This window comes from Meriones unguiculatus, chromosome 9, assembly GCF_030254825.1.
Source record: "Meriones unguiculatus strain TT.TT164.6M chromosome 9, Bangor_MerUng_6.1, whole genome shotgun sequence".
NCBI classification, from domain to species: domain Eukaryota; kingdom Metazoa; phylum Chordata; class Mammalia; order Rodentia; family Muridae; genus Meriones; species Meriones unguiculatus.
The window spans coordinates 56,119,179-56,185,756 of NC_083357.1; the positions used below are offsets into that span (position 1 = coordinate 56,119,179).

Genomic DNA, 66,578 nt, shown 5'->3' on the forward strand with positions numbered 1-66,578 from the left:
TGAGGGCCATACCCACCCAGCTGAAGGTTTGTGTACAGGCTGCAGGTGTGTGGGGAGCACTGTGTACCCATAGCACAGAGATAAGTGCCTGAGTCTGTGGTTTGGGAGGAGGAAATATACAAAGAGCTGCGAAGCTCCTTAGTGACTGTCGTGGATGTTAGTCTTCCACTCTGCTTTGTTCCAGAAGGATTGGAAAACAGGCTGATGAGAGGTCCCCCAGGACTTTGGTAAAACCACTGCAACTGGGTTGCTGTGGAGGAAAAGTTGCACTTCAGTGTTGCATTCTCTCCTTCCTGCAGAGCCAAGGTCGCAGGTCTCTGCTCCACTTGTTGCCCTTTTACCCCTGATTTAGAAACAGAGACACAGATGGCTGTCATTGCAGTGTCCCCTGAGCCCTGAAGGCACCCCCATGTTCTTCTGAGAAGGTGGGAGCTCTGCAGGACTCCTGAGCTGCTTCCCCCCCCCCATGTGTAATATCCCCTCAGGTGCCCTGAATGTGGACTGCCAGACTCACAGCAAACCTGGGTGCACAGAAGCCCCAGCAGAGAGCACAGCAGCCTCTTCATGGTGCTGGTGGGACTGCTGGAGACAGAAGCAAGCAACCAACCCCTGGGCTGTAGGGGCTGTTGAAGTGTCCCTTCTCCTGCAGTCAACTGCACCCAGGAACCCTGCCAGGCCAGACCCTGCTGAGTTCCCTCCCAGCCTTGAGAGTCTGAAGCTCCTCCCACACCAGACCTGCCTGAGTGTCTGGGTGGAGCACAGTTGGAGGGGGGTGTGAACATTTGAAATGGCTCTGAGATTATAAGCATTGTGAATGATCTTTGAGGAAATTTGTCTCAACTGCAAAACAAGGATACTTTACACAAATCTTTAACAGAGTTTACAAAGGAGTAAGTCATTGGATCTAACCTACATGAAATGGAGAGCATTTTAATGGAGAACATTAAAAAGAGGAACAACTAAATTTTTCACCTGGAAACTGATGCGTGTTCTGAAAGAATCTTTGTGATCTATGAATTAAATAAAGTGAGGTGTATTCCAATCATACAAAGTAAAATGCGTCTAACCGTTTTTACTGATTCCCAATCTTGAAATAGATGAAATGTGTGTTGTGCCAAACACATCTAAAAATATCTCTTACACTCTAAGAGACTGAAACTTTTTTCTGGACCTCACACAAGAGTTATTAACATACCTTAAGACTTATAGCTGTTATTCTAGAGTGTACTTAGCCTGTTTATTTAGCCTGCCTTTAAGAGAACAATGTAACAACCAACATTACTTGCTTTGGATTCCACTGTAATCAAGTTTTACAACCTAAGTTAATGCATAGCTCTGATGTTAATTATGGATACTTCCAAGCTTCCAACACAAAATAATGCATGTGTATGCATGTTATAAAAATAAATGCCAGAAACAGCAAACATAGGTTGAAATCAATCTTATAAAATAATAGCTGCCATATATGTTAAAGACAACATACAGATATTGTTTAATAATGTCTGTTTGCTTGTGATCTGGGGCATTTGGTGTAGGTTGGAATCAATGACTTATCCCTTTATAAAACTCTGCTAAAGATTTGTGTAAAGTATCCTTCATTCCTTCTCCATGTGATGCTTTTTGTGCTGTTCAATAAATATAGAACAGAACCCCTTTGTTGGAGACATACCTACATAGACACAAACTCAGGAACAAGCAAGGCAAGAAAGCATCTAGGGATAAACAGGTAGAGACTCATACAACAGACAGATACAGGCATTATGGAATGATGGAAGTCACAGGGAGGGAGAAGCAGGGAGTTCAAATCCAGGTCTGGCCTTAAATTACACCATGGGGGTGCTTTTTAAATGTTTTTTCCTTAAGGCAGCATTGAAACATTTTGGGTAATCAGAGGCTATTTTATTAAAGTGTTCAAACAGATGCAATGTTTATCTGAAATGACATTTAACCTTTGCTATAATTTGAGTGTCAATTTGTCAAATGACTCCATAAGGAGGAAGAGGAAAACTAATGCAGGAGTGCTGTGTTCCAGAGTGACATCAGACAGTGCTGCTGTGCTATTGGTGCTTGGTGACTGCAGGGAATAATGTACTGTGCATTCACAGCAATAAAGAAGTATTTTTTAAAGTTCTTACTACAAATGTGATGGCTCAAGAAATGAAACAATAAAGTAAAGGAAACCCAGAATTTGCTGTGAAACAACTCACAGCCAATCTTACACCATCTCAGCTCATCATTGCCACAAATGGTACTGGGACAACTCATGTGCTCAAGTTCAAAGAGAACTCTGTAGGATAATTGGGATAGACTTTTGATATGGGTGTAAATGTCCTTCAGGAATAAGATCTTTTCTTTGCAAAATGCGAAAAAAGTAAGTGGCAACTAAGTTCTATCCTGTGGGAAGGAAGCAGTTCCCAAGATCCCACTCTGTCTGTACCGTCGCCCCCAGGGAACATGCCAACTCCCTGGAAGTGCTGATGCTGGTATCCTGGTGTCTTGCTCTGCAGGGGGGCGTTCAGGTGGTTTGTGTCAAGTCCAGGTGGTTGGTGTCCAGTTCTGCAGAGGATCACCTAGCTTTCTCATTCCCACTGTCTGGCGGTCCTCAGGTGGAAAGATTTTCATCCTTCCCGCACTCAGTCTGAAAGCCCTCCACTCCTGAGACAGGCTCACTTCCTGCTGTAAGCTTCAGGAGGCACTGGGGACCCAGGTGAGGTTGTCACACATTCAGGAAAGGATTCTGAGGGGCAAGAAATGAGCAGCTGCCCCTCAGCCCCAGAGCAGCTGCAGCACATGCGCAGATGCAGCCATCAGGTCGGGTAGCCCCTCGGCTCTGCATTCTCCTGCTGCATCAGTGCTGTGTGGACTCAGCCACAGGTGGGTCTCTGTCCTGAATGAAGCCGCACCATGCATGCTCTTTCTGTGAAGATGAACTACAGCAGAGACATACTCACAGAGCACTCCAAGCCCAGGATGCTCAGCAAGGTCAGCAAGGGGAGCAGTAAGCAGCTCCCTCCTCCTGGGAGAGTCCCAGGAAACAAAGCCAAAGAGTGGGAGAGGAAGACAGAGGGATTTAGATACCTTCTCTGCAGCAACATTGGTTGAACTATTATGAAATGTCATTCTTGGCCAGTCTGAGATCCATTCTGTCACTGTTTAATATATGTTTAGTGAAAACAACCATTTGACTTGTACATACATTAGGTTTTGGTGTCTTTGATCTAATCTGCATAAAAGCCCTATCCTCTCCTTAGAGTGCAGTGTTCCCTAGGGGCCAAATTGAGAAATACAATTTCACCATTTCTGTGTGTTTCTTTCTCACTGTCTTTCTAGGACTGAATTTCAAAGCTTCTTGATCATAAGCTGAACAAGAGCAGTTCTTTCTATGGCATAAAATCTGTGATTTTTTTAAAAAAATAGAATATAAAGTTGCAAACTGAAAATGGAACAAACTGTTTTAGTTTGAGACAATTATAACACCTTTACATATTTTAAAGAAACTCTCAGAAAAACCCCAGTATTCAGAAAAATCACATGATGTTATACTGCTAAAGTCGAAATGACATAATCAAGGTGCTCCATGAGTACACAGTTTGACTGAAGCAAATAAAGACAGCATTTTCTCTTTCTCTCCACAGGGAACTTGAAAAAATGTGTTGCCATAAGAAGAGCCAGCTAGGAACTGCGACAAAATCATTCACCTAAATGTCTCAAGAAAATAACATACTCAGATAGCCTGCCACAGATAATCTGCATTTTTGAGAAACTCAAAGTCAAATTCATCATGTATCAGGATGATTAGACTTATGCAAAATCTTGTTGCCTTTTTTTAATGAAATGTAACCCAATCTCAAGAGGGATGGCTGTCATATCTTAGGTCCTTCCAACTGCAGGAGACTGTGACATGAACACACACCAGAGGGCAGGCACTGTGAGTATCTCCCTCCAATCTCACTACCACGTTTAGTGTCCTCATTCTTGGGATGTACTTTGAATGTTCCATTGTGCAAAAAAGTACATATATTCTGAGACTTAACAGGTACCTTTCAAATGAGGCAATTTTGTGCCCAAGGAAGAACACAAAGGACAGAATCCTCTTTAGACAGATCAGCGTGCACAGTGAGATAGCAGCGAACAGTGAGAGCAGAAAGAATATTGGAAGTAGGTAGACAGGAGAGAGGTCCCAACACCAAAACTGGAAATAAACCAACATAACTTTGAATTACGGAACCAAGAAGCAAAAACTTATAATGTAAACCAGAGTTAGCTAAAGGCTGCGAAATCTTGGTGGCAACTCCTAAGTCTACAACAAAGAGGTAGTGAGTTACATGAATAAGTCCAACTCAGCCATTCACCCTGGCCATATCCAAATATGTTTAAGGCTGCTTTATCATCACCTGGCAAATAAAAATGTAATAGAGAGGAATGTGAAGGGGAAAATCCTTCAAAATGTTTCACTTTTTGAGAATGAAAACTTCAGACCATGTGAGCACACTTCTGGGCTCTTCTCAGGCCTTGGACCCTTTTGAGAAAAGGGTCTGATAGCTCACATTGAATGTCCAATCACAAGGAAGTATTCTGGGGAGCTTTTCACCTACATGTCCTAAAAAAGGTACCTTCTTTCATTAAATTAGTGTATTTCATCTATTTCCTTTTACAACATCATTTAATCAAATATTTTCACATCCATATAAACGTGATTGGATCTAATCAACCCCCATCCTCACCTTTCATATTCCTGTCCTATTTACCACTTTTCCCTTCCAATTTGGCGCATACTCTCTCTCTTTTTCTACCAAGTTCATTTAGTGCTGTCAAGTATGTGCATGGCCATGTGGCCACCTAGTGTCTGAAGAAAAGTGACTTTTATCTTCCCAGTAGCCATTAATTGCCAATAGTTTCTCAAGTAGGGGGAGGCTCCATGAGCCCCACCCCGCTCACACAGGGATTTTGTGCATGAAATCCCAGCCACTGTGAGTTCATGTGAGCAGCTGTACTGTTGTGTGTTGGTATAATGTTCTTTTAAAATGTATATACCTTACCCTTGTTAATTCAAATGCTGATTTCCCCACCCCCAACTCTCTGGTTTCAATCTAAATATTGCATTGTGATACTCACTATAAGCATCCTGTCTCAACTCTTGTGTAAACAGGACACAAATAAAGCAACTAGATACAATGTTGTGCAATGGGAGGAGCCAGAGGACAGGAAAGAGGGGAGGAGCTAGAGAACAGGAAGGGGCGAGAAGGAGGAGGAGCAGGAGGAGAAGAGAGCAGGAGGAGAGCAGAGCTGGAGGAGAGAGCTTGGAGGACTTGGAGCATGAACCAGAACTAAGATTTCACAAAAAGCAAGTATCATGTGGGAAATCTAAATGTTAGGAAACTGAGTGCTTGGAGGTTTAGGAGGGAGTAAATATTGCTCAGCATTGTGTTCTAGGTTAACTAAAAACCCAGTCTCTGTGTGGTGATTTGCTTATATAGCTGCTGAGGATTAATAGCAGCATTACTAGAAGATAAACCTATAGTAGATATTAATAATCAACTACAACATTTGTATCATAGAAATAATGTTTCCCTACAGACATCTAATCTTCTGGCTCTGATACTTTTCCTTACTTCTCCTCTGCTATGATACCTGAACTTCTGGGTGAAGTGTATGATACAGTTTCCCATTTACTGCTGAACACTCTACAATCTCGTATTCTGTGCACCCCAAAGGACAGCTTGTTTCTGTATTAATAGCAACTACTGAAAAATAGAAGCTTCTCTGGTAAAGGTTGAGAGATGCACTAATCCATGGGTATCAGGTAAGAAGTTAAGGGACAGTTTATTGCTAAGTCTATCTATAGCAGAATAGTAGTGTCCTAGGATCTCTCCTTGGGCTCTTTTCTGCTACTTTCTCTCCCGATTGTATGCACTGTCTCTCTTCCTCGCAAGTTCATTCAGTGCTGGCAAGTACGTGCATTGCCGGGGGACCACGGCCCCTCAGGGCCTCCATCTCTGAAGACATGACTCACCAAGTCATGGTACCAGGCAGAGATCCCATCTTGTGGATCAAGCTTTAAATACAATCAGAAACCATCTGATTACTCCCATATAACATATGTGACACTGTTTCACCGGTGACTATAGTTGTGGTTTCTGGATAGCTAGAGCTGAAGAATCAGCTGTGGTTAACTTAACCAGAAACAAGAAAAAATGAAGTGAAAAATTCGCTTTACTGTGACAATTGATCCTTGTTATCTTGGGCTGCAAAATCAGTTGTGATTTAAAAGAGACCAGCATCACTGAGAAAAATAAAATCTGGGGAGTATTTCCTCTGTATGATGTCCTGGTCCAGAGAAAGCCAAGACCACACTAAAAACCAAACTTAGTAAAGTGTAAGAGCCTTCCATGTGGTGGTGTTTTTGGCAATATGGAAGGTGGTGGATTGAAGAGAAACAGGCTTAGAAAGATGTGGCATGGTTTAGGTCTCTGAAGAGGAAAGGAGAGGACACTGGTGAAGGTGCAGCCTAAGTTTTAGTGAAGACCCCAGTGTATTGGAGATGCCAGGACTGCAGGATGACTGCGGAGAACCAAGGCAGCTGTGTAGTGGAGCAGGCCTGAGCCTAACTGATAAGCTACCTGTATTGTGCATGGCAGAGCAGAACTTTGAGGCTAGCCAGACCCCTGGCAGCCCACGATCATGAGTGAGTCTTAGATACTGAGCACTGAGCTACAGAATTTGATTGTTACTGCTCGGCTTTAGTTCGCTGGCCCGTGTTTGTATCTTCAGCCTCTGTGAGCCCATGTGACCCCTGCTTAGTTGATTCAGTGGGCCATGTTCTCCTGGTGTTCTCCATTTCCTCAGATTCCAACAGTCTCCTCTCCTCCTATTCTGTGGGATTTCCAGAGCTCCTAGGAAAGAAACCTAATAGAGACCACCAATATAGACTCATTCTCTCATTAAAATGTCTGGCTGTGGGTCTTTGCACCCACTTCCATATGCTGCCAGAGGAAGGCCCTCTGATGATGACTAGACAAGGTACCATGGCTATATCAGAATATCGTTAGGAATTATGTAATTGATTTTTTTTTTTTTGCCAGTCATGTTTGCTTCTACTCTAGGTCTCTTGTCTATCCAGTCTCCAGTTCCTGGCCTTATACTTAGTGTAGGTCATGGACTCCCTTTCATGTCCTGGGCCTCAAGTCAAATGCAACAAGTAAATTTCTTGAATGTTTGCATCTTGAAAAAATATTCCAAGCAAATAAACCTAAGAAGCAAGACAGTGTAGATATTTTAATATCTGACAAAATAAACTTCAAACCAAAACTAATCAGAAGGGATGGAAGAACACTATATAGTCATCAAAGGAAAAATCCACCAAGAGGCTAGTGCAATTCTAAACACTATGTACCAGACACAAGGGCACCCACGTTCCTTAAAGAAACATCACTACAGTTAGAATCACACATTGACCCTCACATAGTTAGAGTTGGTAATTTCAATACCTCCCTCTCACCAATAGACAGAATAGCCAGACAAAAACTAAACCTAGAAACGCTGGAATTACATGACATTCTAGATCAGGTGGACTAGTAGATATTTACAGAAAACTTCACCTAAACACAAAAGAACATACATTCTTAGTACCTCATGGAATATTCTTCATAAATGACCACATACTTGGATGTGCAAGTCTCAACAGATATAAAGACAATTCTAACTGTCCACCGTGGGTTAAAGCTGGATACCAGCAACAAAATGTTTACAAACTCATAGAAACGGAGCAACTCACTACTGAATGAAAAATGGGTCAAGGCAGAAATTAAAATCTTTTAGAATTGAATAAAAATAAAAGCACAAACCTATGGGACACAGTAAAAATGGTTCTATGAGGCAAGTTCATACCATTACAAATCTATATTAAAAATGATAATTGGGGAAATTTCATATTAGCAGTTTGTTGTCATACCTGAAATCCCTGGAACAAAAAGAAAAAATTACACCTGAAAAGAGTACTTGGCAAGAAATAATCAAAGTCAGTACTGAAGTCCATAAAATAGAAACAAAACAATAGAAAGAATTAACGAAGTGAAGAGTTAGTTTTTTGAGATTGATAGTCTTACCAAACAAACAAAAGATAGAGAAAATCGATCCAAATTAATAGTTTTAGAGGCAATTAAGAAGCATCATAACAGATACCAAGGAAATCCAAAGAAATATGATGACATACTTTAAAAATCTGTACTCCAAGAAGACAACTCAGCCACTCCTGATCAGACCTAATTGACTAGGATCAGAAGGAAGGAAAAGAAGTCCTCCCCTACCATTGGACTTGGGGAGGGGCATGCAGAGGGTGGAGGGAGAGAGGGATTGGGACGGAAGGAGGGAAAGACCCACATGGGGGATACAAAGTGAATAAAGTGTAGTTAATAAAGAAAAAAAAGCAGAAAAAATAAAATAAAATTTGGGGAAATTGTAAAAAAATTATGTACTCCACTAAACAAGAAAAATTAAATACATAAATACATTTCTTGATCTATATTAGATCTCAAAATCAAGATCAGATAAACAATTTAAAAAGACCCAGAACCCTGGTTAGATAGAAGCAGTAATTAAAAGTCTCCCAAACAAAAAAAGGCCTATGCCAGATGGATTCAGGTCAGAATTCTACCAGAGTTTAAAAGAATAATTAAATCCAATATTCCCCCAAATATTCTGTATAATAGAAAATTTTCTTTAAAAGCCCATAATTACCCTGATACCTAAACCACCAAAAGGTCCAACAAAAGAAAATTACAAATCAATATCACTTATAAACATAGATGATAAAAAATTTCAATAACATATTTCCAAACCAAATTCAAAAACGCATCAAGAAGATTATCTACTGTGATGAAGTAGGCTTTATCCAACAGGTGCAGGGATAGCACAACATACATAAATCAATAAACATAAGCACATAAACATGGTGGAAGACAAAAACATATGATCATTTCATTAGATGCAGAAATGGCCTATGACAAAATTCAACACCCTTTCATGATAAAAGTCTTAAAGAATCTAGGGGTACAAGGAACATACCTCAACACACAAAAAAAGCAGTTTATAGCAAGCCCATAACCAATATCAAACCAAAGGAGAGAAACTCAAAAGCATTTCCACTAAAACCTGAAGCAAGACAATGATGTTCACTCTCTTTGTATCTATTCAACATCATACTTGAATTCTTAGCTGGAGCAACAAGACAACTGAAGGAGGGCAAGGAGATAGAAATAGTATCAAAGAAGATTTCTACGTATCTTTATTGAGAGATTGAAGGGACTCCAGTCAGCCCAAGTATGGGAAACATGGCTCTGGCAGGCCTTGCCCTTCTCTCCTACTCACTCTGCCTTGCTAAAACCCATTAGATTCCATGGGATGGATCTTAGGATTGGGCCTGGCATTGGTTGGACAGTCCCTCAATCTCTGCTCTATCTGTGCTATCTTTGTGCTAGCTGGTCTTGGAGGTATGGTAAGTTTTGGATTGAGGCTTTTGCCAGTGGGTTGGTGATCTCCTCCATCCATTAGGAGACTTGTCTAGATAAAGGGTGTCTCTTCAGTCTTAGGCACTAGGAGTCTTTGCTAGAATACTCTCATATTCTCCTAGAGGCCTCTTCTGATTTAGGTCTGCAGCTTGTCACAGAGATGCCCCCACCTACCTTTTTTTTTCTCTGCAGGTCCTCTGCCCTCCTGCCCCTATTCTCTCCAGGTCTGATCTCTACCCTTATTTCTCTCTGTGCTACCTTTTCTACCTGTTCCACTCTTTAACCACTACTCCTTTCTATTTTATTTTCCCTTTCTGGGTAAGATTTATGCATCCTCCCTTTGGTCCTCCTTGATACTTGTCTCCTTGGGGCTTGTGCATTGTGAAATGTCTATCCTCTAATATAGGAAAAAAAGCTGCTTATATGTATACATCTCAGTCATAGGCTTCTCCCTCCTCTCCTCCCAGTCCCACTCCCCTATCCCCCTATTCTTTAGAATAGGAGATCCCCCTACCATGTGTATATACAATGTGTGTCTCTCTGGGTCTGCGTTACCTCACTCAGGATGATCTTTTCTAGTTCCATCCATCTGTACTCAAATTTCATGATTTCCTTATTTTTAATGGTTGAGTAATATTCCATTGTATAAATGTACCACAGTTTCTTTAACCATTCTTTGGTTGAGGGACATCTACGTTGTTTCCAGTTTCTGGCTATTACAAATAAAGCTGTCATGAACATGGCTGACCAAATGTCTTTGTTATATCTTTCGGGTATATGCCCAGGAATGGTTAGTTAGGTCTTGAGATATGGCTATTCCCAGTTTTCTGAGAAAGCACCAGATTGATTTCCAAAGTGGTTATACAAGTTTGCACTCCCACAAGCAATGGAGGAGTGTTCTCCCTTTTCCACATCCTTGTCAGCATGTGAAGCCAACGTCTATTACTATTAACGATACTCTGGTATGCCTGCAGACAGGAGCCTACCAGAGTTGTCTTCTTAGAGCCTCCAACCAGCAATGACTCAAAACAGATACTGAGACTCAGAACCAAACATTGGGCAAAGCATGGGAAGTCTACTGGAAAAGAGAGGCGGGGGAGGGTGGGAGGAGAGATGGTCCTACAGGTGACAAAAGCTCCACAAGAATATCATCAGAGCCAATCAACAGGACCCAGAGGAGCCCATGGAGTCTGAAGCACTAACCAAGGACAGTGCATGGGATGGTCCTAGGTCTTCTATATATAAGCAGCTGATGGGCATCTTAGGCTTCATGTGGACCCACTAGTTAGGAGAGTGGGGAGTATCTCTGACATAGACTATGTTGCCTGATTTTTGATCACTTTCCCCTGATGGGAACACCCTACCAGGCCACAGGGGAGGAAGCTAAACTTAGTCCTCAGGTTAAGAGATGAGCTGGGGTGTCTGGGTAGGGGGAATCTCCTATTCTAAGGAATAGGGGAGGGGGAATATGAGAAGGAGGGTGGGGCTAGAAGGAGAGGAGGTAGGAGCCTATGACTGAGATGTAAGTTGAATTAATTAATAAAAATGAAAAAAGAGCCATTAGATTACTTTCCTAAAGTTAACCACGAAGGTCCATTCCCTTATTTGGCCACTTTCTGCTCCTGAGGCTGATTACCAAGATCCAGCTATTAATGTATTGAAGTCCATCAGTCAAAAGCCTCCTTTGACTCACCTAATTAACGTGCCTAATTAAAATGAAACACATCATCCTAACATGGAGTTTTCTCTTTATAAACTGTCATTTGCCTATGGGCCAATTCTATTCTCTCTTTATCTAGAGACAGTCCTTTGTCCCCTCCCCCACAATCCCTCATCTGTCCTTTCTTTATCTCTTAATCCCTGATCTTTGTCCCTCTGGTGTAAATAAATCTTCTTTGTGTTCTGAACTTAGTCTTGGGGGTCCTTACAGAGATAATATAATTTTATACATAAAAGACCCTAAGAACTCCACAAACAACAACAACAAAAACTTCTACAGGTGATAAACACAAATGGTGCTGGCCAAATGAATGGCTGCATGTAGAAGAATGCAAATAGATCCATACCCATCACCCTGCACAAAACTCAACTCCACATGGATCAAGAACCTCAGAACCAACATAAAACTGCATATGCTGAACATGATAGAAGAGAAAGTCGGAATAGTCTTGAACTCCGTAGCACAGGAAAAAGACTTTCTGAAGAGGGCATTGATAGCACAGGCACTGAGACCAACCATGTTAATAATACATAAATAATATAAAAAAATGGGACCTCATGAAACTGAAAAGCTTCTTAGCAGCAAACATCTTAGAAATTCAGACAAAGGAGAGTGCCACAGAATGGGAAAATATCTTTACCAATTACACATATGACAGAGACTTAGTATCTAAAATATATAAAGAACTAAAAAGACTGAACATGGAAGAAAACAAATAATTAAATAAAAAAGCTACAGAACTAAACAGAGTTATCAAGAGATCCTTAAAGAAATGTTCAATAACCTTACCAATCATGGAAATGTAAATTAGAAAAATACTTTGAGGTTTCAACTTAGAACAGTTAGAATGGTCAAGGTCAATAAAACAAATGATAGCAAATGTTGTCAAGCAAACGGGGTATGGGGAACAATCATCCATTGGCGGAGGGAGTGCAAACCTTTATGTCTACTACAGAGTCAGTATATTGCTTCCTCTAAAAGCTGGAAACAGATCTTCCTCAAGATCCAGTTATACCACTCTTGATCATATACCCATAGGAATCTACAACTTACTACAGAAACACCTGCTCACCCATGCTCAAGGCTGCTCTATTAGTAATATTCAGAAACTGGAAACAGACTAGATATCCATCAACAGATGTATGGATAATGAAATGTGTTACATTTACACAATGGAATATTCAGCTGTTAACAAAGAACAATGAAATCATAAAATTTGTAAGTAAATGGATGTAGCTAGAAAAATCATCCTGAGTGAGGTAACCTAAATCCTAAATGATAAATGCATGCCTTCTCTTCTATGAGGATGTTAGTTCTTAAGCCTTTGATAGGCATGCTATAATCCACATGACCTCAGCGGTTAGGTACAGGATAAGGGACTAGCAGATAAGGGAAGGTCTGCCAATGAGGAGGAAATAGAATATATAGTTATGGAATATGGGGGTATTGTGGACTAGAGTGGAAGAACTAAATGGGAGGGAGATGAAAGAGAAGGAGAAGGGAGGGAATACAGGTTGGGACAACTAATACTAAGTGTAATTTGAAGAGTTCTATGAAAACCTACTATTGTAAGAGCTTCTTAAAATACATGCTATACAAAAGAAATTGAAATGGAGTCACCAAAAAGGGAGGAGACAAAGCTCCAACTGATGGTTCTTTTTTTCCCTTTAACTAAAACCTCTAATGCTAGGAATGGGTTACATCTAGCTGAACTGTTAAATAAAGAGGCCCCTTGTAAACTCCCAAATACCTCTGACTATTGCCAAGGCAGTTGGTTGCTCCACACAAACTGATAGTAAGGTCCTATTGCCAAAGACAACTACTATCTAAATATCTCATTGAACATGGAAAAAGGCGAGCTGGTGCCTAACTAGAGCTTTCACCTCCGTGGACTATCATTCAGGATACTGGAAGATACATTGGATACTACCAGAAGAAAAGATAGGCCCTATCAAGCAATAAACCCTCTAATCTTCAGTGCCTGCATAATATACTGCCATAATAGTTGCACAAAAATTGTGGAAGTAACCGACTACACTCTGGAATTAAAGCCCACTCCATGAGATGGAACTCATGCCTGACACTGCTCGGTCAGTGAACCTTATTTTGGATAGACCATGGGCCCAGGGGAAAACCTAATACTATTGTTCTGCTAATGGAACATAACAACAAAATGACTCTTAATGACACTTTGCTGTTCTCCTAGATCGGTATCTCACTCAGCTATCACCACAGAAACTTCCTCGTAGAGTAGATAGAAAATAATACGGAAATCCACAACTGAAAAATATATGAGACTGAAAGGTTTTTGGAAGACTTAATCTTAAATGGACCATCTTCATCGAATCGCTCCAGCCAGTTCACAGGGAACCCTGTACAAGAGGAAATGGATAGAGCATAAGAGCCATAGCAGATGGATGACAACAGGGCTTGTTCACGTATGAACTCGGGAGACTGCGGCAGCATGTGCAGGGTCTGCACAGGTTCAGGGCTGAGAGTGGGACGTGGACAAAGGCTGCCATCCCTAACCAAGAAGATACCTCGAATTGACATGTGCTTGCAAAGGAAAAATTAAATTTCTCCAACAGAGTCTCACTGGGTACACAAACCACACTTGGTAATACGCTACACTCCTAGCCAACCCAAAACTAACTCAGTGGTAGTTTTGCAGATTTTTTTTTGTCTCAGATTGCTTTGTTTGGGCATTTAAAAAATATTTTTTGTTCTTTGCTTGTATATTACAGTTTCCAAATTTGTGTTTTTATGGTTTTTGTTTTTATTTGTGTTTGTGTGTTTCTCCTTTCTTCTAAAATTTTTATTTTCCTGTTTGTCATCTAAAGACAGAGAGAGATAGCAAGTGTAGTATTTCTTGTGTGGGGAGGTGGGAAGGATCTGGAAGAAAATGGGGGAAGGAAAAACCATAATCAGAAGATTGTATATGAAATGGTTTCAATTAAATTTAAGTGAAAAATATTTCAGCCACACCAGTATGTGTATCACACATTCTCAGAATAATAAAGTATTTCCCCTATAAGTCAAACTCTCCTACTGTGGCTCTTAATTCCCATTGTATATGGGGGACAAGGAGAATAATCGGAATTTCTCCACCTTATGTTTGTTCTGCATTCTAGCTCAGACCTTGCTGTGGCCCAGTATGTTTGTGTGCAGGCTGCAGGTGCCTGGGGAGCACTGTGTGCTCACTGCACAGAGGTAGACAGCAGAGTCACTGGGCTGGGAGTCTCTGATGTGCAGGGAAACATGCAGACTGGCTCTATTGAGGTGAGCTGCGAATCTGCCTTCTTCCTTGTCACCATTGGAGAAGATGGACATCACCGCCTGGGGGCCTTTCCCGGAATGTTGTCTGTACCACCAGAAGGTCTGAGAAGCACTATCACTGAAAGTGCAGTTGAGAGAGGCCATGGCTCCCTCTGGGACACTGAGGAATTCTGGGTTCTGCTGCACCTTCTGTTGGCCGCTCACCCCTGTGCAGAAAGACAAAGGTCAGACAAACAGGACTGGAGGCATAGGGATGCTAACACTCCAGAATGCCTTTCCCTAGGCCTCCTGCCTACTTTTGTTACAGTATGAGAACACCAATATTTCTACTCTCCAGCCTCAAATAGGCAACATCTTCATATATTATATTTTTATGTTCCCATAAGCATAGTCAAACTCACCACTCAGTTGAAGCCAGAGGACCACTAGTGAAACCCTTAAAGGGGACATTATTGTTTCTGCAGAAGATTCTTACTTCAAGCATCACAGAAAAAGTGGCATTCAGGCAGTTTAAATTCTTATGCTCAAAGATGCATAAAAAGAAAAACCTCAGATGGTTCATCCAATTAGAAAGAAGGAGGGCTACATCAAAAGTCCTCTTCCTCCCTCTGAGCCCCACCCAAGCCCCACCAACACCCAAAGAACCACATGACAAATCACCTCTGGGTCTTTGAGAGGAGACTGCCATCCTGTGGATTCACCTTAGTGTCAAAGAAATATTGTAAGCACAGACTCTTCTTACCATCTGAAACCGAGTTGATGGTAGAGGGGAAGAGAGGAAATATTTTCTAGTTTAATCTCTCTGAACACATTAGAATACCCTTCAAGGATGGTTATTGAACAAACAGAAAGTTTGTTGCACCAGTCTGTACTTCTAACTACTGTGGTATATTTAGATAAAGATCTAGAAAAAGATCATCCTGAGTGAGGTATCCCAGAGGCAGAAACACACACATGGTATATACTCACTTATAGTGGATATTAGATATATAATATAGGATAAACTACTAAAATCTATACACTTAAAGAAGCTAAGCAAGAAGGAGGACCCTGGGTAAGATGACCAATCCTCCCTCAGAGAGGCAAATGGGATAGACTTCGGGAAAGGGAGAAAACAGGGAACAGGACAGGAGCCTACCACAGAGGGACTCTAAAAGACTCTACCCAAAAAGGTATCAAAGTAGATGCTGAGACTCATAGCCCAACTTTGAGCAGAGTGCAGGGAATTTTATAAAAGAATGAGGAGATAGAAAGACCTGAGAGGACAGGAGCTCCACAAGAAGAGCAACAGAACCAGGAAATCTGGGCCCAGGGGTCTTTTCTGAGACTTAATGTGTTGGTATAATGTTCTTTTAAAATGTATATGCCTTACCCTTATTAATTCAAATGCTTATTTCCCCACCCCCAACTCTCTGGTTTCAATCTGGATATTGCATTGTGATACTCACTATAAGCATCCGGTCTCAACTCTTGTATAAACAGGACACAAATAAAGCAACTAGATACAATGTTGTGCAATGGGAGGAGCCAGAGGACAGGAAAGAGGGGAGGAGCTAGAGAGCAGGAAGGAGTGGGAGGAGGAGGAGTGAGAGAGGATCTTGAGGAGAGCAGGCCAGGAGGAGAGAGCTTCGAGGACTTGAAGCATGAACCAGACTCAAGATTTCACAAAAACCAAGTATAATGTGGGAAATCTAAATGTTAGGAAACTGAGGGCTTGGAGGTTTAGGAGGGAGTAAATATTGCCCAGCATTGTGTTCTAGGTTAACTAAAAACCCAGTCTCTGTGTGGTGATTTGGTTATACAGCTGCAGAGGATTAACAGCAGCATTACAAGAAGATAAAACAATAGAAATATTAATAGTCGCCTACAACACTTGTGCTCCAGCCAAGAACCATTCATGGAGATAACCTAAAACCCCTGCACAAATGTAGCTCAGAGCAGCTCAGTATCCAAGTGGGTACCCTATGAAGGGGAACAGGGACTGTCTCTGACATGAACTCAGTGGCTGGCTCTTTGATCACCTCCCTCTGATGGGGGAGCAGCCTTACCAGGCCACAGAGGAAGACAATGCAGCCAGTCCTGATTAGATCTGATAGGCTAGGGTCAGAAGGAGGGGAGGAGAACCTCCCCTAGCAGTGGACTTGGAGAGAGGCATGGGAGGAGATGAGGAAGGGAGGGTAAGATTGGGAGGGATTCAGGGAGGGGACTACAGCTGGGATCCAGAGTGAATAAACTGTAGTTAATATGAAAATAAAAATTAAAAAGATAAAGATTGAACTTTGATAATACATGCATTTTTGTTCTTTAAGATGGTCCTCATAGTTGTTGTGGAAAGTAGACAAATAACTCTATTGATTTAAGCCAACAATATGTTGAACTTTGACCTTTTTCATACATCTTAAAATTTGCTTAGACCCTTGTAAATTGCTTACGATTTCCAGTTTCCTTTCTAGTCATTTCTGTTCCATCTTATTTTGTAAAATAACAGTAATAAATGAACAGTCAACAGGCCTAGCTGTGATGATCTTTTCAGGGTAGGCACAGCTGATGTCCAAGTCATTTGGCCTGGAAGATAGTACTATTAACATCAGCTTTATAAGAGATGGTTGAATCTAAACATAATACAACCTGTGTAGATCCTGTCATAGTATGTGGTTTGAGAAGTTCCAAGGTTAACCTTATAGAAAACACAGGACAGGACAGACCACAGTATGTGGAACAATCTACTGTATCAGTGCTTTTGGTTTTGAATGTGCAGATAGAAATAGAGCTTTATACCATGAAATCAATAACACTCACAATGCCTATACCCTTCGACTGGTTTGTTGTTGTTGTTCTATTTTCTCCATGTTAGAGAGTTGGAAAACAAGCCTCATTCAGGAAAGAGAGCTTGAGAGAACATTTTGAGATAAATATGCTTGTATCTGAAGTGGGAGGGCCAATTTCCATCTTCAGAGCCTACTTCTCAATGAGCTCAAACAGCACAGGACAATTTAATGTCCATGTATAAGGCATCTGTTTCTCTCCAAACTGAACCCAGCAGTTTCTTGTCAAGTATTGAGTTGAGCACTGGGAATAGGAATTGGCAAGTGCAGAAGGTTCTGGGTAGGTGAAAGTGAACACCTGTGACTTTGGAGGATCAAGCCAACAGAAATCTTGCACGCTCTCTCTCTCTCTAACTGATGTCTAATCTTGGATCTTCCCTACCTAGGCTTGTAATGATCAAGTGGGAAGACTGTAATCAATTTGTGCCGCCAAAAGGGGCAGAAAATGTGAAAATCTTAAAATTCTCTGTTTTTCTTTAGGGTAGGCTAATGAAAAGGCTCAAGAACATAGGTGGGTCCAAACTCTTCTTCCCTCTCCTGCATGAAAAGCATCCCAGAGGATATTATGACCATGCTCTTTGGCAAAAGAAAATCAGCCACAGATGCCAAGAAAGGCATCACAAGCCCCATTTACTGAGTTTACTGCACCCAGAAAAATGCTTATAGTGATTAGTAACTTATCCATGTTCACAGAGATGATGAGAGAGCCAGATGGAGAATGGAAGCTGGTAGGCTTCAGTCTATTATCCACCCCCCTTCGCAAATGATTTTAATTAACTCATTATCAGACACAGTTTTGCTCTCTTTAACAATTCACTGATATTATGTGAATATGTTTTTTGTTTTACCCCCAAGTGTGGGATATGGGGCTGCTTTCAGTTTGTTCATACCTGTTAACTATGATTGCCTCTTATGGGCTCAGAGAGGGTGGTGTTCTTTGCCAGCTACAGAGAATTTAATTGTGAAAACTCTGAGAGGGTATAAATGCTAGAGCACTGAGAGAAAATGGAGTCCAAGGAGGAAAAAGGCTGCTGCTTCGTTTGCTGTTTGCTGGCTTGCTGGTTAGCTGAACTGCTGTATACCCTGGCTACGAAGATTGGAGTTGCCCTAAGGAACTAAGTGTGAAGAGGTCTACATTCCTTTCCCTGCTCATTCTCTCCTACATAGGGTTAGGGATTGGAAGGAAGGTAGAGGCTTAAGGAACGCAAATAAAATAGTTTAAAAAATAGCGCCTACACTGATGGGCAGGGTTGGCCTTCCCTCACAGGTTTGCTTCTGATGCCTACAATGTTCCCAGCTGGTTCCCAGACGAGTGTTTAAGGGATACAAACTGCACAACTGTGACTTGCTTCTGGGTCTACACTCATCCAACTGAAACAGGTCACAGGACACTTAGATGTTCAGACTCACTCAACAAGGTTCCAGATCCTCCCTGGGCCTGCATTCATACCATTGCTATTTTCTCAGTATTTGCACATTTTTCAGCAAGAACTAGACATTAATATCTACTTTCTTAACTACATCTACAAAGCTGTCTCAGAAAGACTGAATCCTCAATAGGGAGAAACCTGAAGTTACCCCTGGTAAGACAGGGGGGTTCAAATTGAGAATAAAAGGTGCTCATTGTCCCAGGATAGAGGGTCCACAGTGGGACCAGTGGACATCTACAACAATATTCTTGGCTACTAGGATAATAATATCCTCCTGAGATCCTTTAGCCATTGTAATCAGAAGAGGCAGGCTAAGGATGTGCTATCTAAGGTGGAAAAAGTAGCACTGTGAAGGGTAGGAAGTGACACTAGAAACTGGACCACCTTCTTACCCTTAGAAAATGAAAACCATGCATGGAGAGGACCTAGACCCCCTGCTCAGATGTAGCCCATGGGCAGCTCAGACTCCATGTGTAATTCCCTAGTAATGGGAAGAGGTGAAGTCTCTGGCATGAACTCTTTGCCTGCTCTTTGATCACCTTTCTCTGGCTAGGTGGCCTTACTAGGCCACAGAGAAAGAGGATCCAAGCAGTCCTGATGAGACCTGATAGGCTAGAGTCAGAGAGTAGGGAAGGAGAACCTCCCCTATCAGTGAACCAGGGAAGGGACACAGGGGGGAGAGAACAGGGAGGTAGGAATGGGAGGAAATGTTTGAGGAGGCTACAGGTGGGATACAAAGTGAATAAACTGTAATAATATTTTTTTAAAAAGATTTATCCATCAAAAAGCCAGGCTACTCAAATCTCAACTAAAGCAATGTCTGCTCATAGATGCAGAGACTTTCTACATTCTTGCTTTCTGTATACTCTGATGGGAATCTCCAAGCAGAGTCCACATTTTACCTTCTACTTTTTATTTAAGCAAAACCCAATGTGCAGAAAAATTTCTTGTAAAACATGCCCACTGGATCTGATTGAATTTAAGGAAGATAGAACCATACCTGTAACTCTCAATGAGGTCAAGAACATGTAACGAGGTAGGTCATAGTACCTGGAGAGAATCTAGTAGTATTACTAACTAAGTGGACTTGGCCTTTTTGAGGCTTAATGACATGTTGCTCTATCATGTCGGTACAAATCAGTACATCTCAGAACCTCATTAGAGAAGGTTCTCACAGTAGATAGCAATTAACATAGAGATCCACAAGTGGTCAATGTGCAGAAAATAAAAGACTTTGGGGTGCTCAGTCCCAAAAAGAACATCTATATCCTACAGTGTTCCATAAAGGCTCAGGGTTCTACACTGAGAAGGGAATGGAAGGATTGCCAGAGATGGTGTTTTCAGGAAACAGTGTTTTCTGAACAAAGTAAGGCTCATTTGAACTTACAGCAGTCGTGGTAGCATGCATAAAACGTGTGCCAGCTCAATACAGACAAAGATGAGAAGGGGCACTGATTACCATCCCTAGCTGAGAGAAACTAGCATGTCATAGCTGCTGGGAGAGGAGTTATTTTTCTTGACAAACACTAAATATTCTAAATTCTATTGTTCCTCTCCTTCTATGAAAAAGCCCCAGTCTCTGAAAGTTATGAATGCATACATCTCCCCTTGAGCTTTTCTTCATGTCTCTAATTGTAACCTAACTGGCAAAGTATCAGAGGCTCATCTAAACCAAAAGCTTAAATGGGTATTCAGAGAACTATGCACAGGAAATTTGTGTTCTTCCTTTGTCCTACAACATACTTCACATCTTTGCACATACTGGTAGCTGAGAGCCAGCATTCTATCAGACCTTTCTACCCAAAAGACATGAAATCAGCATTCACTAAATATTATCTCATCAGACTCTTCCCTTGCCCACTGACAACTGCATAAGGAATAGAATGCATGGGAAAATGCAAACAGATAAATCATGATCTTCAAAGGTACAGTGCACTTGACACAGCATAACAGCTGTTTCTTAGTACATTTGAAAACCAGAGGAGGCATGGCAGGAGCACACGATGGCAGCAACACCTCCTTGGCAAATATTTGGCAGTGAAGAAGAAAGCTTAAAGCAGTATGCTGGCCCAAAGCATGGCTTTGTAGGGCATACTTTCCCAGGTGGGTCTAGAGTCCGCTGAATTGACAACTTTATACTAACCATCAAAGTGCTATTCCATTTCAGCTCAGAAGAACAAAGCAGCTTTTGTAGGGATTATCCTTATGTAATGGGCACCCTTTTATCTCTTGAAATACCCTGTTTTATCCTTTAGAAAAAAGTTTAAAAATATAGAAACATTTATTGACACTTTCTGATTTGTCAGTGTTCATTCCTCTTCTAAAATTTTATTTTATCTGTTTTTTCATATATTCATAATATATTTAGATCATATCCACACCATGCTTCCTCCATCAAATTTTCTCAGATCTCACTTCTTGATGCTCTTCTGCATTTCTATTCTCTCCTTTTTGTTTTTTCCTTTGTAATACTCCGGAATCAATTATAGCTGCCCTTATACACATAAGTATAGGACCATTGACTGGAGGACAGACAACCTGCCAGGACACACATTCATGGAGAAAACTGACTCTGTCTTTCCCTTCATTTCTTGATGATCTATATCTCCCAGCTACTACTGGTGTCATATCAGCAGCTCTTTCACCCATCCTAGAATGCTCATTGGCTTGATCATGTTCGGGCAACTCCACCTGCTATGAGGTCATCAGTGCAACAACCCTCTCATACCCAGAAGACCCTATTTCATGGCAGTCTTCTCGGACTTCTGGCTCTTTCAAATTTCCATCACTTTATTCAGTGTTTGGAGCTGAGATTGCCATAGCCATTTTATTCTTTGACCCTTGACAAATAGTGAGTCTCTATGTTAACTCTTTCCCCTTAATAACAAGAAGTGTCTCTGATTAAGGATGAGAGATGCAATAATATGAAGGTATAAGGGTATTTGGGTGCTATGTCTACTTAGGAAAATAGTGGGGTCTTCCCTGAGGTGTACGACCTTCACAGCCACGGGGTTTTAGCCAGGTTTATAATACAAGATATGACACACCTCTTTTGGAGAGGGACTTAAATCCTGTTAAAAAGCTCTTGGTTACCCCCATTACACTGATGTGGCAACTGAACCAATAAGCACATCTTTCCAGGCTGGTGATTACAGATTTCAATGTTCACAGAAGGTTAATAATATTGATAACCATTGTCCACCAGCAGCTTTCAAAGACCTTTCAGAAATCTTAAAAGATAACCAGCAAGGTAGAAGAATTCAGGTCAGTACCAGCTTGATTTCTCCATGTCCTGTGACCTGAGCATGTGGTAGACAGTCAGGTCTTGCCAACAAGTTTTGGCAGTTGGTCAAGAGAAACAGCAATAGCCTCTATTATTTGCTGGGATCACTGGGATTCACCTGACCAACTAACTGAAGGGAGTTAGACCATACCTGACAATGATAACTTTATAGTTTGATCAACTATACATATAAACTATATATAGAGAGATAAACAACATATATGAAGCTCATAAAATACTAGATTTCATGTGTTTTTAAACATACTCATTCCGTACTGTCTCATGCCCTTCCCTTCCATTTCTTTCCTCACATAAGGTTACCCCTTCTTTACATTCCTTTTTCATACCACCTGTGTAATATTGTACCCATCCTCAAGCTCTTTCTCCATTGCCTAATGGCTACTTTCTTTTTTCTTGGCTTCCATATATGTCACAAGACAAGCTCACAAATCTAAAGGTTTGATACTAGGATAAACATATAAGCTGAGATGCATGCTGCATTTATTTTTCTGGATCTGGTTTACAACATTCATTGTAATTTTTTTCAGTTTGGTCCATTTTTCTTCAAATTTCATGATTTAAATTTTTACTTTAGAACCTATTAAGTGTGTATAGACATTTTGCCTGCATGTGTGTCTGTGGTTCACATATGTTCAGTGCCAATGGAGGCCAGAGGAGAGCCTCAAATTCTCTAGAGGTGGAGTTACAGACAAGTTTTTAGCTGACTTTGCAAACAGAACTCCAAGTCATCTACAAGAGAAGATACTGTTCTTACCTGCTAAGCCACCTCTCTAGCCCCAATTTCGTTACTCTTTAGAGCAGAAGAAAAAAATTCCATGATGTACTGTACCACACCATTATCCATTCATCAGTTGGTAATCACCGAGGCTGTTTCCATTTCCGAGGCATTATGATTGAAACGTCAGTGAACTGGAAGAGCAACTATCTTTAACAGGATGGATATAGAGTCTTTTAGGCAAATATCCCTGAGTTGTGTGTCTGTGTAATGTGTTGGATTAATTTTTTTAGCTTTCTGGGGATCCTAGATTCTAATTCTACTGCTACATGTGCCAGTATGGTGGTTTTGTTTTGTTAAGTTGAAACAAGTTAGAGTTATTTGGAAAGAGGAACCTTAATTTATAAAGTGTGGCCATCAGATTGACATGTCTACTTTCACAACATTGACATGATGAGATGATTTCATTACTGTGACTGTAGTATAGCTTAGTGTTAGATATGGCGATCCCTCTTGTCATTATTCTTTTGCTTCAGAACCGTTTTGGGTATTGAAGTATGGGTTTCATCTTAAGGAGAAGGAGTTAAATCAAGTAGGAAAGTGTCTAATTACTCTCAATATGTTTGTGCTAATACTGAACCAGTGGACATCTCTTGCCAGGCAGTCACTGTTGTAGCTCCCAGGGTTGGGGTTGCAGTTAAGTAATATTGATGATTTCTTTTCCACTCCAGTAGCATTAATAGCCCCTTCCAGCACTGTGAAAGCTAGCCAGTAGGGATGAAGTTTCCAGGTCAGTGCCATATTGATTTCTCCATGTTCCATGACTTAAGTTTGGTATGTTCAGGAGTAGAGTTTTATTGCTAAGTTCTGGAATGTAACCAAGAGCATTGGCAATTGTCTGTACTCTGTGAGAGTCTTTGGGACCTCAGCGGACAACAAGTCCAGGATAACCCATTCTTTTAAAAATTTTATTATTATTATTATCATTTATTACAATTTATTCATTTTGTATTCGGGCTGTGTCCCCCTTTTTTCTCCTCCCAATCCTACCTTCCCTCCCTCTTCTCCCCCTATGCCCTTCCCATAGTCCAGTGGTAGGGGAGGTCTTCCTCCTCTTCTATTTGACCCTAGCCTATCAGGTCTCATCAGGACTGGTTGCATTGTCTTCCTCTGTGGCCTGGCAAGGCTGCACCTCCCCCAGGGGGAGGTGATCAGAGAGCCTGCACTGAGTTCATGCCAGAGAAAACCTCTGCTTTCCTTATTAGGGACCCCAGTTGGAGACTGAGCCTATGGGCTATTTCTGAGCCGGGTTTTAAGTCCTCTCCATGCATTGTCCTTGGTTGTGGTATCAGTGGGAACTAGAAAAGGTCATCTTGAGTGAGGTAACTAACAAAGCCAAAAAAAAAAAAAAGGAAAAAGAAAAACCTGAGCCCTGGGGGCCCTACAGAGACTGACACCCCAACCAAAGATAGCCCATTCTTACCACGGGGCTTTTAATTTATTAGCCTGCACTGCCTAGTAGTGCACTTATATGGTAACTCCATCTTAACTTTTTTTGGTGCGTGGGTATGCAGATTTTTGGGAAGTTTCTACAGTAGTATATTTCTAGGTAACTTCTGGTGAAAAGCATTAAAAATTAAACATTTTAATTACCTATGAATTAAAATTCATTTTAATTTACCTACGAATAAATCCGCTGAATTTTTATTCAGTTTTTAAGCTTTTTACATCTAGCTTCAATTAATTTTAAAAAATAGGTTCTTCCTAAGGAGAGCAACAGAACAAGAAAATTTGAACACAGGGAACTTCCCAGAGACTCATACTCCAACCAAGGACTTTTCATGGAGATAACCTAGAACTCTGACAATGCAGCCATTTCTGATGAGAACTGATAGACTAAGATCAGAAAGGAGAGGAGGACCTCCCCTCTTGGGGAGGGGCATGGACTTGGGGAGGGACATGCATGCAGAAAGGGGGGGAGGGTGGGACCAGGAGGAGAGGAGGGAGGGACTTATACAAAATGAATAAAGTGTAATTAATAAAAGTTAAATAAAAAAATTTCAAAAAATAGGTTCTTAATTAAAATAAAATTATACGACTTCACTCTCCTTTTCATCTCTCAAGCTTCTCAAATTTGAACTTTCTCAAACCTCTCCTGTGTCCTCCAACTCTCAAATTCACAGCATTTTCTTTTATTATTATTGTTACAAACATTTCATGTGTGTGCTTTCTATGTGTCACATGTGTAAACAAGCATATAGAAATAAAACATGCTGAGTCCATTTTGTTGTTTTTATGTGAGGAATGACCATCCTGCACTTGAAAACCAATAAAGGTTTTGTTCTTAATTCTCCTCTCCCAGCAACCTTTAGTTGTTTGTTTTCTATTTGAGGTGGGACCATGAGAAAATCTTCCCCATCTATGTTAACACATCTTTGATTCTGGCATCAGTCAGGTGTTGTTTATGCAGCCATTTCTAGGCAAAACTGTTCCAGAGCAGACTTTCTGGTACTCTGCCTCTTACAATCTTTCAGCCCCTCTTTGTTTATGTTCCCTAAACTATAGGGAACTGTGATGTAGGTGCATCTATTGGGACTGGACATACCACAATCCTTTGATTGTTGCTTTGTGTTCAGTTGTGGGTTTTGTTTGTTTGTTTACAATGGTCTCCATTTTCTTTAGAGAGGGGTTTCTTTGATGAAAAGAAGTAACTACACTTAGCTGTGAGTATAAAGATAAGATTTAGATTGTAGTAAGAACTTATGCTCATCTGGTAAAGCAGTGGTAATAAACTATTTTCTAAGGTCTATGATACCATCAGTCCCAGGAAGCTGGCTACGTTTCCGGTACTAGGCATGATTTTCAAGAGTGGACCTTAACTTCAAAATAGACAGCAACTGGTTGCCAGTCACCTGTGAGTGCCATTTATTTCATCTTTATGGTTTTCTTGTCGTACTGGTAATTGTCATGGTTCACAGATGTTGCCCTGGGTAAGCAGGTTTGTCTCTTGGAAGCTTGCATAGTATTTTCTAAACTCAAAAGAGCTAGACCACAGGAAAGGGCTCTTCAGGTCAGATCCAGGAAGAATCTTTCAAGTTCCGAGTACAAAGTATAGGGTGGCTTTAGCAATAGCTCATCCTCAAACTTGAGAGGCAACCAAGGTCTACATCAATAATCTATATTGTTTTGGAAGTCACATGAACAAACTACCCTGGTAAGCAATTCAAACAGAGGTTTCTCATGCCTGATACTGTTGTTTTTCTTAGACTATGGCTCTTATGGGAGAACTGTCAGCCCAAGTGGCTTAATGTCCTTTAAAATAAGGGTATCTTTAGATATAAAGGACTACATATCTTATTCCTTTACTGATAAGTATCATTGTATTAATATACATATTATATATTATCTTATTAAGATATCTTTATTATTAAAATAATAATATATTATTATCTATATTATTAAGATAATAATATAGATTGCTTAATAAGATAACGTATTAATTTAAGATATCTGTAACTAAAATATGTATATATTATAAATATATAATGCATATGCATATATTATATATTATTATTTTAGGTAAATTATAATTCCTTGAGCCATTATCAAACTATTTTGGTGTTGATGTTTCTCTTTTTTTAACATTATATTATTATTATTATTAATTACACTTTATTCATTTTATATCCCCCCATAAGCCCCTCCCTACCCCACCCTTCCCCCACTTTCTGCATGCATGCTCCTCCCCAAGTCCACTGATAGGGGAGGTCCTCCTCTCCTTCCTTCTGATCTTAGTCTATCAGATCACATCAGGAATGACTGCATTGTCTTTTTCTGTGGCCTGGTAAGGCTGCTCGCCCCTCAGGGGGAGGTAATCAAAGAGCAGGCCAATCAGTTTATGTCAGAGGCAGTCCTTCCCATCACTATGTAACCCACTTGGACACTAAACTGCCATGGGCTACATCTGTGCAGGGGTTCTAGGTTATCTCCATGAATAGTCCTTGGTTGGAGTATGAGTCTCTGGGAAGTTCCCTGTGTTCAAATTTTCTTGTTTAGTTGCTCTCCTTGTGGAGTTCCTGTCCTCTCCAGCTCTTGCTATTTCCCACTTCTTACATAAAATTGCATTCAATTTGCCCAACAGTTGGCCATCAGGCTCAGCATCTGCTTTGATAGTCTGCAGGGCAGAGGCTTTCAGAGGCCCTCTGTGGTAGGTTCCTAGGTTGTTTCCTGTATTCTTCTTCTTCTGATGTCCATCCTCTTTGCCTTTCAGGATGGGGATTGAGCGTTTTAGGTAGGGTCCTCTCTTTTGCTTAGTTTGTTTAAATGTAACGATTTTAGTGGGTTCATCCTTTATTGTATGTTTATATGAGTGCATATATACCCTGTGTTTTTTTGCGTCTAGGAGAACTTACTCAGGATGATCCTTTCCAGGTCCCACCATTTACCTGCAAATTTCATGATTACCTTATTTTTCATTGCTGAGTAATACTCCATTGTATAGATGTACCACAATTTCTACATCCATTCGTCAGTTGAGGGGCATCTGGGCTGTTTCCAGCTTCTGGCTATTACAAATAAAGCTGCTACAAACATGGTTGAGCCAATGTCCTTTTGTGTACTTGAGCCTCTTTTGGATATATGCTTAGGAGCGGTATGGGTGGAACTTGAGGAAGCGCTATTCCTAGTTGTCTGAGAAAGCACCAGATTGATTTCCAGAGTGGTTGCACAAGTTTACATTCCCACCAGCAGTGGAGAAGGGTTCTGCTTTCTCCACAACCTCTCCAGCATGTGTTGTCACTTGAGTTTTTGACCTTGGCCATTCTGATGAGTGTAAGGTGAAATCTCAGGGTTGTTTTGATTTGCATTTCCCTAATGGCTAATAAGGTTGAACATTTCTTTAAAAGCTTCTCTGTCATTAGATATTCCTCTACAGAGAGTTCTCTGTTTAGCTCTGTTCCCCATTTTTAAGTGGATTACTTGGTTTGTTGCTTTTCAGCTTCTTTAGTTCTTTATATATACTGGATATTAGCCCTCTGTCAGATAGAGGGTTGGTAAAGATTCTTTCCCAATCTGTAGGCAGTCACTTTGTTTTGATGACAGTATCCTTTGCTTTACAGAAGCTTTTCAGTTTCATGAGGTCCCATTTATTGATTGTTACTCTTAGAGCCTGTGCTGTTGGTGTTCTGTTCAGGAAGTTCTCTACTTTTCTAGCCAATTTAATGTGTCTGGTTTTATGTTGAGGTCTTTGATCCACTTGGACTTCAGTTTTGTGCAGGGTGATAAGTATGGATCTATTTGCATTTTTCTGCATGTGCACATCCAGTTAGACTAGCACCATTTGATGAACATGCTATCTTTTTTCCATTGTATGGTTTTGGCATCTTTGTCAAAAATCAGGTGTCCATAAGTGTGCTATTTCTGGATTTATTTCTGGGTCTTCTGTTCAGTTCCATTGATCCACCATTCTGTTTCTATGCCAGTACCATGCAGTTTTTATAACTGTTGCTCTATAGTACAGCTTGAGATCAGGGATGGAGATACCTCCAGAGGATCTTTTATTGTAGAGGATTGTTTTAGCAATTCTGGGTTTCTTGTTATTCCATATGAAGTTGAGAATTTTTCTTTCCAGGTCTGTAAAGAATTGTGTTGGCAATTGATGGGAATTGCATTAAATCTGTAGATTGCTTTTGGTAAGATGGCCATTTTTACTATGTTAATCCTGCCAAGCCATGAGCATGGGAGATCTTTCCATCTTCTGATATCTTCTAATTCTTTCTTCAGAGACTTGAAATTTTTTTCATACAAGTCTTTGACTTGCTTGGTTAGGGTTACACCAAGGTACTTTATGTCATTTGTGGCTATTGTGAAGGGTGTTGTTTCCCTAATTTCTTTCTCAGCCCTTTTGTCTTTTGTATACAGGAGTGCGACTGATTTTTTTGAGTTAATTTTGTATCTGGCCACTTTGCTGAAGGTGGTTATCAGCTGTAGGAATTCCCTGGTAGAGTTTTTGGTGTCACTCACGTATACTATCATATCATCTGCAAATAGCGATAATTTGACTTCATCTTTTCCAATCTGTATCCCCTTGATCTCCTTCAACTGTCTTATTGCTCTAGCAAGGACTTCCAGCACTGTGTTGAAGAGATATGGAGAGAGTGGGCAGCCTTGTCTTGTCCCTGATTTTTGTGGGATTGCTTTAAGTTTCACTCCGTTCAGTTTGATGTTGGCTATAGGCTTGCTTTATATCACCTTTACTATGTTTAGATATGTGCCTTGTATCCCTGATCTCTCTAATACTTTAAACATGAATGGATGTTGGATTTTGTCAGATGCTTTTTCAGCATCTAGGGAGATTATCATGTGATTTTTTTTTCTTTCAGTTTGTTAATATGGTGTATCACATTGATGGATTTCTGTATATTGAAATACCCCTGCATACCTGGGATGAAGCCTACTTGGTCATAGTGGATAATATCTTTGATGTGTTCTTGTATTCGTTTTGCAAGTATTTTGTTAAATATTTTTGCATCAATGTTCATAACCGAGATTGGCCTGAAATTCACTTTCTTTGATGGGTCTTTGTGAGGTTTAGGTACCAAGGTGACTGTGGCTTCATAGAATGAGTTTGGTAATGTTCCGTTTGTTTCTATTTTGTGGAATAGTTTGAAAAGAATTGGAATTAGCTCTTCTTTGAAGGTCTGGTAGAATTCTGCCCTGAAGCCATCTGGTCCTGGGCTTTTTTTGGATGGGAGACTTTTGATGAACGCTTCTATTTCCCTGGGGGATATAGGACTATTTAATTGATTAACCTGGTCCTGATTCAGCTTTGCTAAGTCAAATCTATCAAGAAAATTGTCCATTTCATTTAGATTTTCAAATTTTGTGGCATATAGACTTTTGAAGTAAGTCCTAATGATTGTTTGGATTTCCTCAGTGTCTGTACTTATATCCCCCTTTTCATTTCTGATTTTGTTTAGTTGGATGGTGTCTCTCTGCCTTTTAGTTAGCTTGGCTAAGGGTTTGTCTATCTTGTTTTCTCAAAGAACCAGCTCTTGGTTTCATTGATTCTTTGAATTGTTTTATTTGTTTCCAATTGATTGATTTCAGCCATGCAGCCGTCTACTCCTTCTTGGTTTGTCTGCTTCTTATTTTTCTAGGGTTTTTAAGTGAGCTATTAAGTTGCTTGAATGAGCTGTCTTGAATTTCTTCTTGAAGGCAATTAGTGCTATGAACTTTCCTCTTAGCACTGCTTTCATTGTGTCCCACAAGTTTGGGTATGTTGTATCTTCATTTTCATTGATTTTTAGAAAGACTTTAATTTCTTTCTTTATTTCTTCCCTGACCCAGCTGTCATTTAGTAAAAAGTTGTTCAGTTTCCATGTGTGTGTAGGCTTTTTGCTATTTCTGTTATTATTGAGGTCCAGCTTTATTCCATGATGATCAGACAAGATACAAGGGATTATTTCAATCTTCTTGTATCTGTTGAGGCTTGCTTTGTGACATCTATATGTTCTATTTTAGGGAAGGTTCCATGAGGTGCTGAGAAGAACGTAAATTCTTTCGTGTTTGGGTGTAAAATTCTGTAAATGTCTGTTAGGTCCATTTGATTCATGACCTCTGTCAGAGACATTGTTTCTTTGTTTAATTTCTGTTTTGTTGACCTGTCCTTTGTTGAGAATGGGGTATTGAAGTCTCCCACTATTATTATGTGGGGATCTATCTATATGTGGTTTAAATGTTTTCAATGTTTCTTTAATAAATGTGGGTGCTCTTGTATTCGGGGCATAGATGTTCAGGATTGTGATGTCTTTCTCGTGGAATTTTCCTTTGATGAGTATGAAGTGTCCTTCCCCATCTTTTTTAATTCATTTTGGTTGAAAGTATATTTTATCAGATATTAGAATCGCTACTCTTTGCTTCTTGGGTCCGTTTGCTTGGAAAGTCATCTTCCAACCCTTTACCCTCAGGTAATGTCTATATTTGTGACTTAGGTGTGTTTCTTTTTTTTTCAATGCAGTTTATTCAGGAACCTTGAACAATCATCTGACCCTGGGGAAAGCCAGCCCACAGCTTAAATAGCCTCTGGGTAGCCAACCCCAGCATGCCACGTGGGAAATGCAGATAGGTCCACATACATGGAAGCAAGCCAGATCCTCCCCCATAGCCAAATGTGGAGTTGTTCGTGACAGAGAGCACTCACCATCGGGAAGGTGGAAGGCAGAAACCAGCTCCATCTTTAAGGCGCGGCATTACGCAGCTCTCTACAGTTCCCCCTTTTTGTTTTAGACACATCAGGTAAGAGTAGAGGTCTGATCTTTGATATTAGAAATAAATTGGGATGTTCATTTAGATGTCATCCACCCAAAGAGCATTAGACCCGTCCGATACCTTTTTCTCAGAGGCAGGACCTGGGGCATCAACCCGCATGCAATCAGACATGCTCTTCTCTGGGTCGAAAGCAGCTAACCCTGAGTGCAGTGCTTAGACTCGCATCCTGAGGGTAACATTTTAGCTTTTTATGGTAGCCAACCATGCTTGGAGAGAATGTCCTGCTTCAATGGCTGTAAAGGCCTGAATGGTCATGTGTGCATTACGCTGTTGTGAGACTCTAATCTTGCATATACACCATAGGCAAACCAAGGAGACCAACACCAGAAGGCCTGCTAACACTCCCATGCCCACCCATTCCTTCAGATGATTCACGGCTGCAGCAATCCATGATGATAATCCTGTGGCTAGTCCTGCGTCCACTCTGGTAGAATTTACCATGACAATGGCCACTCTCAGCTGCTCCATCATAGTATCGAATTCTCCAGTCCAGTTACCTAAAATATAGCTAGACAATTATTTAGACAGATTTGCAGCACAGGAAAAATTCTCATGTTAGGTGTTTTTCTTGTATGCAACAGATTGCTGGGTTTGTTTATGTATCCATTCTGTTAATCTCTGTCTCTTTATTGGAGAGTTGAGTCCATTGATGTTGAGAGAGGTTAATGATCAGTGGCTGTTAGATCCTTTGATTTTGATGTTGGCTGTGGTCATCAGGTTGTGTGCTTGGTTGCTTTTTGTTTTACTGTAGTAAGGTTAATTATTTTCTGTGTTTTCTTGAAAGGAGGTAATTTTTTGGGGTTGTATTTTCCCTTCCAGTGTCTTCTGTAATGCTGGATTTGTGTGTAGGTATTGTTGAAATTTGTTTTTGCCATTGAATATCTTGTTTTCTCCATCTATGAGGACTGATAGCTCTGCAGGGTATAGTAGCCTGGGCTGACATTTGTGTTCTCTTAGGGTCTGCATGATATCTGTCCAGGCCCTTCTGGCTTTCATAGTCTCTGTTGAAAAGTCAGGTGTGATTCTAATGGGTTTGCTCTTATATGTTACTTGGCCTTTTTCCCTTGCAGCTTTTAGTATTTTTTCTTTTTTCTGTATACTTACTGTTTTGATTATTATGTGGTGGGAGGATTTTCTTTTCTGGTCAAATTTGTTGGGTGTTCTGTAGGCTTCATGTATTCTTATTGGCCTCTCCTTTAACTTGGGGAAATTTTCTTCAATGATTTTGTTGAAAATATTTTCTGGGCCTTGGAGAAGGAAATCTTCTTTTTCCTCTATACCTATTATTCTTAGGTTTTGTCTTTTCATATTGTCTTGGATTTCTTGGACAGTAAGTGTCAGGAATTTTTTGGATTTAACGTTTTCTTTGACAGATACATTGATTTCTTCCATTGTATCTTCTACACCTGAGATTCTTTCTTCCATCTCTTGTAGTCTGTTGTTTATGCTTACCTCTGTAGTTCCTGTTTTCTTCCCTAGGTTCTTCCTCTCCATTATTTCCTCCATTTGTGTTTTCTTAATTTTCCAATTCTATCTTCAGGTCTTGAGTTGTTTTGTTTACTTCCTTCACCTGTCTGATTGTACTTTCCTGTTTTTCTTTTAGTTCCTTCAATTCTGTTTCTTTTATTTCATTCAGTGATTTAAGCATTTCCTTTCTAAAGGCCATAAACTGTTTGGCTTCAGCTTCCTCTATTTCTTTACTGATGGCAATATTCTGTTTGAGTTTATCTTCCTCTATGTCTTTACGTATCTTATTTGTTTCCTGTGTTATCATCTTCTTGAACATAGTTGTTAGGTCATCTTCTTGGATTTCAGTTATGCTGGGGTGTCCAGGGCTACTTGCCCCTGGGTAACTGGGTTCTGTAGATGCCATATTGCTCTGTCTTTTTTTGCTTGAGCTTTTACACTGTCCTCTACCCATTGTGCTATCTTAGGTGTTTGGGGTTATTTTCTGGTGGTTCCTGGGGACCCTGTGGTAGAGAGAATCCCCTTTGCAGAAAGCTGGTTTTTCCTGAAGGATGTCTTCTCAGCTTTTTGGGTATAGTCCCTGGATGGCTGGCGTTTTTTCAAGAGTTGCTGCTGCTCACCTCAGGGATAGAGACCTGAGTGGTAACTGTGGTCTTTGTTAGTCGAGAGGGTTCTCCTCTCACCCAGGGAAGTCCTGAGGACAGCTGCCCTGTTTCTGGGTTTCTTGCTGTAAATTTAATGATCAGCTGCTGTGATTCAGTTGGACATCTGGTACACAGCAACTGTTTGTGCCTGTGTCTGGAGCACAGCTGAGTGATGGTGGCTCGGCCCCGCTGGTCTGCTAGGCTTTTTCCAGGGAAGGATTGGGTGATTTAAGTCAGTACAGTTTCCTTCCTTTACTGTGGATTCTTTGGAGACAGGGACTCCCAGTCTTTTTGCCCTGGTACGCACTGCTCAGTCTTCGCCCGCTGGCTGGCCGCAGAAACTGCCTGTGTCTGGACCACAGCTGAGTGATGGTGGCTCAGTCTCTGCCAGCTGTCTGGTGTGCAGAAACTGCCTGTGTCTGCCTTTCTGGCCTTTGGGAGCCAGGGTGTTTCCCTAAGCTGGGTAATTTTCTGGGGACCTTTTCAGGCTGGGGGTGTCGGCTGAGTGCTCTGAGATCAGACCAGCTGTTTCCCTCCCTGTTTGTTTGCACTGGACAGTGAAACTCATTCACTGGTGCCCTGGTGCCCACAGTTCTATCTCAGGTGGCGAATCAGGCGCACAGGCAAGGCTCTGTGCAGGAGCCTGGGTCCCAGGCTCTGGCTCCGGGCTGGCACCTGGGGCGCCCTTGGAACCTGAGTCTTTTCCGGGGGAAGTCTGTGTGACCTAAGGTTGATCCCAATCGTTTCCTGCACTGTGAGGTTATCTCTCGACGGAAAATTCCAGTCTCTAATAGTGTGGTGCACACGGTTCAGTCTGGGACCGTGACCAGAGACACTGGCTTGTGGCTCTGGGCTGGGGCTGGTGCTGGCAGCAGGAAGCCAAGTGTCAGGCGGAACCGGGATCTCTTCCGAGGTTTAGCAGGGTGAGTTAAAAGCTGATTGAATCCCCCAACGTGGGGTATCCTCTCACCTGGGAAACACAATCACAGTGTTTTATGGCCGTGAGTTCTGATTGCTGGTCACTATGCTGATCCTGCTGTGCTGCTGGTCAGAATGAGAGTCCTTCCGGTGCCGCCATCTTGCCCTGCCTCTTGATGTTTCTTATTATTTATTGAGTTCAAATCCTGGCTAGTCCACAGTATTTCATTCAGCCACTTATTTGTGTTTTCTTGAATCAATCAAGATTTCGTTTATGTCCACCATGAATTTTTTCAGTGTGTTTTCAGGAATTTGTAGATTCCTCTGTCATCTTCACTGTTATTTTTTGATTCAGTGTCTCCAGTTTCACATAAATTCCTCTCACTGGGGATGACTAGGACAAGTTGGTGATTTGGGGAGGCAGCATACTGTGCTGGGTTTTATTATTATTGTGTTTTGCCTATGAGATCTTCCATCTAGAATTAGGGTAATGGTTGTGTCTTTGATATAAGATTTTAGCTCACTGAATGCTGTATCCTGAGTTGAAGCTACAAGGTGATGAATTGGAGAGTTGAGAAATCACATAGGAATCACATAGGAGTGGAATCACATAGGAGCTTGCTCACTCTTACTGAGGAAGACCACAGGGACTGAGACTTTGAAGACAGAGTTCCTGGGTGGAAGGTGATGGGCTTGTGTGGTGTCTGGCTCTCCTATCCTGAGACCAACCCAGTGGACTGGGGCCCTGGCAGTAAAGGTCTTGCGATGTGAGCAGAAAGATACACTGGAAATATTGAACTGAAAGAGTTAAGGCTCTCAAGAGTGGTCTGCCTGGCCTGTTCATGAAGGTTAGAATATGTATTCACTTATGGACATTGCTTATCACTTTTGTTGACACACGTGTATAAACCTATGATTTACTACAATAATACAAACTCCTGTGAAATTAGTCCTGCACATTCAGATGACTAGTGAGTGTGGAAAGAGCCTAATATTCACAGCAGAGAGAGAGAGAGAGAGAGAGAGAGAGAGAGAGAGAGAGAGAGAGAAAGAAGATAGTTTTAATCAGCCCACCTGCCATAATAGTAACCTTTAACCAAATACTTTTAAAATCATATCACTGGAGTGAAGTTTTATGATCATTTGTAGGAGACACAATTTCATATCAACTTTCCTGGTCCTCTGGTGTCTTCAGTCCTTACACTTCGTCTTCCGTGCTGTTTCCTGAGACTTAAGCAAAGGAGTTAAGTTGGAAATGTATTGATGATGACTGGGCACCTCACTTGTTTTCTGAACCTAAAAAAGACCTGAAGAAGTGCAACACCAATAGACTAGCTAACATGGAAAGGGGAATTCTCACGAAGCCCCAACCATAAACAAACAACTCCAGGCAAGTAAGAAGTGCTGAGAGTAAGAAACAAACCTCCACTGTATGGATCCCCTAATTGGTTACCATCAGCAAATAATCAGTCCTGAACCAGCTGCCCCCTTTGCTGGGATTAGACCTCTTTCAGATGTAAGGTGGGTGAAGATCTTTTCCCAGTCTGTAGGTTGTCATTTTGTTCTGATGACAGTGTCCTTTGCCTTATAGAAGCATTTCAGTTTTATGAGGTCCCATTTATTGATTGTTGATCTTAGAGCCTGTGCTGTTGTTATTTTGTTCAGGAAGTTGTCTCCTGTGCCAATGAGGTCAAGACTCTTCCTCACTTTTTCTTCTAACAAATTTAGTGTAATTGTTTTTATGTTACAGTCTTTGACCCAGTTGGAGTTTAGTTTTGTGCAGGGTGATAAATATGGGTCTATTTGCATTTTCTACATGTAGAACAGCACCATTTGTTGAAGATGCTGTTTTTTTTCCATTGTATGTTTTTTTTTTTTTTTTTTTTTGGCAAAATTAAGTTTCTGTAGGTATGCGGGTTTATTTCTGGGTCTACAATTTTATACCATTGATCCACCAGTCTGTTTCTATGCCAGTACCATACTGTTTTAATTACTGTTGCTCTCTAGTACAGCTTGAGATCAGGGATGGAGATAACCTCCAGAAGATCTTTTATTGTACAGGATTGTTTTATCAATTCTGGGGATTTTGTTTTTCCATATGAAATTGAGCATTGTTTTTTCAAGGTCTGAAAATATGTTTGCCCTCCCCCAAGCACTGAAACTCTTCTGAGGCAAGCCAGAGAACCAGCTGCCCCCTTTGCTGCACAGAGTTCAACTTCCATTCCACCTATGTTCTCCTGTTCCAACTTTGCTTCTCCTCTTGTGTTTGAGCCTCAGCCTGATCCTATTAACAACAGAAAAGTGCTATTTTTATGCCCTGCAAGCCCCTTTGTTCTGCGTGCTTGTGCTACAGGCCTGGCTCTGTCCTCCTTTCTTCTTTTCCTTCCTTCTCAATAGGAATCCCAGGACTGAGGACACTGGACTCTCCTGTCACTTCTCCCTCCATAGTTTCAGAAGAAATTATTTAGAAGCCTCTTTTCCTGGCACAAATAAAATACAGATAGTTCTACCAAAGAGCTGTGGAAGAACACATGGAGGACAAGCTTCCTTACCCACAGCTTTGCTGTGAGGCATGAGGCACATGCTCTTGCATCAGATTTTGGGTCAGTTCCAGTCTAGACTTGAATATGGAAGAGCCTACTTCTTGCTCTTCTGCTGTAGATATTTGTGTGATGTTTGTGCCAATTAGAGAAACATAGAGGCACACAACACAATGAAGAAACAAAGCGATTGGAGAGGCAGGAGCCCAGCATTCAGCTGCTGAGTTTGTGCTCAGCTCCCCCTGCAGTGTCTGCCACTGTGTCACCCAGAGCACAGTAGTACACAGCCGAGTCTGACTCCTGCACCGAGGCTTTCTGCAAGTGGAAGGAGGTGGTTCCTCTATCATATGTGGCTTCAAACCCTCTGCTGCTTCCCTTCTCACCAGCTGTGATGACTTTCAGGAGGAGCTGGGGGCCTTCTCCAGGATACTGCACATACCAGAACAGGGCTGGGTAACCTGAGGCTGAATAGTTGCAGTGTATAGTAAGAAATTCGTCTTCTGAGAGGACCATTTGACCTTCTGTCTGAGTCACTGAGTCTCCGTGGGTCCTTGCTGGGAAAAAAACAAAAAGAAAAACAAAACAGATATATGGATATATTCAGGGCTCCAGATTTTTTTTTTTTTTTTCTGATATAAAAAAGGAAAAGGTTTAAGGTCACTTTACTTACTGAGCATGAGAAGTACCACAGTCACGAAGCCCGGAGAAGAGTTCAACTTTAGTGCCATCTCCTCAATGTTCTCAATTTGTGAAAACACTGAGAAACAGTCTAAACTTAAGTTCTCACAGGAAATGCTATAGCGTTAGGATGCTGCGCCCTCTGGTGGCCAGAGAGTAACCTAAGTTAAATGTAGCAAAATTTGCTGGAAGACACTGGAAAGAAGGAACAATTAGTTTGGGTTGAGGGATCTCTGGTAGGTCAACAGTCATGTTTTCTCTGTTCTAAGAGAATGACAATTTTAAGAAAATTCTTATTAATGTTTTTTCAGAAAAGAAATCACACACTCCCCCCCCAAAAAAAATAGTCAATATTTCTAAATTTCAGGAAAAGTGAAGAAACACATAAGTTATTGAACTCTATGGAGTGACCTGAATTTTTGAAAATCGTTCTGCTTCATGATTTCCTTGTTTTTAATAGCCGAGTAGTATTTCACTGTGTAAATATGCCACAATTTCCGAATCCATTCATCCTTTGTGGGACATCTGGTTGCTTCCAGATTCTGTGCATTACAAATACAGCTGCTACGAACATAGTTGAGCAAAGGTCCTTGATGAATGGTGGGGCATCTTTTGGGCATATGTCCAGGAGTGATATAGCTAGATATTGAGGTAATTTGGGCAGAGCGTGGGGAAATGGATAGAAGCACATGGAGAGGGCAGGAGCCCCACAAGGAGACCAAAAAGGCTAAAAAACCTGAGCCCAGGGGAGACCTGCAGAGAATGATGCACCAACCAAGGACCATGCATGGAGAGGATCTTGACTCCCTGTTCAGATTGGCAGCTCAGTCTGCATGTGGGTTCCTGAGTAAGGAGAGCAGGGGTTGCCTCTGCCATGAACTCAGTTGCCTTCTTTTTGATCACTTGGCCCTGGTGACGCAGCCTTGGGAGACAACAGAGGAAGAGGATCTAGGCACTCCTGATGAGACTTGATAAGCTATGGGCAGAAGGCAGAGGAAGAGAACACTCCCTTTCAGTGGACTAGAGGAAGGGAATAGGAGATAAGAGGAAGAAAGGGTGGGACTGAGGAGTTAAGGGATGAGGCTTCAATCGGGATATATAATGAACAAACTTTAAAATTAAAAAAAAAATTTAAATAGTTCTGCTTCTCCCTTAGAACATTTCCTGCTAGCATAAACTGACTTGCTCTCTGAGCTAAGTTTACATAACAGACTTCACTTTCTGTCTTCACTCACACTGAGCTTCTCCCAGTGTTCAGATTAAGCTCCATGTATTTAAAATATAAATCTCTTTCCTTGCTACTACTAAGAACATTCTGGGATTCAATGCAATAACAATACACATTCTTCCAGTTTCTTGTTACCATTTTTACAATTGTTTGCATATGATTGTTTAAACATCATTTGTGGCCATTGTTTTAATTGTCCTTATGGGTCATTTTATATCCTAAAACAGAACTAAATAACAAAATCTTTGTTACACATCACTTACATTTTCAACTTCTTTCAACATCACAGTGAAGTATACCAGGTAATGCCCATGAACATTACAACCTCTCTGCTTTAATAGAGAAATGGATTTAAGAAGTAAGCCATGTTTCTCTCTCATGGCATTATCAGTTGTGTGTGGGGAATGGACCATTCAGAATGGACTTGCTCTTTTAGGGCACGGGTACACAGAACCCCAGGGGAATAGGAAAAAAAAATTGCAGCTTGAGCTACCATCCTGGTCTTTCTAGTTCCGAATTTGGTTTGTTTGCTTATTGGTGTTTTGAGATTATTATGTAATCACAATAGGTCTCCCTTTCCATTCTTCCCTCCAAACACTCCCATGTGCCTACTCTTTCCACTCTCCTTCAAATCTACAGCCTCTTTTTTTTCTTTTTTTAAAAAACTAATTGTTGTTGCATGCATTGTTGTAAGCGGTGATTAATATTTACTATTGGTTTATCTTCTAGTAATGCTGCTGTTAATCCTCAGCAGCTGTATAACCAAATCACCACACAGAGACTGGGTTTTTAGTTAACCTAGAACACAATGCTGGGCAATATTTACTCCCTCCTAAACCTCCAAGCCCTCAGTTTCCTAACATTTAGATTTCCCACATTATACTTGCTTTTTGTGAAATCTTAGTTCTGGTTTATGTTCAACATCCTCCAAGATCTCTCCTCCAGCTCTGCTCTCCTCACTCTCCCCTGCTCCTCCCACTCCTTTCCTGCTCTCTAGCTCCTCCCCTCTTTCCTATCCTCTGGCTCCTCCCATTGCACAACATTGTATCTAGTTGCTTTATTTTGTCCTGTTTACACAAGAGTTGAGACAGGATGCTTATAATGAGTATCACAATGCGATATCCAGATTGAAACCAGAGAGTTGGGGGTGGGGAAATCAGCATTTGAATTAACAAGGGTAAGGCATATACGTTTTAAAAGAACATTTTACCAACAATGCATATAAGGAGCTATTCCTAAATACAATATATGTTTGGTCCATCTAATGTTACGTGTGTGTATGTATGTTTTCAGAGGTGACTGTAAGACCTGGGGTCTCACAGCTCAGGAGTTCAATCGCGCCCTTCCCAGAAACTCCCCCAGACCAAGACTCGTTGCAAAAGCAAGAGGTTTATTAACCATTGTACAACGGGGTCACCCCTGCTGGTCAGCAAAGAGTGGCACCGGGAGACAAAGGCCTTTAGGTTTTTAAAAGAAAAATTGCGGGAGATTTGAAGTTCTATTTTTGGCAATTTAGGATTGGATGAGGAAGCTATAAAGTAAGATAATTGGTTAGTCTTAGGTGTTCAAGCTTGGCCAGTCCTGCCAAGTATGGATGCAGCTGCAATTGAAGGTGGGGGTGGTTAGCTCATCCTTGAAAATTAGGGCTGCGGGCTCTTGGCTGGAGGTCAAAAGCTAATCAGAAGAAGTCTAGGTTCGTTGCTAAGAAACGCTATCTCAAGGACAAGGGTCTGGTCCTTCTTTTGGTGAGTGAAGGACCATTGTTTGCTTGCCCTTTTTTTTATATCTGTCCTCACGGATAGGGTCACATTTCTTCACTCTCTGGAAAGGTACTAAGAGGCTTTAGCTTAACCTGGACCTAAAACTCAAAACTATAGGCTTTAGAAGACATATAGGTTACAAAGTTAGCCTAACCCTTTCAGTGACCATTTGGCACTGGACAACCAAGTAGTGTGGTCTTCCTTGGGTAAGACCATCTCTCTCATTCTCAGCTTTCCTCAGTTACCTCTGCCTCTTTGTGTTGGGTTCAGTCTTCATGTGCTATTCCGTGTTGACTTTGGCATGTTCCTTAGTGTCACTCTTTTTCAGCTCACATTTCAATGGCCATGTTGATGAGATGTTACATGTTTAACTTCTGATATTAGTAGGACACAATTTTCAGCAAACTCCTGATTGTCATTTTCACAGTCATTCTATTTCCTCCTCTGCAATGTTCCCTGAGGCTCAGGTGCAGAGGTGTTTTTAGATGTATCCATTGGGACTGGGCTCCTCAACTCTTCATTTTCAATGGTGGTGGTATTCTTTAGTGGTTTCTATCTATGGGGTGAAGGCCACAACTCTTAGTGGATATAGGACAATTGTTTATAGATTACTGTTAGTAATTATGCTGGTTTCATAAAACAGTGGTCATAGATTCTCCACTACTAACCACGACTTCACTTGCACTGAATAAGTTTCTAGTGCCAGATGCGGCTTCCTTATGGTGGAGTGGGTCTTCAGTCCAATTAGAGAGCTTTTGGATCCTGCTAATGTGTGTGCCATTACTGCAGTTGTAGGATCACTGTGCCATATTGATTGCTGATATGGCTCATAGGCATCATAGCTGAGTAGGACTCTTGGTTGCCTTTCTCCTCTGGAATCTTGAATGGAACTTTCTTGTACCAAGAAAAATAGTCCTCTGGAGAGGGCATTCAGGTCAGTTTTAGCTTAGTGGTTTCTGGAACCTGTGTCTGAAGTGACTGGTCTCTTCAGCAATAGGCACTCACTACCTTTGGGGGTAACCAAGGTCAACAGCAATGGGCTGTATGTTTTAGGAGTCCCTTGAAAATCCCTGGGCACCAACTTAAAACAGGGTTCTTATGTATGGCATTGGAGTTTTCCTTAGGTGGTGTTTGGCTCTTGAAGGAGGCACCATCAAACTATGTGGAAACAATTATTAAAACCATGTATATGCATGTTTATGTATATATAATACATTTTATATATTTATAATATATAATTATATAATATATGGACATCATAATTATATATTAAGTATATAAACATGTGTGAATATATATAGAATCATATATATATATATTACAGGGGTGATTTTTTTAGGCAAGTAGTTAATAATATCATTCCTTCTGGTATTTTCAGACAGTTTGCCTTTCTGGGTCTGAATTTCCTTAGTCAATATAATCTTTTTTTTTTCTTCTATTTACCTACAAAGTTCCTGATTTCATTTTTTCTTTACAGAGTGTCCCATAGTATTTTTGTACCACATGATCATTATCATTCGTGTGTTGTATATTTAGATTGTTTTCATTTTCTGCCTATTGTGAATAAAGCAACAGTGAACATGACAGAATAAGTGTATGAGTGTATGTGGAGTGGTACATGAAGTCCTTTGGCACAAGCTGAAGCGTAGTGTGGCTGGGTCATATGAGATATTAATTTTCAGCCTTTTGATAATCATCCACACTGATTTTAATGGTGGATGCACCAATTTGCAATCCCATCCACAGTGAACAAGGATTGCCTTTTTCCAGTATCCACTCCAGCACTTGTTTTCAGTGTTTCCATGGATATTTGTTGAAATCTCAAAATTGTTTTGATTTGTCTTGCTGTGATTTCTAGGGGCGATTAACAGTCTTTTTTCTGGATAGTTTTAGTAATATTTTTGTTGTTTCTTTTGAGAAGTCCCTATTCAGGTTCCAGGTCCATTTTTCAAATATGTCTTTTGGGGAGGTTCCTTTGTATATTCTGGATATACAGCCTGTTAAATGTATATCTGGCAAAGATTCATTCCCATTTTATGTGGTGCCTCTTTACCCTGTTGGTTGTTTCTTAACTGTGCAGAAGCTTTTTAGTTTCACAAATTCCTACTTTTCAGTTGTAGGCTTTAATTCTTGGACAACTGGCATCATATCAGAAAGTCCTTTCCCCTACATCATGTAGGTACTGGCTATATTTTCTTCTAGCATTTTCAATATTTTGCTTTGCCATTTATGTCTTTGATCAATTTAGAACTTTTTTTTTGTGCTAGGTGGTTTCATACAGGTCTACTTTCATTCTTCTGCATGTAGACATCCAATTTTACCAGCACCATTTGTTGAAGATGTCTCCTCCTCTGCATCAAGTGTTTTTGGCATCTTCATCAAACATCAAGTGGCTGAAGTTACATATTCTCAGGAAGGACTTCAGTTTTGTTCCATTGGTCTACATATCTGTTTTTATGACACTACCATACTGTTTTTGTTACTATTGCTCTCTAATATATCTTAAGATCTGAAATTGTAATGTCCACCAGCATTTTTCTTTTTCCTCATGCTTGTTTTGAATCAGTTCTTTTATGATTCTATATGAATTTGAGGATAGTTTTTTACCTTTCTCTACAGAATGAGATGAGAATACTGACTGGGGAAACCTTGAATGTCTAAATAGGTTTTGATATAATAGTCACTATAACAATGTCATTTTTTTTCTTAAAATTATTTATTCATTTATTTAATTTTAAAATTTTTTTCTGTTTTCTTTAAATATTTTTTAACATCAAAGCAATTTTTTCTACTTTTTCAAAAGTGTATAATTATTTTACTCGTTTTTCTTAATTTAATTTAATTTTATTAATTATACTTTATTCAGTTTGTATTCCCCATAAGCCCCTCCCTCCTCCCCTCCCCCTTCTTCATGCACGCCCCTCCCTTCCTGAGACAATGTCAGTTTTACCAATCCAGAAGCATGGGTGTCTTTCCACTTTCTAATGATTTTTTTTCCTATCTCCTTTTCAGAGGTTTAAAATTTCCTTTGTAGAGTTCATTCACTTTCTCAGTTAGGTTTATTCACAGATACTTTATTTCTTTAAAGTTATTGTGAATTGGAGTATGGCCATGACTTTTTTTGCATGTTTGAGGGTGGCTTATAAAAATCTATTGATTTGTGCAAATTGATGTTGGATTTTTTTTATAATTTCTTTAAGTTTTCTGGTAGAATTTTGTGATATCTAATATATAGTATCCTGTCCTTGGCAAATATAGTTTGACTTCTTCTTTCCATATTTGTATCTCTTTAATTTCCTTCATTTGACTTATTGCTTCAACTAGTACTTTAAGCACAATATTGAAAAAAAAGAATAGGGCTAGTAGACATCCTTGACATTTCTGACATCAGTGGGATTAGTTCAAGGTTCTCTTCATTTAGGACAGTAGTTCTCAACTTTTCTAATACAGTGACCCTTTAACACAAATCCTCATGTTGTGGTGAACTACCCCCATCATAAAATCAAAATTATAGCTTCATAAACTGTAATTTTGCTACTGTTATGCATCATAATGCAAATCTCTGTGTTTTCTTCGTCTTAGGCAAGACCGAGAGGTCAAGAGTCCATAGGTCAAAAGCTGCTAATTTGAGGTGTTGGCTGTGGGTTTCTCCTATAAAGCTTTTATTATGTTGAAGTATGCTCCTTCTAGCCCTACATTCTCTATGACTTTTATCATGAAGTCATGTTGGATTTGGTCAAAGGCATTTTTCTGCATCTCTTGAGACAATCATGGAATTTTTGTCTTTTAGTCTATTTGTGTGTTGAATTGACTTCTGTATATAAAAACTTCCCTGCATTTCAGAGATAAAAGCAATGTGCTTGTGGTATATAATCTTTTTTATACGTACCTGTATTCTGTTTACAATTGTTTTATTGAGTTTTTGAGTCAGTGTTCACCAGGGATATTGTATTATAATTTTACATTTTGTTGTTGTGTCCATACCTGGTTTGGGCATTAGAATGATAGTGGCATCAGAAAAGTTTGGGAGTACTCCTTCTCTTTCTATTTTCTTTAATTTGTTTAAGAAAAACTAGCTTTAGATCTTTAAATGTGTGATGAAATTCTGCTATCAGTATATCTGGTCCTGGACTTGTTTCTAATCTTGAAGGTTTTTCATTACTATTTCAAATTCTTCATTCCTCTTTGGGTCTGTTTGGATTTGTTTTTTCTTAGTTAATTTTGCTGGTTTGGATAATCTAGAAATTCATGCATTTCTTTTATGTTTTCCAGCTTAACAGAGTATACATTTTAAAAAATATTTCCTTAAACTACTGTGAATTTCTTTGGTGTCTGTTGTAATGTTTTCCTGTTCATTTCTGATCTTGATAATTTAGGTTATCTCTTTATTTCCTTTGCTAATTAAGCCAAAGATCTCAGAGAACCATCTTTTAGATTCATTGATTTTTTTTAAAAAACATTGTTTGCTTTGTTTCTATTTCAGTGATTTCTGGTCCTTTTTTTGCTATTTCTTGCCATCAATTGTTTTTAGATTTTGCTTGTGCTTACCATCTTTTTGAGTTCTATCAGTAAGCAATTTACTTGTGCTTAAAAATTTTAATGTAGGTAATTAGGGGTATAAATTTACCTCATAGGACTGCTTTCAAGGTGTCTCAAAAGGCTTTGTTGTACTGTGTTTTCACTTTAATTTAGTTCAAGAAATTCTTTTATTTGTTTCTTGATTCTCCCTGATCCCTTCATCATTTAGCGATGAACTGTTAATCTCCACGAGTTTGTGTATTAGTAGAGGTGTTTTTTTTTTCTTGTGTGTGTGTGTGTGTGTGTGTGTGTGTGTGTGTGCATGTGTCAGATTTTAGGATAGAAATGGCGGCTTACTTCCTTTTCCCATTTGACCAGAATAGTTTTGTCCATTTACTCTACAGTAGCGTCTAACTTTAAAACTAAGATGTTTCTTGTTGACAGAAGACAGATGGATTTTTGTCTCTTGATGCATTCAATTACATTGTGTATTTTGAGTGAATAACTGAGCCCAGTTATATAATAATGAACTCGGGAGATGAAATACCAACAAACAAAATAACCCAATTAAAAATGTGGCACAGAACTAAACGGAGAGTTATCAACAAAGGAATCTCGAGTGGCCAAGAAGCTCTTTAAGAAATGCTCAAATGCCTTAGTCATGAGGTAAATGTGAACCAGGAAGACTCTGACATTCCATCTCACACCAGTCACAATAACTGAGAACAAGATGTTGGGCAACAGCACATGTTGATGAGTAAAGAAAAGGAAACACTGTTCAATTGCTGGTGGGATTGTAAACTTGTACAACCATTTTGGAAATCAATGTTTTTTTTTTCTCAGAAAATTGAGTATATTTTAATTTTTAAAAGAAATTTAGGGGGAAAAAAAAAGAAAGAGAAAACTATCCTAAATTGTCTGAGGGAGTTGAAGCTAACTTTCTTATTTCGTGTTTTTAATGTCTACATTATACTTGGCACTTGCAAACTAGCAATTGGCAAATGCTGCCTTGAAAGGCCTGTGACACAGGATGTTGACACAGCCCCATGGTTTGAGGACAGGCTGCAGGTGCCAGTGGAGCAGTGTGTACTCACGGCACAGAAGTACATAGCTGAGTCTCCAGGCTGAGTGTCTGTGATGTGCAGGGAGAAGTGTTTGGCTTTCTTATCCAGTAAAACTGTGAGCCTTTGGTTCTGCTTTCTGTCCACATTTCCACGAATGTCCATGATGTACTGAGGACCCTTCTCAGGTTCTTGTTTATACCAAGGGAAGTAGTCTGAGGCACTGTCTGTGTACGTGCAGGTGATGACAGCTCTGGCTCCCTCCTGGACTCTCAGGATGGAAGGGTGCTGCTCCACCTGCTCTCCTTGGCTCATCCCTGTGCAGAAAGATGGAGAGAAAGGAGAAAGGTTGTCAGGTCATCACTTTCCAGGATTCTCTTTTTCCACAGCAACTAGAGAAAACTTGAATAAAACATAGATTCCCCTAGATGACTCAGAAATGCCCACTGGTTATTCTGAGGCCCTAAAATATTAACTCACCATCCATCTGCAGCCACAGAAACATGAATAAAGTAGGAACACATGTCTTCATTGTTCTTATCAATGAAATTGAAATCCAGTGTTAACCGTGATGGCCGGAAGGTCAGCTATAGCTGCCAGGGTGTTGTTCTTTCTCAGTAACAATTCTAGCTCTCACCAATGAGAAAAAGGCTGTGCATGTGCTTTAAGCCTACAGAGCCCACATACAAAGAAGTGAATTCTCTGCATCCTCCCCAGCATTTGGGATCTACTGCCACCTTGTGGTTGTATCTCTAACCAGTAAGGTTAAGTGTTTTCTGACCCTATGAAGGATTCAGACACAGTGAACAGCATTATGCCATATCAAGTGGGTTCTAGTACTGAGAAATCAAGAATGGTATTTGTACTCACTAGTTAAGCTGTTTCTTTTCTTTAAATGTAGTATAGGATATGTATAATGCTTCTTACATAAATGTATATGCATAATACATACACACACATATATGTATATATATATGTATGTATACATGTGATGTGTTCCTATATAAGGCTGTGTGACAGAGGGTGAGGAGAGAGACGTTTATTATGTCTAGAGCTGTATTTACTAAGCCCCTGTCATACTTCAGAATGCACAGATCATTTGTCAAGCATTCTGCCTTATCTTGGAGATAGATACTTAGGTCTATCTTTGTCCTCGTGAGTTAGTTCACTCATAAGAATGTTTTTTTCAGGTCTCTTGTGGGCTTTCAGTTACAAGGGGACAATGTTCTTTTATTTCAGTGAGTTCCTGTTGACAATACTGATATGCTATTTCTATGCTTGCATCTTTTTCCTTCCAAAGAAGTCAGCTTGGAATCACAAATACATTCAGCTACTCTTTGAAAAGTTCTCAGAAGACATTTGGTCTTGAGGATGGCAACATCTATGTGGCTCACAGCATCCAGTGTTGTAGACTGAATTACTGATAGAAAAGTAGTGTGGATCCTGGAGAATTGGCCAAGCTTTGAAAAAAAAAAGACACCTCAGGTTTCCTCCTTCCTGTGTACCCTCCCAGCATACCCCAAGGCCTGTCTAAGAGATTTCCTTCTCTTTGTGTCAACTGTGAGTTGATACCCCCTGAGAACCCTGTGTCCACACAGGCTTAGAAGCCTGTAGGCTACCCTCACTGTCACTCTTGTCCATCATTTAGGTTTCTCTAGTACCATCCACATCTCCTTAACAGAAGAGTTGAGGGGCCTACCCTCTTATTCCTCCTCCATTTACTAGAAACTCAATCGTACCTTGCTGCATTTTCTTTTCGTTCTCAACCACATTCCTTTGTGTCAAAAGCCAATAAAGACACACTCCACCTGGGAACCTGGTAGCCACACCCACCTGGAAAGAAAATGGTCCATTTTCACTCACCTCCATGTCCTACAGTGCAGTTTCTCCGGTTTCACTGTAAGCCCTGCAGCAGAGCACCTCAGGGCCCTGTCCTTCCTCTTTGCTTCCATCACATAGGGTCTCCACCAAGCCTTGCAGAGAACCTAGCTTCCCTAGTTCCTGCATAACCTATCAGTAACCCCTCTAGCACATCAACTTTTCATCCTGTCACTTTTCAATGTAGAAAAACACTTTCTTCCCATACTGGCAGGGACACAAGCAGGTTACTCACACTGTCCTTCCTGCTCTCTGTCACACTCTCTCTATTCTTACCCGAAGCCTGATAATAACCTGCTTAGAGAGGAAAAGTTACCCCTGGTTCCACCATCCTCCCTGTCTTTTTAACTATCTATTCTATTTTTCCCCATTCAGGAAACCCTTCCCTTTCCTTTAGCTACCTACTCCGTATCTATCTTCTGTAGGTATACAGATTGTAGCAAGCCTATAGAAGGCTTAAAATCTAACATCCAAAGGTAAGAGAATACACACCATATTTGTCTTTGTGAGTTTAGTTTTTACCAACAGAGTCTCACGTAGAGAAGGCCTCATTCTCAGTAGTAGACGGCCAACTCAATGGTGTATTTCAGGATTTTTATTTTTTGTATCATAATGCTTTGTCTGGGCATAGTTTGCCATATCAGCCATTTACCTACAGATTATGTTTTCCAATTTCGTGTTCTTATGGATTTTCTGTGTGCACATGTCTCTGTGTGTGTATGTGCTTCACATTTTATTTGTCTTGTTTTGTTTTTCTATTTGCTATGTTTGGTTTGCTTATTTGCCTGTTTTTTTCTAGAAGAAAGGGAGAGAGAGAGAGAGAGACTAAAGAATGAAATTGGATGTGTGGAGATGGGGAGGATCTGGAAGGAGATGAGGGAGGGGATACAGAGAGTAGAATATATTGTGTGGAGAAAATCCATTTTCAATTTAAAACCAAAAGGGAACAGCAGTGCTGCAGCCTGATTAGTTCTTGCTCAAAGTGCCAGTGTTTACACAGATTGGAGCTGTTGATTTTTGTTATTACACAGATAGGACCATGTCCTTTACAGCCCCCACATGCTGAGCTGCAAGGGTTGATTTCCCTTGAGGTGATTGTTTCTGCCTGACTGAGGCAGAGACACAATGTAAAGGAAGATATCTGGAAACAGAGTTTCTACCTAGTCATGTTCATTTATCACCTAATCATTTTATAATGGCAGCTTGCACATACTTTCTGCTTTGTAATGATATTGTACGAGGGACATGCATAAATTCTTAATTCTTCTGGCATTGAATTTTTTTGCTACTTACTGAACACAGAAAATATCTGTGAGCATTTTTGGGCATAATGAGACTGGGAACAATTGTTTTCAGCCTATGGAAACCTAAGACCATTCATATTCTCAGGCATCTAACATGCCTGCCGTTTCTCTGACAGATCCTAGGGCTTTAGAGAAATTAGATAGGATCTTATCAGTGTTTCCATACATCCCATAACACAATGAATTGGTAGTGGATCATGGTGAAGATTACACTTAAAGTCAAATAACATAAAATTGGACTTTGCTCAATATAGTGATCATTTGTGGTGTGATACTGTTGTATACTGGACAGCCTAGGCAGAGATAGGCAGGATACTCCTTTTTTGAGGCTCTCCTTTTAATCATTAAATATAGCACTCCTTTCTTGTAAGAAATATATATACCCTGTAACTTGGAGAAACTGAGAATGGCCAGTGGTTTCTTAAGATATGAAGCAAAAGTCACATTGACAGCTTCATCTTGATGGATTTCTGGAGTTAAGAGTTACTCTCTTTCAGGGGTAACTAGAAAACTCAAATTCTCAACAGAGGTTGTGATACATTTTGTGAAACCTGACATAAAAAAGAAAATTGTTTCTCTCCCCAGATGTAAAAACAGTGCCCTCGATAACTTGAAAACACAACAGAGTTTTCACTGTTGTGATTTATATAAAAATATCAAGACACAAAGTGGTGTCACCTAGAAGTTACCATTATTGGGCTTGTTCAGGAAGAGCTGGTGGGAGCCTGGGTTTGTGAGGAAGGCTGTAGGAGAGAGAGGCCGGGCCAGGGATGAACAGGTTGGTGGTTGCTACAGATAAGCGATTGCCACTGCTTGCAAGGCTTAGGAGGTATAAGACAGTGAGCAAATTTAAGAAGCCACCTAAAGTAAACTGGACAGAATTAATCAAAGTTGATCCAGTTGACCTGCCACTTCAAGAAGCATTGGGAGATAATTTATGGATTTCCTCATCAAAGGTGGAAATAAGTGAAGTAAAAGGTGAACATGAAGAAAGCATGGTAAATTTATTCAGAGTTTCACAGATGTTGAAGAAGGTGACAGCTGAAGGTCAATGGAAGTATGCTGGACTTTGTGTCACTAGCATACAATATGAGAATTTTTCCCGTGCTGCAAATCTGTCTAAACAATTGTCGAGCTATATTTTAGGTAATTGGACTGGAGAATTCGATACTACGATGGAGCAGCTGAGAGTGGCCATTGTCCGGTAAATTCTACCAGAGTGGACGAAGGACTAGCCACAGGATTATCATCATGGATTGCTGCAGCCATGAATCATCTGAAGGAATGGATGGGCATGGGAGCATTAGCAGGCCTTCTGGTGTTGGTCTCCTTGGTTTGCCTGTGGTGTATATGCAAGATTAGAGTCTCACAACAGCGTAATGCAGCCATGATCATTCAGGCCTTACAGCCATTGAAGCAGGACATTCTCCCCAAGCATGGTTGGCTACCATAAAAAGCTAAAATGTTATGCTCAGGATGCGAGGCTAAGCACTGCACTCAGGGTCAGCCGCTTTGGACCCAGAGAAGAGCATGTCTGATTGCATGCGGGTTGATGCCCCAGGTCCCGCCTCTGAGAAAAAGGTATCGGACGGGTCTGATGCTCTTTGAGTGGATGACACCTAAATGAACATCGGTACAAAGTCCCAATTTATTTCTAATATCAAAGATCAGACCTCTACTCTTGCCTGATGCGTCTAAAACAAAAAGGGGGAACTGTAGAGAGCTGCGTAATGCCGCGCCTTAAAGATGGAGCTGGTTTCCGCCTTCCACCTTCCTGATGGTGAGTGCTCTCTGTCCCGAACAACTCCACATTTGGCTAAGGCTGAGGATCTGGCTTTCTTCCATGTATGTGGACCTATCTGCATTGCCCACGAGGCACGATGGGGTTGGCTACCCAGAGGCTATTTTAAGCTGTGGGCTGGCTTTACCCAGGGTCAGAAGATTGTTCAATGTTCCTGAATAAACTGCATTGAGAAGAAAAAAAAAAAAAGATCAGAAAGAAGGAGTGGAGGACCTCCCTTATCAGTGGACTTGGGGAGAGGCATGCATGCAGAAAGGGGGGGAGGGTGGGATTGGGAGGGGAGGAGGGATGGGCTTATGGGGGGATACAAAAGGAATAAATGTAATTAATAAAAGTTAAATAAAAAATTTAAAAAAAATTAGAACATGAATTAAAACAAAACCCCAGTTTTCTTTTTAAAGATGGCTGTCAAGATGATTCTTTAGGTAAAGGCATTTGCCACTAAGCCTGACAACATGAGTTTCAGCTGCAGGTTTGAAGGACAGAACTGATTCCACAAGTTGCTTTTCGACTGCCACAGAAAGTGTAGCTTGCATGCATGTAAAAACACACAAATAGCCAATAAATTCACTAAAAGTTATTAAAACTCTTTTCAAAAAAAAAAAAAAAGAAGAAGTAGGCCTGGCTTTGGAAGAAATTGAAAAAGCTGGAGAAGGGCAAGCAAAATGTGAAAATCAACTAAGAACAAAAGTAAAGAAACTGGAAGATGAACTGGCGATGGTTCAGCAGTCTGCAGGTGGACAGGATACTCATTATATGGGACAAAATTCACCAGCTTGAAAACCAATTGGAACAAAAAATCATAAAGAATTAGAGAATGTGGATGGCATTTGGATAAAGAGAAGAAAGTTAATAAAAAAAATTGGCTCTTTGAATGAGGAGGCAGAACACTAAAACAGCAAATTAAGAAGAGAATGAACAGCTTTGTCAGGATATTACTGATAGCCAGAAACAAATAGATTCACAAAAGTAACCACTTTGATTACGATGAGGAAACAGTGGCAACTGATCACATCTGTCTTAAAAGAACTGTGAACTTGTTCAATATCTGGATGAAATTCAGACTTTAACATAAGCTAATAAAAACACTGAAGTTTAGAATCAAAAAATGAGGGAAAAAATCTCCAGAAGAGTCTTACAGGAAATGGAGCAGAAGCCTGATGACTGTAACAAGATGAAGTGTATTGTCCATCACACAGATACTATTGTGGACCAGACCTAAAGAGAATGAGCATTGTCACCCTCAAGTGTGACAGCTCACAGACCTTGTGAGGGCATGGGGTGAAGATGATCCAGCCATGATGCCTGTCAGTGCAAATGGAAAAGAATGCAAGGTGCTTTCCTCAATCCATACAACTTTTATCCTTTTGCATTTTGAGTTAACTTTAATTGTGATTTTGATTTTAAGGATTTATATCAAACAATATTGTTGATACTGCTTTTTTGTTTATTGTCTGTTTTAGCTAGAAAACTTCTAAAATTGCTTGCTAACTGTAGTCCTCAAGCTCATTTGTTTTTTTAAACAAGTGCATTCAAGTCCAGATTAATCAGGATTGGGGTTAGAAGAACGATCTATCAGTATTGGTTACAAAGCCTTTTCGGAGTAACCTCTGTCTGTATCTAATTGCCATGTTCCATTCTCACCTAATTCCATAGCCCCACCCTACTGAGAAGCTAGAATTAGGATGGTTGCCATTTGTGAACCCTCTGAGATGAATTAATTCTTCCTGTAAATGCTCTCACTTGAGTGACACCACTTCTAGACATGCTGAAGTAAATCTTCCTGGCAATTGGGAAATATTATCTGGGAATCTGGGCAATCTATGCTGTAAGCAAGCGTAGGTGCAAAGGGGATGAATCACAAGATGGTCAGTTAATTTTGTGAAGCTTAGAAAGAAAATGTTTTAGCCTGTCCAGTGGCTGCTGTAACCACTCAGCTGCTGTATCAAAATGTCAATGGACAGACATTACATGGATGAATGACGTGGCTACTTTCTAGTTCTATGCAGAAACAAGTGACAGGCCACAGTTTTGCAGCTTTGGAATATAATCTGTCCACTCTTGGAGAAAAAGAGTTGTTTGGTTCACATTTAAATATAAATAATATAAATGTAAACATATATAAAATGAGTTAGTCCCCTATTGTATGGTAGTTAGGAAGTTTTCAGTTTTGTGGGATTTTTTTTTCTTTTTGAAAACAGTGTTTTAATGAGAAATTTTGTCTGTATACCTTGCAGATATATAAATATATCAGAAGAAACAACTGCTGTAATATTGTTTGACAGACTACAAAACTATCTATTCAGTCATTTATCTTTTGGCTTTTATAATTTTTGATGTGAAATATTGGTTTCACATTTCATAATTAAATGTATAACACTTTTAAAAATATCAAGATATTGTTGAAATGATGTTTGGATTTAATAATGAGATTTGTTTGTCTTGAGTTTCTTCAACTTAATTTATTAGGTTTTCCAAATTTATCCTTTCTTTAACTTCATATTTAGCCAATTAGCTAAAAGTGTGGTCAGGTGCTCTCTGAACAAAGGATGAAAACAGCTCTCAGTTTCCGATTTTGAGAAATGGCCCAAACAATTCTGGATTGTGTAAGAGGGGTTTTATTTTATGGCATTAGCATAAGCATTTGATAAATTAAATGTGTATTTTAATATTGTGATCTGATGTTTCTTAGCATTTAACATTCTAGAAGTCAGTGTCAGGTCAGTCTGAATTTAAGTGTGAACTTCTTGAGGTATTTTTATGTCTCCTCACACTTCCTTTGTAATTGGTGGAGATCTGATAAAGCCACAGCTGTGCAAAGCCTCCTGCAGTCTCCTTGTGTCAGGGGCTGGAGCTGCACACCCCGCTGCAGTTTGGGGCCAGGCTGCAAGCTTGCTGGGAGCACTGTGCCTCAGCAGCACAGAGGTAGGTGCCTGAGTCCTCCAGCTGGGTGTCCCTAATGTGCAGAGCGCTGTAGCTCTCCTTAGAATGAAATGTTGACTTTAACCTCCCATTCTCCTTTGTTCCTGCAGCCACGTAAAGCAGACTGATGAGGCTGCCCTGGGGATTCTGTCTGAACCACTGCATGCCCCTCATGGTGGTGGAAAAGTTGCATCTCAGAGCAGAACTGGTTCCCTCCTGGAGACTCAGGACTGAAGGTCTCTGCTCCACCTCAGCTCCTCTCACACCTGCTTGGAAATAGAAAAACAAATGAGAATCAGACAAAGGTTTTCACCCACACCTGTCAGATATCCCAGGAGACTCCCATGAGGATGAATGCACAGGAGCTGTGTGTTGGCTTTCTCCCACTCCACCATTTCTGGAGAATGCCTAAAGCAACTTAGCTGAGCCCAACTCACAGCAAATCTGCACCCACAGAATCCCCAGCACAGCTCCCAGGTTCCTCTCCATGGCCCCTGTCCAGTTGCTGGGATTCTTCTCTCCAGGTCTGATGGGGTCGAGTCTTTTGCACAGACACACTATGCTTACAGAGGACAGGTTCTCAGAATCATTGAGCTTCATCCTTCATCTGAACAGGAAACCCCGCCCACCTCTGTGTCATGATATTGCACTCCAACCACCTCCATGTCCCGATTGCGAACTGTACTTGCTTTAGGACTGTGCAGGAAATACCAGTCACAGTAGGGTCCAGGACACTGTATTTTCTTTGTAGCCCATCACGTAAGGGAGTCTAGGGAAATGTGTGAAGAAGTTGGGGTGGGGTGCATGAATGCAGAATGAGGGTGGAAAACTAGTGACTCCCATAGGATAAGCCGAGCCTTGCAGAACCTTTGCACGGCTTTTTGTTGTTCTTTAAATAGATCTATAGACAATTGGGATCCACTGACCAGGTTCTAGATATTTGTGCTTTTCCGTAAGAACAACTGGGAGCTAAAGATCCAGATGAACTCCACACCATCACTCCTGCTCTTTGCGTTGCGGATGTTATGTCCTGATGTCCTCTCAGCTCTTCAAACCTCTAGACAACTTAAGAAAAGCCTATTTCCAGGACACCTGCAGGGCCGCCTAGTGTACTGACACCACAGACAACAAGAGTGACTTCAGGCCATCTCCACAAACCTCATTAAACCAGCCTTATTCATTCCATCAGTTCTAGTGATCAATTCCTATAAATTACAAAGAAATGCAGATGGTCAGAAAACATTAGTGCCTAGATAGAGTTCTTAGAAGAAAAATAAAACGGCTGAGAAATAACTCAAAATTGTTATTAATCATCACAAGAAAATTAGACAAGTTACAGATTTTTTCTCACCTGTGTCTAAAACTCAGTAAAACAACTGACCACAAATGCTGTGTGTGTGTGTGTGTGTGTGTAACCTGCATTCACTATAGGGAGGAATGAAGAATGGCATTGTAAACTTTTCAGGTAGATGGGTGGAACTGGAAAAGACTGCTTTGAATGAGTTGACGGAGAGACAGAAAGACAGATGGCACATGTTCTGCTGCTGGACTCCTAATTCCAACGGAAAGTGTAGAGCCTCCTAAATAAAAATCTTCAGATGGACATGAATAACCTGGAGTAACCACACCTTTCTGTAGGTGTGTTACACCTTTCTGGAGGACAGAAAGGTACAAAAGGGAACATGAGGTTGGGGAGAAGCACTAAAGAAGGAAATAGCAAAGGAAGCATAATTTAATATAAAAAATAGGAAAAATGAAGGGAGGGTAGTTGGGATGGGAAAAGAGCTCAACACAGAAGGAAGGAGAGGGGGGAGGGTGAAATAAAGTGACCATGGCTAAAAAAGTTATAAGGAATCATATTAGTATATATTTACCTAAAATAGTGTAGAATACATAAGAATAAAAATATGTATATACATATACACACATAGTTTAAATTAAACTATTTGGGCTGACAATGCTTCCCCAAGAGCTGCACACAGCTAACAAAATCCTCAATACCAGTCATGGAAATCCCTCATTTAAGCTGTTAGTGGGGAAATTTAAAAAAGACTCCTAAAATATTATAGACTCTTATCTTTAAATATTGTTCTTCACCACAAGTTCTCAGTGAGTACCTATTGCTGATGACACAATGCATTTTGACCAAATGATACAGAGGAAGCCAGCTTGACCTGAATTGAAGTCTTCTCAAGCAGACAATTATCCTTCCTTGCTATGATGCTTATAAACTACAGTGGCCAATATTGTACTAAAATTTAAGGTTGCAATAGTGGTACTCATATTTTGGTGGCAACCAATAGCTCTCAAATTGGACACAAGAAATAACTCAACAAGAGGAAAATCTTGCCTGGTTCTGGAAACCTAGCCAAAGTATGCAGGACTAGTGAGTTTATAGATCTTTGAGGTGAACCTATAACTACTGTCTTACACAGCACAATCCCTAATTACATTCTAAATATCAATCATTGTTCCCAGGGATAAGTATATTTTTCTGTCCTCATCAAACACTTTCTTCTTTTCAAAAGACAAAGAACCATTCAGAAAACTACAACTAATCAAAATGCAGAGAACAAGTGATCATGCAGTGTTCTGCCTGAACTGATCCATGCGCCTACAGCTCAGGGAGCACTGGGGAAGAGGGCACAGAAAATGTCTAAGCTCCAGAGGAACAGGAAGGTTTCTGTGAGATTGCATCTCTTAAACATGGCACAGAATACATACCTAAGAATTCTCAAGGTCATGGTTGCTTAAACAAGACCTGAACATTTATGCACCAGTAGAATACTATCCTGGCAAAAGGAAATCTGATAGAGCTTCAAATCTAGACAGAGAAGTACAGGCACCTGAGAAATACCAACAAGAGAAGCAGTCTTACCAAAGGAACAGCACTCCAATCTGATATTGAACACCATGGGGCAAGTCCTGAAATCATGCACATACAAGGTACACCATATGGTCTGAGCAGGTTGTATCTATGTAACAACAATTAAAGCAAAAGCAGGCAGAGGCAATGAATTTTGGTGAGAAATGTTTGCTATGTAGAAGAGGATGAGATAAGAAAATGAAAATGGGTAAATTAAGTAATTATATTTTAATTAAAACTATTTTTAAGAAAGAGCAGTAAATGGTACAAGACACAAGTTTCCAATCTGTAGAAGACATAAATACACATATATACAATATAATCAAAGAATAATACCTTGTGAGCTGGATGGTCTCGGGAAAGTAAAAGACTGACACATGGGGACTTTGGATAAAACTTCATAAAGAAGGTAGAGATGGGTCTGGAGGTAGAAGGAGAGAATAAATATCTCTCGCCTGCAAATCTCATGTGTCACCTGAGTTTACATAGGGTATGGGGAGACATATAGGGACACCATTTATATTATTTTATTTAAAAGTTGCATATTTTCTTTTATCCCCTTTTCATTATGAAAAGTGAAAAGATGGGGAACACTTCATTGCCTGTTCAAACTTATTAGTCTTAATCATTGGATAAATTCATGAACATATGAATTATTTGAAAATTAATGGAACATAATATTCAGGGTAAAAATCCCATATGCCTGAACATCCTGATTCATTCTGGGGATTCCATCACTCATCATCCTAAACTCCTCCTTCAGCTGCCATATTGGAGCTGATCCTGCATAGTGTTTTGTTGAAGAATCATAATCATATATTAAATATGTGGAGCAACAGGAAATATACAGCATTTCATGTCTTGTTTTCTGTTTGAAACAAAATGTCATGTATTGTGAACACCTTTTTGTAATTTTCTTTACAATCTCAAAATATTAACTGGGGGTGGTGAGATGTGCCTGGGATCCCAGCGACTAGGAGGTCGAGGATAGAGCATAGGAAGCTCAGCATTATTCTCTGCTAAGTGGTGTCTTTGTCTGAAGTCAGCCTGAACCCCATGAAACTCCACAACAAACAGTCCAACAAACAAAGAAAGCTGTCTTAGCAGCAGCAGCAGCCTCTACTGATGTCCTGCACTGTATTATGAACACATCTCAGGTTATACATCCCGTCCTCAGATAATTTAAGGTTTAGAGAAACATCTTATTTATGTATAACAACATATGCGCATTTGTAGTTTCAATTGTGGTCCTCACAGTAAGAATTGAAATACAGCTCTGTATTCTGAATGTTGTTATGTTCTGTATGTTGTTAAGGAGGGCAATGAAAGGCTTTACCAAAACAACAGATGCCAACAGAAGTAAGAAAAACTTCAAGATTACCGAACGTTAATATATTAAAATCAGGACAAGGCTGGGATATAGAGGTAATAAAATGTAACTGATAAAAAAAAATAAAATAAAAAAAAGAAAAAAAATATTTTACTAAAAACAAAACAAAAAATGTATAATTGTAAAATTTAAAAGTTAGAAAATTATATATATATATGTATAAATTACATATATATGTATACAGACATATGCACATAATCTTCTGGAAGAACAAAACTTTAATCCTTGGTACATAATTGGAAAAATCTAAAGGAAAGGCAAGAATGCTGAAGACAGCATAGTGTAGGGTGTGTCCTGCTGCCCTTGTGTAAGGATTGAAGCCTCCTCTCTCACCCAGGAACCATCACACCTACATAGCCTTCTCTAAAGCATGGCTATTCTGCCCCCAGTGGAGAGAGGAGTGTGTGAGGAGAGTGACAAGCTTGTCAGGTGACTCAGCTCAGGTGACACAGAAACAGAGAGAGGGTACAAGTGAAGGGTGACTTAACATTTAGACGGAAAGGGGAATGGGAAATGAGCAGAAGGAAAACAGCAAGAATAAATGAAGCAGAAAAGAATGAAGCTAAAACAGAGTACTGAGATTGTGAAGTACAACATAGACAGTTCTGGATAACACCCTTTCAGCTTCAGTTACTGTCACTGGTCCCTTTGCTTCCATTCCTTCATAATGAGCTGGTTTTATGAATGGTTTATTATTTTTTCCAGTTCTTCTGGAAACATGAAAGTGATGGCAGGGAAAGGCGATAATCTAACTTACATGTGATCCTCACTGTACTCACTTTTGACAGGAACACACACTCACACTTACACACATACACACTAATACACACATAAACACACTTGTACATACACGCATACATACACATATTAGAATCACATATAAAAGGCAACTGTTCTGCTGAATCATCATTTTAAATTTTGCAACACACTACTTTAGAAAATATAAAAATAAACAACCCATGAGGTAGTAGTGCCCTACACTGTAATCCCTGCACCTGGGAGGCAGGGACAGGCAAATCTCCAACTTTGAGGCTAGCCTAGTCTAGCAGAACAGCCAGAGATACACAGAGAAACCCTGTATCAAAACACAAACAAGCAAGAAAACAAACAAAAAAGGAAGGAAGGGAGGGGAGAGAAGAGAAGGAAAGGAAAGAAAGAAAGAAAGAAAGAAAGAAAGAAAGAAAGAAAGAAAGAGAAAGAAAGAAAGGAAGGAAGGAAGGAAGAGAGAGAGAAAGGAAGGAAGGAAGAAAGAAAGAAAAAGTAACCACCATACTATTGAACATATATAATAGAATTCTTTTTTGGTGTGTGTGTGTGTGTGTGTGTGTGTGTGTGTGTGTGTGTGTGTGTGCATGTGCACAGCAGAAATCCATAGAATACTGGATTATGGAGATCTCAAAATCTTTATACAACTAGCATCCTTCTTAAAAGGATGTTAAGCACTGAACTGTGTCTATATAAAATACATATGCTGGGGCCCTAAAAGGGCTTTGGGGTGACAATACTAGAAGATCGGACATGAAAAGGTAACTAAGGCAAAATAAATCAACACAGAGAGGCAGATCATAAGACAGATGATGAGCACAGACCCTCTTATCCTCTGAAAAGGACCATGAGAGGATTCACTAATGGCCACAAAGAGAGTGCTCTGGAAAAGCAGATCCTGCTCTCATCTCCATCTTGGACTTCTACCTCTAAAGCTAAAAACAAACAAACAAACAAACAAACAAAACATTTGTGTTGCTTCAACCACAATATGTACTGTGTTGTGAAATCACAAAATGAACATGAGAATCCATTTTTAAATGTTATGAAGCACAGCCAAAAAATTTGAAGGCATAACTGTACAGACAAAAAATACTCAACATTGTATTATTCTCTCTTTATACTTTGTTTTAGAGCACCTGTCTCCCAAATTAAGTTTCCTGGTTCTTGCTCAATCCTCATGAAACTTGTACCTAGAGATCTGATGATCCTAACAGTTTTGTTAAAGTGCCGGGAAGAATGGAGTCTGCTTTTCATGTATTTGGCACCCAATGCGAATGACAAATGAGTGAAGTCTCCCTGTACTTTCTTAGCAAAGCCTTAGAATTTTTTCAGATTCAGGGCATGTACCACTGCATCTTAAGTTTGCTTGGAACACTGACAGAGAAGGGGAGAATTGCATGGCATGGGCCTTCAGAGTTGCAGAAAATATTTTAAAAACTCTTGTGGCATGTGTACACCAACCACTAAAAAACAGTGTACCCGTCATGTATGTGTACACTTGATTTAAATAATTTCAGCTCATGGTTTCCGCCTTCCACCTTCCCGATGGTGAGTGCTCTCTGTCACAAACAACTCCACATTTGGCTAAGGCTGAGGATCTGGCTTGCTTCCATGCATGTGGACCTATCTGCATTGCCCACATGGCACGCTGGGGTTGGCTACCCAGAGGCTATTTAAGCTGTGGGCTGGCTTTCCCCAGGGTCCGATGATTGTTCAAGGTTCCTGAATAAACTGCATTGAAAAAAAAAAGAAAAAAAAAAGCAAAAGAACAGCAACATTTCTGCAGATGTGATTTAGGGAAAGGTCAGGCTCCAGCCCAAGGGAGCAATCAAACTTGGCAGTGTGGTTTTAGAGAAAAGAGGTTGTGGCATCCTCCTCTGTAAATAAAGAAAGGCCAGGCATGTAGCATTAGAGTCTCCATACGGAGGTCATGTGTGGTCATCCAGTGAAGCTTGAAAGTGAAGCCTGTATTGTCTTTGAGCCCCCAAGATGCTGAGGACACCTCCACAGAAGAGCTGCACATGGGTGCAAAGCCTGCTCAAGGGAGCAAAGTGTATTGCAAGTCACCAAAACTGGATAGGTGGAGTCATCTAAGCCCTTTGACATCAGAGATGGAGTCATAGGATTTGGAGTTTGCCATCTTGGATTTTTGGTCTTGCTTTGGTCCAGTGTTTATTTGTTATGCCCCACTCCTACCTTTTGGAATGGTAATATATATTTTTCATTAAATTTTTTTATATATTAAAAAAATAATAATTTCAGCTCAGAAGTGCAATGCTGCATATGTGCTACTGAAATTGCCCTCAGTTGACAGAGTAAGCTAAGCTTGTCAGGAATGCACCCTCCTGGGGTTGCCAGCTGCCATTTTATGCAAAGGCCATGACAGAAAAAACTGGCGTTCCATTGCCAACAATATGCCCAATCCCTAAGTCTCACCAGTTTTCATGGGGAATTTCACATAACAGGTTTCACTAGCAAGAGCAGGGGCATGTTTCATGGTATCACCAAACAGGAAAAAAGCCTTTAATGAAAGCTCTTTGGTTGTTGATTTGACTAAAGTATTTTAGACACACACCTTTCCAAAATAAACATTGTAAAAAAAAATCTATATTCACCTGTATCTTGACCCACTAAGAACCAAATATTTAATTTCTAAAAATTCATTGTCTACTCGTTGTGAGACACAGTAGAACTGAGTGTGCTAGTTTGTATATCAGGTACTGTCTGGTAATAACAGTACTGCATTGTGGTTCCCATAAGAACATGAGTATATCTCAATGTCATGTGTAGTAAAGAGAATGAGAAACAGCAGTGTGTAACTCCACAGACTTGAAGTTCTCACCAGGCCTAGTGTGAGTGACAACAATGGCTCACCCACTGCCTGATGAAGGTGAGTTGACTGGAAAGAAGTCCATGAAAATTCCTATGCTGACCTTGGTATTGTGTCTTAGGAGTGTTTACAAATAAGCCTGCCTTCTCGTCTCATTATAAAGAAAATTAAAACTAAGAGATTAACACAGTAATACGTAAGATAGACCACTTGGTGTTAGAATCTCCAGGTAATATCTATCTGTGTCCATGTTATAATATTTATGTATGCGTGTGTATGTGAGTGTGTGCATGGGGACAAGTAGAAGCACATGTGTACATATGTATTTGCATGTGTATGTGTTCATGAAGAGACATGAGATAACTGTGGGTGTTGTTTCTCAGGTTCTGGGGATCTTTAGTGTGTGTGTGTGTGTGTGTGTGTGTGTGCGTGTGTGCAAGTGTGTGTTTGGGTATACATATGTGCACATGTATGTGGAGGTCAGAGGACCATCTTGGTTGTCATTTTTCAGAAGCTATCTGTCTTGTTTATTGGATACAAGGTCTCTCATTGACCCTGGGCACTTCCAGGTAGCCTAGGCTGCTTGGGAACCAGGCTTTAGGAACACATTTACCCTCACCTCCCCAGCACAGCTGCCATGCCCTCATGTGAGTGCTGGAAATTGTACTCAGGGCTCATGGTTCTGTGACACCTACAGAGCTATATTTTCTGGTCAAGCAGCAGCTAGAAAATTCTCTCTTTCTTTTCCTCTTCATCCTGAGTATTGTCATCCTCCTTTGCTGTATGCACAAAAGTATAAAATCTTCTTTTACAGTTCTGCAAAACAGAAGGTGATGAACTAAAATTCCATACTGGAGCTGGTGATTTTCATTGTCCACTGGGATTCTTGACTATTTCAGCAGGATGTGATTATGATATGATAAAATAGTAATTGATAGTAAACATTGATGTTCCTGCATTAAAATCATTTGTGCCAGAGAGAAATCAACGAGCAGTAATAAAAGATGCAGAAGGAATCACATCACAAATTCTCAAGCATATCTGAAGAATTTGAAGATGGAAAAGAAAAACATAGCACTTGTATGGCTTTGAAGAATTCTTTGAAAAAAAAAATAAACAGTGAGTTCCAATTCCTTATTCTCCTGTTTTATTTTTAATGGTTGCTAAAACTGACATATTTGTGACAGATTTCTAGGCTTTCCTGATTGTGGTGAATTCCTATAGCAACTAAATAAGCTTCAAGTTCTTTCCAAAATGAAGTATTTAATATTATGACCACTTCTGATCAGTACATTTAGCACCAAAAGAAAATTTATAGGAAAATCAGCATGAAAGACTGAGTAGACAAGGAAAACTTCAGGACAAACCTTGAAGCATGCACGTTTCACATTTTGTGTAGATGACACATAAAATGACAAATGGAAGTCCAGCTTTTGGTATTTCCCCATGGGAAGAATCATAGCTGCTGTCCAAGCAATGTCCACTCAGGAGATGATTTCCACAGATGATAACATAGTCTCCTTCATTCTACAAAATTATAATTGAGCATTAGATAATTTTGAAAATACTCAAAGAGCTTCTAAGACAAGTCAGGAGTCAATATTTTAGCTGGAAATGGATTGTGCAAAGGAGCTGGGCCTGCATAACTTGCCTTGTCTTGTCTTGTCTTATCTTCCTTCTTTTCTTGCTACCAATTTGAAAGATGTGGGGCACATGGACCATGCCACCAGGAGAACTGGCATGGAACTGGTAAGGGGGAGCAAGTTCAAATCCAAGAAATCTCAAAATTGAGATTAAAAATCTCATCTTGAGACTAGCAGGAATGGAATCAGATCCCTCCCTGTTACCATGCCCACCTCTTATCACGTAGCATTGAGACACCCCCACGGTGGTCAGGTATTCACATATCTGGCACCTAGATGAAAACAGAGCACTGCCAACACCTTAGCCAAAACCAATTAAATGCATTCACCCCCAAAACTTCTCAGTGCCCGAGGTCCACTCTTGTTCACTGTGGAATAAAGATGCATACACATAAGTTGTTACACACACACACACACACACATACATATGCATGAACACACGGGGACTTGAGCTGTTTTATCAATAAAGGCGAGCATAAGCTGTTTCACTAAATATCATCTAAGAGTAACTGATTTATCCTAGGAGAAAGTCTTCCCCTCTAGGCACTCCCAGATGGAATGGAATCCTGCAGAGCCCACACTTTCCAGATTTAACACTCTCATTCCTGGCTCGGCTACCAGTGGTGTCCAGGCATCCCAGAAAGAAGCAGAGCCACAGAAAGAGATGCTTCAAAGACCATGAAGGGAGATAGTGAGAATGAGTACCCACTGCCATGGGTGTTTGTGTTCAGCTCCCCCTGCAGCCCCAGACACTGTGCGCTCAGAGCACAGAAGTACACAGCTGAATCGCTCCAGTGCACACGGGCTTTCCTCAGGTGGAAGGAAGAGTCGCTCTTGTTAAACACAGCCTCAAAGCCGTTCATGCCGTGAACCACTGGGTCTCCTGAGTAGTAGCTCAGGAGCAGCTGCAGCCCCTGCCGTGGGTACTGGACATACCAGAACAGGCTAGGTGGCACAGAGGAGGAATAGTTGCATCTTATCTGCAGAGAGGCGTCTTCAGAGACAGTGACTTGAGCATCAGGCTGAGTCACTGACTGAGCGCTGGTGTCTCCTGGAAGGGAATAGTAGGCAGTAATTATAGTGCAGACTTCACTGAGGACAGTCAGAATCCTAGGATGCAGAGACCATAAGGCAGCTGTACTCACTCAGGATAAAGTGTACCACCAACAACGGGAGGATGGCCAGGCGCATGGCTGAGCCTTGGGAAGACTGCAGCTCTAATTTGGAACAGGATTGTAGGAAAATGGCTGAAGAAAGAAAGAGCTTGAAAATAGGTGCGGAGAAGGGTCAGCTGGAGAAGTCTCCTGCTCAGGTAAAAACAGTGAAGCTGCTAACACAAGCCTGGAAGCTTTAGAGTGTCTGATCCTTGTCACTTGCCTTTGCTATAAACTCAGGCAGCAGCAAAGAAAGGATGAGATGCTAGCAGGTGGTGAAGACCTTCAAAGGAAGAAAGAACACTAGTGCGTGCTGCAGCGCCCTCTGGAGGGGAAACGAGGAACCAAATGTCCGGAGGGTCCACAGCCTGTCGCCTGCTGTGTTCTTATTTCACAGGCAAGCAAAACCTTCATAATGCAATTGCTTCTTTTTCTAATCTATTATGAGATATTAGTTATAGAACTCCCTGGAAATAGATGGCTTGTTAATATTCCTTGTGAAACCAGGTTATGAAATGATCCCCAGACTTCACATGCAATTGTCTCAGGCTGGGTGTGAATGGCCACCACAGCCATGGTGATGATGCCTGATGGTACAGACATCGCCATTGGTGGATGCCCTGCAGCACTGAGGCAACAGGAAAACATATGATATTAGATTACCTCTGCTCTCTATGAGAAGTTTTGACTCCAGATGGGAAGCTTTACATCTAGAGCTAAAGGAGCTAAAACCTGGAGACTTCCATGGCTGCTGACATTACTGTCCTCCAGTAAAGAAACCTGAGATTAAAACTTTTTCTGGGCCAATGAAATGCATTGACTAAATCAGAATGCACATATTCTTTGACTCTAGGAAGAAATCAGTTCTTCTCTTGGGTCTTCTCTCATCTGTTCCTTCCCCAGGGATTGTCTTTCCTGGAGATGGTTTATGTTCACTGTCAATTTTTTAGTTTATGAATGAGCCTGTGGAGGGTGAGTGTATGTGTCTGTGTGTTCCTATTTCTCTCAATTTTCCCCACAATTTAAAGGACAGCAGTATAAAGGAGAATAAACTCAAATCCACAAGTGTTAGAAGAATGAAGATCATCTCAGAACCCAGAGTTACCAGAACTTCCAGAAGAAGGGAGGAGGTAGAGTCATACTGAAGTTTGATTGAAGCAAGCACATCCAAAACCAAGACCAGCAATTCACGTTCTTATTTAAGAACATTAGCAAGTCTGCTATGAGGTGGCTCAGTGTTTGACAGCACTTAGCACACAACAGGGAGGCTTGAGATCAGATGGCCAGAGCTCGCGTAAGGCTGGACATGGCAGCACATGGCAGCTATTTCTTCTACAACAACAGTTCTCAGCATGTGGGTCGTGACTCTTTGGGGGATTGAGTGACTGAATCACAGGGGTTTTCTAAGGTCTGTCTGATAATTACATTACAATCCATAATAGTCAGAAAAATTACAGTTATCAAGTATCAGTGAAAATGATTTTATGGTTAACTGTCACCACAACTTGAGGAATTATATACAAGGGTAATAGCACTGGGAAGATTGAGAAGGTTCTAGAGCAGCTTGGGAAGTAAAGACAGAATAGATGTCTGGAAGCTCTTCAGGGGGAAATTCCTTCAACTGCTGAAGAAGAAATCTATCTCAAACAATGAAGAATGTGACCCACACCTCAAGCTGTTCTGACCATCATACATGCACCAGGGCACATGAATACCCTCACTCACACAGATGAATATACGAATATACACACATTATATGGAAACACACACACATCCCTCACACACATGTACATACACATATTATACACTCGCACATCACACATACATCACACATGCTCACATCAGACATATCACTGACACATATTGAATATACACTGCACATACACACACACACATACAATTCACGCGTATTTATACACAAACACATTACATGCACACACAAATACAAAAGGTCATACAAACACATTACACACACACATGCTCACATACACATCACACAATACTATACACACAAAAATCAGTAACACACAATTACCATACCACACCACAAAATAGGGGTCAACCGATGGGTGGGAAATATAAATACATACATGCATACATATAT

General features: G+C 40.4%; 5 gene segments (V, D, J or C); all 5 read right to left on the bottom strand.

Moving 5' to 3' along the window:
• Nucleotides 1-14,358: 14,358 nt before the first annotated feature.
• LOC132656342 (T-cell receptor alpha chain V region 2B4-like) lies at nucleotides 14,359-14,952 on the bottom strand. The segment is given in 2 exon segments: nucleotides 14,359-14,708; nucleotides 14,904-14,952. Coding segments are annotated over 2 exon segments (399 nt in total).
• Nucleotides 14,953-36,886: 21,934 nt separating this feature from the next.
• Nucleotides 36,887-37,401, bottom strand: LOC110544954 (T cell receptor alpha variable 9-2-like). The segment is given in 2 exon segments: nucleotides 36,887-37,227; nucleotides 37,344-37,401. Coding segments are annotated over 2 exon segments (399 nt in total).
• An 8,418-nt stretch (nucleotides 37,402-45,819) lies between these two features.
• On the bottom strand, nucleotides 45,820-46,423 carry LOC132656343 (T cell receptor alpha variable 13-1-like). The segment is given in 2 exon segments: nucleotides 45,820-46,235; nucleotides 46,399-46,423. Coding segments are annotated over 2 exon segments (441 nt in total).
• Nucleotides 46,424-53,742: 7,319 nt separating this feature from the next.
• LOC132656344 (T cell receptor alpha variable 22-like) lies at nucleotides 53,743-54,312 on the bottom strand. The segment is given in 2 exon segments: nucleotides 53,743-54,089; nucleotides 54,261-54,312. Coding segments are annotated over 2 exon segments (399 nt in total).
• A 9,622-nt stretch (nucleotides 54,313-63,934) lies between these two features.
• Nucleotides 63,935-64,511, bottom strand: LOC132656345 (T-cell receptor alpha chain V region PHDS58-like). The segment is given in 2 exon segments: nucleotides 63,935-64,371; nucleotides 64,466-64,511. Coding segments are annotated over 2 exon segments (483 nt in total).
• Between the last annotated feature and the right edge of the window lie 2,067 nt (nucleotides 64,512-66,578).